The sequence below is a fragment of the Tauraco erythrolophus genome, chromosome 2 (assembly GCF_009769465.1).
Source record: "Tauraco erythrolophus isolate bTauEry1 chromosome 2, bTauEry1.pri, whole genome shotgun sequence".
NCBI lineage: Eukaryota > Metazoa > Chordata > Aves > Musophagiformes > Musophagidae > Tauraco > Tauraco erythrolophus.
In genome coordinates, this window is record NC_141466.1 from 60,211,269 (window position 1) to 60,283,357 (window position 72,089).

Genomic DNA, 72,089 nt, shown 5'->3' on the forward strand with positions numbered 1-72,089 from the left:
TGGGCCAATAGCAAAATGAAGCTATGGCAACAGATCTACTTGCATGTTTTTCTGACGCTCAGCATTAACAAGCATACTGTTCTCTTCAGACATTAATCACTAAATTCTCTAGAGCATATAAGTCACCAAATTCTGTCAAAATATTGGAGAAGAAGTGGACATGAAAAATAAATCACAAAAAAACCCCAAGTTTGAGTTATGGCATGCAACAAAGCCAAAAAACAGAGTTAAGGAGGAAGCAAAAATTTTCTTAAGGACCACTGATCATCCAGAGCCTAAGCTTTCTATAGAAATATGGACATTCTCCTCCTTGAGGTCTAAAAAGAGACTGAGAGAAAGAGCAAGCAAAAGAGGGATTTTGTCCCTGTCTCTCCAAGTCTAAAGCTAAGTGGTAGAGCCTTGAAGCTCTTCTGAGTGCTTGTGTCTTGTTGAACAACCCAGATGAGTCTCCGCTTTATGCTATGTACCTCCTCCTACGTCTACTTGCAAAGGAGGAAAGCCAGCTATGGCATGTTGTGAGCAGTTTCCCAATCCAGATGAGAAGAGAGGACAGAAATAAGACCCAGCGATGTACTTCAGACCACGTGTCTGCAGGTTAGTTTATACCCAAGCTGCTGGCTTCAGCAGCAGGCTTTGAATAGAGCCCTGCTGTGACCCACAGGGGTGCATCAGCAGTGGAGCTGCTGGTAAGTCTGACATCTTCCTCGATTTTCATATTAAAAACATAGAGAACTCCCTTTTTGTTTTATTCCAGACTCAACAGAAAACAAATCCACACTTCTAATGAAATAAATCCAATTTTTGCTTCCTAGTCACCTAGAGAAAAAAAACCCTGCACACCAGTCGTCGTTATGTTAGAGCATCCTCCTGCAGAGCTTTTACCCTTTCAAATGTTTTTTTATTGCTTGAATCTAATTGAATATCCATCTCATTTCAAATAAAATTTAAAAATATATCTCTCTTCTTTTGCTTAAACCTCTTTTATCCATTTATTATTCAATTCAGTTGGATAATTGCATTCCTTAATGTCATTACTTTCTATTTTTCCCTATTTCTTTTACACGGAGAGATTGCAGGCCTAAATCTGATCTTTGGTAAAGCCAGTAATCTGAAATCACTGGATTTATTCCATTTTTTGCTGTAGTGTAATATCAGTCAGAACTTAGCCTGTTTGCTTCACCCTTAGTTTGAGGTTTATGTTATCAGCAGTAAATTATGACTGCTTCTAACTTCAATATGGTGTTACACAAACACATACACACAAATTCTTATTCTTCACTGTGAAGGAGAAGGCTGATAGTTGAGGGTCACTGTAGTCCCTGGTAAAAAGTCTCTCTCCGTCTTTCTTGTAACCGCCCTTTAAGTACTGGAAGGCTGCAGTAAGATCACCCTGGAGCCTTCTCGTCTCCAGGCTAAGCAACTCCAACTCTCTCTGCTTTTCCTTATAGGAGACGTGTTCTATCCCTCTTATCATTTTTATGGCCCACCTCTGCACCTGCTCCAGCAGCTCCATGTCCTTCTTGTGCTGGGGACTCCAGAGCTGAACCCAGTATTCCAGGTGGGGTCTTACAAGAGCAGAGCAGAGGGGCAGTCACCTCCCTTGACCTGCTGGCCACGCTTCTTTGGATGCAGCCCAGCATACAGTTGGCTTTCTGGGCTGCACGCACACATTGTGAGCTCATGTCCAGTTTTTCATCCACAGTACCTCCAAGTCCTTCTCCACAGGGCTGCTCTCAATCCCTTCATCCCCCAATCTGTATTGATACTGGGGTTTGCCCTGACCCAGATGCAGGACTTCACACTTGGCCTGTTGAACTTTGAGAGGTTTGCATGGGCCCACCTCTCCAGCCTGTCAAGGTCCCTCTGGATGGCATCCCTTCACTCCAGTGTATCAGCTACACCACTTGGCTTGGTGTTATCTGCCATTGAAGTACAGCTGTTGAACAAGGTCATTTTAGTTGTAGCCATTGTTCATGGTTTGGATGGGAAAATTCCTCTTCTTTTCCACACATACAATTCCTTGGGTACTTATTTCCATGGGGCTTTGCGTATATGATCGGAGCGCGGGCAGGTTGTGTGTGAAAGTCAGGCTACGGCTCCAGATTTCATCTTCTGTGAAACAGTAAGTGTATTTGAAGGAATGAGGCATCCGTGTGGCTTGATTGCCTGCTTCTATCTAGCCTTCATGCTGACATTAGTAGAGAAGAGGCAGTGTCAGAAGTAGCCTGAGGAGAAAGGAACAATGCTGGGAGTTGTCAGGAGTTATAGTCATTATCAGCACACAGCTGGAAGTTTGATAAACAGCCTGCTCAAAAATAACATGAAAATTATTCTGTTATTGTAGATTATAGACATAGTTCTCTGCTTTCGCCAGCATTTAATTGTTTGGGGTTTTGTTACCCCTATTTATGTATGTATGCTGGAGTCTATACAGTGTTTAATGTACCTTTTATAGATTTGTATTGTGTCAGAGATTGTAAAGACACCCACCATGCTTGCCTGTTCAACGTCTGGATTTCACATGTAATCCCCAGGAGCCAGCATGTTCCAATGGGAGCTTGTGGGCTGGGAGTGGGCAGAGGGGTGGGGATGAACCATAGCTTTCCTTCCGACCTAATGAGTGCTTGCCAGCACAGCTGAGCTGGCAAAGTGAGTGTTGTCATTTGCTTCTGGCATAGTCCACACGACTCATTCCCGTTTCCTAGAGCCAGGGAAGAGCAAGAAAAACGTACACTGTACAAGGGAACTCATTTAATGCACGGACCTTGTGGGGCTGCAGAGATGTTGGTTGACTACCTCCTTTATCTCATGCACGATTACTGGGAAAACAAGAGTGTGAACATGGGCAGGTGTCAAAGTAGCCAAAATATACTGAGATAAGTTGGGGTACTCCTGTCTAGTTAGGTGCCTGTGCCCAGGGACGTAAGACGTATCTCCCTGCACTCCCAGAGTCAGTGGGGGGAGGGAGGTGATTGCAGTCACCAGTGCATCTTCTCCAAATGATCTTTTGGATGAGCTTTTTTTCTCTCAGCTGCCCATGGAGCAAATTTAGGGAAACCAGGCAGCTACTGTGGATACCAAATGTTAGGTGGTATGACTGCCCCATATCGCCCTAACCATATCACAGAATCACAGGATCACTGAGGTTGGAGAAGTCCTCTGGAGATGCTCCAGTCCAACCCCCTGCTCAAGCAGGGTCAGTTGGAGATGATTACTGAGAGCTGTGTCAAGTTGAGTTTTGAGTATCTTCAAGGATGGAGATTCTACAACTTTTCTGGGTAACCTATTCCAGTGTTCGATCACCTGCACAGTAAGAAAAAGTGTTTTATTGCATTCAGATAGAATTTCCGGAATCTCAGTTTGTGCTAATTGCTTTTTCTCTTTTTGGGCACCCCTGAGAAGAGGCTGTCTCTGCCATCTTTGTTCCTCCCATTGGGTGTTTAGACATACATTGATAAGAGCCCCTGAGCCATCTCTTCTCCAGGTTCAACAGCCTCAGCTCTCTCAGCCTTTCCTTAGATGCTTCAGTCCCTTCATCACCTTCGTGGCTCTTTGCTGGACTCTAGTCCATGTTTGTCTGGTACAGGGAGCCCAGCACTGGACCCAGCACTCCAAATGTGTCTCACCAGTACTGAGCAGAGGGGAAGGGTCACCTCCCTCAACCTGCTGGCAACACTTTTCCTAATGGAACTTGAAAATAAAATGGTTTTACTTAACTGGGTTTAAGAAAGGCAAGCAAAATGACACAGAACTGGGTTTTAGGGACATGGTTGGATGTTGTTGGTGCTGTCTTCTGAAAGGAATTTGGATACTTTTTCAGCACAAATATGAGATCGCTGGGAGCACTCAGTTTACTTTCATTAGGAACCGCCAGAGTTATATTTGTTTGCACTTGGTCCCTTTGACCATTGAATACCTGCCAAGGAGGCCAAAGGGAAATGGAGAGGAGGGGAAAGAGGAAGCAGGTGGGAATGGAGCTGTGTTAGTGACAGTTTGGAGGTGTTTTGAAATTGTTAAACAGCAAATAAGCTTCTGTAAGTCATGTTTTGCTATTTAACTTTTGGTTTTCCTTCTTCTTAGATCTTAAATAAAATTTTGGTTTGTAAAACTGTGCTCACACTGCAGTTTAGTATTGGCAAGCCAAGTGGGAGGGGCAGACCTGATAAACCTGTGCACAAATTGCTGTAAAATATTCCAGGGAAACAACCTTGCCATTGGCCAGGAAATTTGGATGATAATCATGTGGAGAGCCAAGAGCATTTGGAACAGCACAAGCATGCGTGAGGCATGTGATTACATTGCAGGAAAGTTATCAAACAAAAGCTATAAATAGGGAAAAAATGTTTTAAAACTAGGTATGGTCTTAACACTGGAGGAGCTGTCTTCTTCTTCCTGCGTGTGACTTAATGCCCATTACCTCCAAAACCCCCAGAAAATCATAGGACTGGAGCACCTCTCCTATGAAGACAGGCTGAGAGAGTTGGGGCTGTTCAGCCTGGAGAAGAGAAGGCTCTGAAGAGACCTCCTGTCAGCCTTCCAGTACCTAAAGGGGGCCTACAGGAAAGCTGGAGAGGGGCTTTTTACAAAGGTGTGTAGTGATAAGGGGCAATGGCTTTAAACTGAAAGAGGATAGATTTAGATTAGATCTAAGAAAGAAATTCTTCACTCTGAGAGTGATGAGGCCCTGGAACAGGTTGTCCAGAGAAGTTGTGGCTGCCCCATCCCTGGAAAGTGTTTAAGGCCAGGTTGGATGAGGCTTTGGACAACCTGATCCAGGGGAAGGTGTCCCTGCCTGTGGCAGGGGGTTTGGATCTAGGTGATCTTTAAGGTCCCTTTCCCTTCCAACCCAAACCGTTCTGTGATTCTATATAAAATCAGTTTGCTAAGCCATGCTGTTGAGTCATTTTAGAGTAACTTCAAGTTGTTGCTGCAGCCCTTTCCTGCTTCCCGGGCTGGCTGATGTGGACCTCCTGAGGTCCAGCGGGGCAAAGAGCAGGCAAGTACATCCGCATATTGTCCCTTCCTGCTGCTGACACAGCCCAGACTGCTTCAGGTTGGGGATCGGTTGTTTAATAAAATTCCATCTTTTAAATCTGATTCTCCTATGTAAAAAGGAGCAATTAAGGAGCATGTAAAAGCAGCAATTAAGGTGTTACTTAATGAAGTACTGAAGTACTACTATAGTAAGCATTTCTGAGAAGCTTGCTTCTCTGGGTAGCTGACGGTCTCTTTGCAGCATTTCAGCCAAGAGTTTTAAGCCAAGTTTTTAAACTCAACTGTTATTGCTGTTGCTATTTGTGGCAGAATCAGTTGAGTTTTAGTGTTTTTCTTGATCTCTAATCTGGATTGTGTTGCACTTGCTAATATTAATAAGCATTCTCCTGCCAGAGTAATCTCATTGGAAACATATGTGACACCTTTACTGATGCTAAGTGCCACCCACGTACCTGGTCCTTGTTTATCGTGAATCTCTCCCCCCACCATGGTTTGGAATCAAAGTGTGTTGCTTTTTTGTTTGGGTTTTTTTGTTTGTTTTTTTCCCTATCATGATTTTTGCCAATCAGAAAATGCAACAGAAGATGAATAACAGTGCTTGGATTGTCACATTGCATAGTTGGAAGCATGGAAGTTGGAAGCATATTTATAGTTTAAAAGAATAAAATTTACTAAACAAAGAAGTGCTTGCAGAGTGACCTTTCCTCCTCTTTAAAACTTGGTGATCGTGCAGCTGTTCTGTCCTGTCTTTTCCTAATGCATATTCATAGATTCTCACAGGAAAAAAACATGTTTGTGAAACGATGATTATAAGTTAATTAAAAATAGTTTTCATTTTAGAAAATTAAATGTATTGGCAGTGGCATACTCATTGCTAATGGGTGATTGTACTTTTGCAATAATAATAAGAGATTCAATGAAACTCTAGAAGATGTTAGACTATGATTAACTAGATTATCTATGTATTTGAGTTTTCATTCCCAAATAAGCTGGATCTCCCAGAGCCAGAAGTGTGAGTTTATATTTGATAATTATATGAGACTCTTGAGCTTTCTTGCAGATTGTAATTCAATTCCCTAAGAAAAGAGCTTTAAAACGAGAAGAAAGAATGAGTGCTTCTCATTACAGGAAGGCGTTGTGACCAGTTTGGTCAGCTTGTTCAGTCCTTCGTCTCAAACACAGCTTGACAGATTGTGCACCATACTGTACTGGAGCAGCAAATAAGAGTACGCACAGATCCCAGAAGTCCCAAATTATATCTTCCTCAAATACAGGTTCGGTTCTGTGGAAAAAGTAGTTTCTGGAAGTGTTTATCAAGACATCAGCTGTGGTTTTCATTTCCTAGAGGATATGACATGATAAGGTACATCAGGGATGGCTGGAAGGTGTTTGGGATTTATTAGACAATCTACGGCAGAACAAGCAGGTGACCAAAACTAGAGACCTGTATCACAGAGGCAGGAAACTGGTGTCTTGTTTCTCCAAATCCGATGATAGAAGAAGTTATGTGTCCAGCTCTTTGTTCATGTTTTCTTACATACATGCAGACACGCTCCGTTTTCTATAGTGCTTTACGTTCGCAGCACTGAAAACAACACAGCTAACTTTGAAAGATGGTGCTGAGATTCACAGTTTTGTCTGCTTCCACCTCTGTGTAGTGCCAGGTCCAAGGGCTGTAAAGCTAACACGATAAATACAGAAAAGTTGCTGTTATAGAAAATTTGTCAGTCAAAACCACTCGATTTTTGCCATTGAAGATGCTCGTTTTATGTGTAGATGTCATTGAGTTAAATATCAATGGGGATAAGAATCCAGGTGAAAAGAGTCAAGTAAAAGCACACTTGACTAAATTAAGAGAGCCAGAAGATGCCTTATGACTCTACCGAAGGTAGTTGCTATAATTGCTGAGAATCTTCAAGGGTCCTCTGGGTCCTAAGCAAAGCACCTTTTGACTGCAAAGGGTAGCATAGCTTAAAGGAGAAAAAAGAAAAAAGGGCAAACAAACAGGCTCCTCAAAGATGAAAACAAAACAGTCTGTTGTTTCACTTAAAAGCCATGTGAGTTGGAGCTAGGGAAATAACTGTATGAGAATACTTCAGTCTCCATGGGATTTAAATTGAGATTATGCCAAATTAGGTCAATGTCATACATGAGAAGGTGGGCACTTCAAAGATAGGGCTGAGGCAGTTGTGCTAAATACTATAAATTGCAAACCAGTTGTTTAGTCAAAATGGCTAATTTCTAGACATCTGCGTGTACAATTAGGCCCATGGCAATTAACAGAAATGTTGAACTCTCCTGTATTTGTGCTAAATTTACCAAAACGTGTGAATAAGAGCTTGGCAAAGCTTCAAAGTAAGTTTAGAGCAAGTGGTGTGCTGCCCTTAATTAACAGCTGGGTGAGTCCTTGTAGTAAGTTCTTGTAGTTCAGAGAGGATGCAGGGCCTTGAGCAAGAAAGCCCTGCAGCATCTCACACCATTGGTAGAGGAAGAATGTGCAGAGTCTGGGGAAGGAGGATCTGCTTGCTGGAAGCACCCCAAGGAATGGCGGCCCACTTCTACCTCCTGTTACATCTGTGCACAGCACAGTGCACTTGTCTGACAGCCATGTCCCAGAGGCATTGAGAGCAGTCCTGAGGAGAAGGACTTGGGGGTGTTGATTGATGAGAAGCTCAACGTGAGCCGACAATGTGTGCGTGCAGCCCAGAAAGCCAACTATTTGCTGGGCTACATCCAAACAAGCGTGGCCAGCAGATCAAGGGAGATGATTCTGCCTCTCTGCTCTCGTGAGACCCCACCTGGAATACTGCGTTCAGCTGAGGGTCCCCCAACATAAGAAGGACATGGAGCTGTTGGAGCGAGTCCAGAGGAGATCCACGAAGATGATCCGAGGGCTGGAGCACCTCTGCTATGAAGACAGGCTGAGATAGTTGGGGTTGTTCGGCCTGGAGAAGAGAAGGCTCCAGGGAGATCTTATAGCAGTCTTCCAAGAGGGCCTACAAGAAAGCTGGAAAGGGCCTTTTTACAAGGGAATGTAGTGAAGTACAAGGGGAAGTGGATTAAAATTGAAAGAGGGTAGGTTTAGATTAGATACAAGGAAGAAATTTTTTACAATGAGGGTGGTGAAACACTATAGCAGGTTGCCCAGAGATGTTGTGGCTGCCCCATCCCTGGAAGTGTTCAAGGCCAGGTTGGATGAGGCTTTGTGCAACCTGATCTAGGGGAAGATGTCCCTGCCCATGGCAGGGTGGTTGGAACTAGATGATCTTTAAGGTCTCTTCCAACCCAAATTATTCCGATTCTATGATTTCTGGCTGGAGTTTCTAGCCCGATGGGTTGTGGCATTCTGTACTTTCCAGTGACCGAATTCCCTAACTTTATACTGGCTGAAGGCTTTCATGAAAGATACCTTCCTTCTCTGTGCCGGGGATGTTTGTGCAGCCAAATCGTGTGCTGTCTTGGCAAAGGGATTTGTTGCCAGCCCAGGTTGTCCTGGTGAGTGGGACGCTGTGGGAGGGGATGAAGACAGACTGGGGAGGGACATTGCCAAAGGGGAGAGGGACCATGAGGTGTTTCAAGAAGAGACCTGGTGTTGCTGGTAGTATGGCACCAGCAATGTGTTGGTCACACACAAACCAGGAGGAATGGTTAACTTTGTGCCTGCTCTGCTCAAGGAAGTTTCCCATAAAGGAAGTAATATAAATATACTGATCCATTGGAACAGAGCAAAGTATGTCTTTCTGAGGATAAAGAAACTTGCTCTTCAAAATAGGGGAAGATGCTAAAAGCAATAGATTGATGTCAGGAATAAGTGGTGATATGGACTGGAAATCAATGCATTCAATGTGGTGCTGTCATTAAAGGTAGATGCTATAGTGGAAGATAAAAATGGAAATGCTAAGCTAGGCTGAGGAAAGAAATTAATGGTCACTTTACAGTTCTGTACAGGAGTATTGTTTATCATCTGATTAAAAATTAACTGAAAGACATCTCCTGTCATGAAACAAACTGTAGTAGAATGGGGAAAAGTGAAAAAAAAAGGATTTCTCTAAAGTTCTCTCAAAGAACATCTTTGGTCAAAGAACCTGGAAATATCTCAAAGGGTCAACATGAGTAGTACTGAAATTACTGTATTTATCTATACACACATGCGTATTTTGTGTTTCTGTATGTTTTATGTTTAATATTTACAATTATGTATATAAAACGTGTATAACAAATGTAGTGGGTATCTCTAGTCTTAATGGCGATGGGATATAACCCATCTATTGTGTATCAACTATACAGTAAATATATCCATATAAATATATATATGTATGTATACACATATATTTGCACATATATAAAAATTACATTTGTTTTTCCAGTTTGGTTTTATCGTTTTTTGAGACCCAGTGTGTGGACTCTTATGTCGCTTCCTCCCGGTGGATCATGTAGTACTGTATGTTACAAACCTGTTTGTCCCCAGCCTCGTACCTGTGAGAAGCAGCTGTAACATGGTGTCATATCAGGAGTGATTTTCAAGACAAAGATAAAAAGGAATTTTGTGGACATGTCTGAATGTGTGAAAATCTTTTGTTAAATTCAAAGAAAAAGCGAAGTCATCTTTTTTAGCCTTAGTGTAAAGAAAAGCTAGAATTTACCTAACTTGAAGGCAAATGAGCAGTCTGTCTCCGGGCCTTAAGACTCCTAAATGATAGAAGAATGTTGTTCTTTTTCACCATTTCAGCCTCTAATATTCCAACGTAGCTTAGGTTCCTGTTCACTAGCAAATCTGTGAAGTTGCGTTTGACTAAAAGCAGCAGTGAGTACAAAACAAGTGATGTGTTCGAGCTTTGTCACTAATTCCAGTTTCAATTCCATTTTCACTAATTCCAATTTTGTTCACAGCAACTTGGCTAATTGTATTAATTTCTTTCTTCTTAAGGCAGAATGGGGAAACAGAATAGCAAGCTGGCCCCTGAGGTGATGGAAGATCTGGTGAAGAGCACGGAGTTCAATGAACACGAGCTAAAACAGTGGTACAAAGGATTTCTAAAGGACTGTCCAAGTGGTAGACTGAACCTTGAGGAGTTTCAGCAGCTCTACGTAAAAGTAAGTTATTTATTAAGATCTTATTGTATGGCCATAGAAAAGGTTGCAAAGTAATGTAAAGCAAACATATGGTCAGGAGCTGCCATTCATTTAGACTAGGAGAAGCGATGGTGAAGATGAGGAGATAAATGGGAAGTGCTGCCCTCATCATACCAGTGATTCGTATAGCTACAGTGACCAGAACCAAAGTGTAGGAAAAAAGCTGTGATTTACTCACAGGAAATATACAGTCTACACTCTGTAGTTTATGGGCCTCTTTCACCTTCTAAGAGTGGTTGTGGTCCTGCTCCATAAACCACACTGTACCTGTGTAACACCACGGGAATATAAACCATGCGATTGCTGGACCTAGTCGTATAAAAGACTGTCCTCTTTTGGTTCCAGCAAAAGTGGTGAAGTTTCATGGCAGTATGTCCCGCAGATAAATTGGATAAATCCTGTGCACAAAGGATTTCTTTCTCTAAATTTTAAGTATTGCCTTTCTTTTTTCTCTACTGTCTCTTTGCCCTTATTATATATGAAAGGAAAACCAGGCCGCTCAGTTTATTTTCTTCGTATTTTTCATTATTTTAATCAAGCTCAATGTAGTCTTTTCCTTACATTTATTATGTATTTATTCGGTAACAAGAAGAGCATGGGGGCAGCATACAAAGTGTATTCATGTTAAAAAGATAATTATATTTTAATTCACGATTGAATGTCTGCCTAAAGGTCAGAGACTTCAAAGCAATTTTAATTAGGAAAAATATTGCATGGCGCTGATGAACAGTAGGATCAAAACAGTTCATACATACAGTGTGAGGCTGAATAAAACAAAAAAGCCTTTCAAATGTAAGTAGTTAATATTGAGCACACTGACAATTGCTGCAGACAAGTGGGACTATCTGTCTTTTCTCTCAAATGCATGCTACAGTCCTTTCCTAAATTTCTTCAGTTCTGAACCAGATCACTCTGGAAATTATTACGTAGCTGCTTCTTCCTTCTAACGAATGGTCTAAGAAAAACTGCTAAGTCCAGCTTACATAAATAAGCTTATGTCTTCATATTTTAATATTTATGGCTCAAGATGTTACCTCCCAATCCTTTTCTTAAGAAACGACTGACTTTCTAATAACTGTTATTTTCAGATGAAAGAATTTTTACTGCTTCAAGTATTGTGCTTGTTGTTGACTGATAATTTATAGCTTCCGTTTTAAATAATACTTGGTGCACATCCACCAAGATCAGACATGTAATAATTTCTCTTATGTGTTTCTGAGGAACGTAAATGGTCTTTGCAAAATATGAGTTCCTAATAAAGTACATCAAGTGTTTAACTCTTTATAAATAATTTTTTTTTGTCCAATTACAGTAAAGACATTTTTTTTTTTTTTTTTTTATCATTTTGTGTGTTGTGGGGGAAGATGCCTTCTGAAAATAGCTCAAAGCTGTTAGGACTTCCTCCCTTCAAAGGGATGTTTGAAGTGTTCACAGGTATTTCACAAGCTACTTTACTCGTGAATAAGTATCAGAGAGTAAATTCAATATCATGTTTACAAAAATGGTAGTGCAAAAAATGACATGAAGAGCACAGCAGTATTTTGCTCTTGGTATTTGGAGACTGATCCATAGTTTTACTAAGCTGCAATATCTGGCTTTTAGTTTTATGGCCTCATATATTTTTAGATATGCACATCAAATAAGATTGTCTCCCTTGCTTCAGTAGTTACGGGTTTTGAGATCTGCTCTGTAATGGTACTGTCATATATTTAGTCCCGTTTATTGTCATTTTATATATAATGTCTATATACAGGGCAAAATACTAATTTTGCAGAAGAGAAATATGATTAGCTGTAGTAAATCCAAAGATTTACTTCTCCTTCTATCACATTGTAAAGTAATGGCCCTGGTCTCTCCAAGGAGCTAATAGTCTTGAGTGTTGGCGATGGTGGCGACTTCTCCTATATAGGACGTTCTGCTTGCCCCCTTGTCTCTGCAGATAAAACCGCAGGTGCAAAATTTTATCTTTCCAGGAGGAGCCACCATCAGGAGACCCAATCATGATTACATTTGCAGCATTTCGGTTCCTTTAATGCATATTCAGGGTGAAAATGTATGAAGTGTGTATCGATTATTAATTCCTTGGTGTGAACTTGTAGTTGGGAGAGATGACATTTATCTGTTGATCTGAACTGGATTTTATTGGAGAAGATTTCCATAAATCAATATATTTGGAAAAGAAATACAAGACTTGCCTTCAGTTCAGATTTACATTTTAAGGTGACACTCTTTCTCTGTTCATAAATATTGTGTGGTGCACTTTGATGTGTATTGATAAAAGGGCAGTGGTCATCTAAGACATGCACAAAGAAAGCTCTTCTTTTCTCTTAAACACAGTGGAAAATATCCTCAGCTTAAAGAGCAAAAGCATTTTAGATTGTATCAGGAGGAATATTTTGAGGTGAGATTCCTGGTTATTTCCATTTCTCTTCCATCATAATTACAAAATGATTACAAATTACATAATTACAAAATGTGGGGTGGACAATTTTGGGGGCGCAGAAACTGCTTTTTTTTTTGATGACTACAAGATGTGTCCTGGGATCACACCTAATGTATTACTGTATCTAATACCCACTAATAAGCTAGAGTTGGTCTGAAGTAAAGTATCCAGAACGTGTGTGATGTGGAAACACAAACTCTTTGCTCTTTGTATTTGCATCAATTGTACTGTGCTGTTTGCTGATGTGGATGAAGACTGTATTGACTAAAAGGGGGAAATACTCTAGCTTGGCTTAGAAGCCTTTACTATTGAAGTTTCCATTATGAATACAAATCATGCAGTGCTTAAAATAAATAGCAGTTATACAAATGGACTCTACAAAAAAATTATTTGCAGCACTTTTAGTTGAAGTGTCTATAAAAATATTTAGTCAAGAACACCTCTTTTAAGTATGCAGCTAATAGGAGGAAGTATATTTTATACTGCTGCATGTTGAGCATTGTCTGCAATCTAACAGGTTCAGTAAAAAATGTTGGTACGTTTTTGGGTGGATATATTCCTCTTGGGATCCAGAATCTGTGGCAAGCTGTTAGGGCTGGTGTTTCCCTCTGTGGTGCTGAATGAGGTGAACGCTTCAGCAGTTTCTGAAAGAGTTTCTTGAAGAATTGTTTATATACTGTTAAGCTCAGAGCCACAGAGACCTATATGCTGGAACACCAAGTTAGCTGTCCTGACAGTCTGCACAGAGCTTGGGAGGGGGAGAAATTTGTGGATACCATTCTGAGGGAGCTGAAAATCAAGTCAGCGTGTTGTAAACAAATGTCCCAATGCAAACTGAAAGGTAATTCTCAGGACAGGAATTTGTATTGAATTCTACATTTCTCTGGGGTATATGCATCTGTTTTCATATGGAAGTTGCATTTTTCAAACCTTTCCTGCAGAGAAATATCTAGGACATTAGAAGTCAAAGCAAAATCAAGTGACTGGAGTCTTTTTTCTTTCTCTCTTAAGTAGCGAAGATAATGGGAATGCCTTATCTTTACCACAGCGGTTTAAGTACTCATCAAGCTGTAGGAAACTCTGAATCAATTATCGTGTCCCTGTAAAGAGTTTGAATCTGCACTGCTCACCCTCTCATTGCTCTACCTGTGATGAGATACACCCTTCTGGGCTGCTGGCAATATCCCAATTAACCTCTTTTTCTTCAGGAAATAGCGATAAGTAACATTGGAGAGGCTGGAACCTACAGTTTCCATCTTCAAAGAGAATATCCTCACCATTAAGCTAAATCCTTGCTTGCTTTCTTAATTTTCCTTTTTTGTATCCTAAGAAGTCCTTAATTCTTTTATCTTATATAAAACATCAGTAGCATTGTGGGCAGAGAGCTGAAGGAATTAAAATACAAAAGTGTCATTAAAATAAAATATACCAATAAAGCATTCTGGACTGTTCCTATCATTCTTTAGGGTTTGTTGCCGTCTAGAGGGCCAAATATATTTTCCTTCAGATCTCTTGAATTACTGGATTTAGATGAATATGCCCTAGAGTGTGTAAGCATGCATAATCAGTGCTAATGTTCACAGGAATTATGCATGTTTATTAAGTGGAAAATAGGCTTCTATATTGTGATACTTCTTGGAACTGGGTCACTGAACATGAGAAGCGTATCCTCTGGATTAATAATAGAAACAAGCACCAATGGTCCTTTAACTGGAAGAGTAGAGTTGGGAGTGATCATGATGTAATGCTAGCATTAAATAAAGCTACTTGCTTTGTGAATTTATTGCACAGCTATTATTTAGTTATGTTTTGGGGTTTTCCAGATGAAGTTTAAACAAATAAAAAAAAAAAAAAAGTAATGCCGTTTGGTTTATTACAATCAAATGGTTTGTTATATTTTTGGCTTTTATCTCGCATTTCCTGCCCTGAAGGGAATTGATTTCTAGTCCTTCATTTTAATATGAGTAGAACAAAAGGAATCCCAAAAGTTGATTGAAATTAAGCAGATATATTTTTTACTCTATCCAGATTCTCCAGACAGACTAGCATCTTTCTAGAGATGGCACAGAGCTCCTCAAAATGTTGTTAGAGCTGCGTTTCACGCTTTCAGTGGCTGTGAAGAAGTGGGATTCCAGAACAGCACAGCTGTGTTTACAGATGCCCCTAAGGTAGATGCACTTACACTGGCAGAAACTGATTTTCCTGGGATCATCTCTTTTAATTGGAAGAGCTGTGCTGGTTTTACAAGTGCAGTTGGGCCACTGAAGTTCTCCCTCTAGTTAGGAGTATTTTTAGGTATATTATACCAATATTAGGTATATTGTACCTAATACAATTAATATATTTAGGTGTATTATACTAATAGTGTATCGCTAAGGGGCTACAGAATTTTTTCACATCACACAGATTATCAAAAATACTGGTGTATCTACCCATACAATGATTTTAGCCCATGCTGTTGCTGCCTTCCAGAAGATCACATCTAGAGTGCTAGCAGTCTTCCTAGACAATATGGCGGTATGTTTGTTGGACGCATGACCTAAATTTAACTGCAACACAGAAAACATCATATGTATTTATTTATAAACATGACTCTCAAAAATCTTTAAACAGGTTAATAGTACTGCTGTGTTACTGAATTTTCAAAACTGATATGAAATAATAAAACCGTTATCTTAGAGACAATTAGAAATAGCATTGGATGCAGAAAAGTAAAGCAATTAATAGCTCTGATCAGAGACATTACAAGGCAGCTCTGTAAGAAGCAGCACATATCTAGACAGAGAAAACAAGGCCAGAGAAAAAAACAGTGACATTATTGGCATGAGTGAAAGTTTTGCTTTGTAGGGGTTTGTAGTATGATCTACAAGATGAAGATTCTTAATACATTCCTTAAGCACTTAATAAAAATCTGCACATTTGAGACAATTACAGTAAAATCATTAGAAACAAATGCTCCTAAAAAGTAAAAAACCTTTCCTTACTAGTGCAATGAAAGTTCCTGGGAAAGGGAAATTAATATAGCAGAAGCCAAAAGTCAGTATGCTGAAAAGCACATGTATTTGCAGTCCAGTGTTATCACAGGGGAGTGCTTTATGGGCACTATAAACTATATGTTTAGTGCTCCAAAGCTGTATTAAAAATTGTGTTCTGATAAAAACAAAAGAGATTGCAATTGCTTTTTCATACAGGACTTGGTTAAAAAATAAAAAAAAAGACATGGTCTTGTTGCCTGGATGTTTTCCATGCAAAACTGCTTTTGCCATTATTCCTCCTCCTCCTTCTCCTTATAAACATGAATAGGCAGGTGCTGTGCCAAATGCAGGTCTACTAGAAAACCACATAAGAGGCTTATTATATGTTTCAAACAGAAGCTGAGATTGTGCTGCATGAATTTGAAAACAAAGGGCCAGAATGCTTCTCTACATATAAAACCAAAATCAAACAAACCCCAAAGGCAGTGTTAACTTTGAAGCTGATTTTGAATGATTCAGAGAAGGGGAGGATGCTGGTAACATACCATTCTGCTGCATTTCCGTCTCTGCGCTGATCCCAGGAAAAATAATGGCTGGACTTAATATCATTTTGCAGAATATCTTTTAAAATCTGGTTTTAGTAAACAGAGCTTTAAAGATCAGCAACTATATTGAAAAACAAAATACAGTAAACAAGCATGGATTCTCATTTAAGCTGCAAAGTAAAATGAAAACAGTAATTTTCAGAAGAGGACCAGCACGCTGGGTGCAAACTGTTCTGAAAATACGGCCGTAAATCACAGCACTGGATACTAAGAGCCTTTGACAACGCAGAATGGAGTCAGTTTAGATTGAAATCCTAATCTCCATGAAGCTAATGGGAGTTTTCATTCCTGATCCTTATTTAAGTGCTTAGGACTGCTTTTGAAATTGTTTATCACTGTGAGACCCAAGTCCTGTGAACTATGGCGCAAGCTCCATTGACATCCAGTCCTACAAGCTGGATCTGGAGTCTGGAGAGCTCCTCTCATCACGTGTAAAGAATGTACACATTGTTAGCTCTCATTTAAAGGCAGCGGTTCTCTAAGTCAGTATGGATGGATAATGAGAATAAAGGTCCTGAAATTGTTAGAAAAACTGTTTCAGAGGCAAAAAAGGAAGTCCTTTTCTTTTTGCAGCATTATGGCTAGTGGGTAATTTTAAAGGCTAAAATATATTTTTCTTAGCTTCTGTAGCAGAGCACATAATGGCCCATATCCTCCAGACGATCTCTGGAGACTCTAAATCTAGAAAATGAGGAAGTCAAACAATTCTAAGAGATGAAATCTAAATAGCTAAATCTTAATTGCTCCAAATAGCAGCTTGTGGAGTTCCAGGCTTGTGGGATGAATCTTCCTGATGCTTGAACAATTTGGTAACATATGCTGACACCCTCTATGTGAGAGGCAGGAATGCTGGTCACATGAATCCATAAAGCAGTCTGACTGTCCAAAGGCATCTCCAGGGCTTACAGAGTCAGCAGATGTGTGGGGATTTGAAGGTTTAGTCAAAACCTGTGATTATTACTAAGTACTGCATAGTTCTGTAATTCTGTGGTTATATGTGGTTCCTGGAAGCACTCTAAAGTAACATTAAGTCCAAAGCATTGAAGAGAGCATGTCTGGCCAGGGCAAGATGATCCAACCTGGAATGCTTAAAAATCTCACCATGTACGTACATGCCCTAGTTTCCAACATAGCCCAATAAAAGAATCCAACCTGGGTAAATTTTCCAACAATAACATGCAGATTACTTTTACTTCATCTTTTATTTTGAAGGAAGCTCACCAGTTCCAAAAACTGTCATGCATTTTTATGAGAGACCTTGTTCCTTTACAGCTCACGTTTGCTCTGTGTTGGATTCCTCAGAGAAATCAAAACGATGAATTTGGGATACTGTAATTATTTCTGTAGTAAAACACTGAATTCATTAATATGGTTATGATTTCCCTGAAGGGTAATACAGAAGGATTGGTGCAGCTTAGGTGGAGAGAGCCATTGTTAACACTGTCAAAGACCTCAAAGGAAAAAAAAAAGCAAAACCAAAAAATTGTCACGACCAAGTCCCATAGCTGTTATGGTGTTCAGGTCTACTATTTGTTGTAACTACTTATTTTACCATGGTTCAGAAGTCCTCAGAGCCGTCATTGAGATTGATGGGTGGTTCACTACTCAACCTGTTGCAAAAGTCAAATGTTTGGGACTTCTTTCCTCCTGAAACTTCCTATCTCCTAGCTCCCCTCATACCACCTCAATCCTTTTCTTCTCATCACAAGGAAAGGTGTTCACAAAACCAGCGAAAACCCTTGAGGATGTGAAGTGGAGAGAGGGAGTGGTGATACTGACTGTATTTTTTTCAGAGATATTCCCTTCTCTTGCAATCTAAATAAAATAACCATAAATGGAGCATATAAAGTCCTTATAATATGTATGGATAGGTGAGATACAAAAAGATTAAACCATTTCCTTGATGTCTTTGACAAAGTCAGGATTGAAGCTATTTCAAGGGTAAAAATATAAATGTCTCTTACTTTACTTCTTTGGAGTGAGATTTTTTTTCCCTATAGAATGGTGTGGGATGGGGGGACTTGCTGTGTTTGTACCTGCACATTAGTATGACACTTCTGACTTTAGTCAAATGTCTACTCTAGATCTACACTGTGATCTGCACTCCACAGTTAAGCCGTGACCACATCTTAGTGGAAAATGGTATTTAAGTCTTCAGTAATTTTGATTTGGAAAACTGGATCATGTTAAAACTTGTTCTGAATGCTAGTAAGCATGTGCTTTTGTTACTTGAGACAAGTGAACTGAGGTCTTTCAGGGACTTGAGCTTGGCAATTTTCTTGAATTGTAAACATTTCTGTTTTTTTAAAATATATAAAAAAGCTGTTTGATATTACAGAGTTCCTGAAGGAGCCTTTGAAACCAGGGCACTTCATTTCAGCACTGGAGTAAACTAATATGATGTAAAGTATTTTGTTTTAAAACATAAAACTGTTTTCCTGTAGAATCAAAGTCTGCTTTCATTATCTTACTTGTACACAAGGCCGGGGGCTGAAAACAGCATTCTTGTTTTGTAAGGTGTGCACGGGAACTTGGTGCTCTGGACCAAGTCCCTTCACCCTGATGCAACGTCTCTGACTCCATGCCCCAGGTTCACCTCCCCATCTCCTCCCGGGGAACGCATCAGTCCTTCAAAAAATTAAATTACCTTAGTGATATGTACTTCCAAGCTTCCCAGATGGACAATTCTTAGTCACTGTTGTTGGGAATGAATACTCCAAAAACTAAAGGGGCCCGGTCAGTCTGGACCATGGCTCTCACAGCTGTGCATTGTGTCTCAGCCTGCTCCATCTGCTTGTGGTGCTTTGAAATGGCAAAACACTATTACTGCTGCAACACATGCTGCTGTGGGTAGCTATAGCTATACAGGTGATGAAACATCAGGTGGTTTTACAGGGTTCTGTGGTGTGGAGAGACATTTGGGAGCTTGCATAGTTATCAAGTTAAATGCAGTTTTTATTATCACCCAGACATTAGTTGAGATTCCAGTCAGGTTTCTACTAATCATAGTCTGAACGTTTCAGAACCTTGGGATATCAACTTTATTTTTCTTCAATGAGAGTAAATTTCCATCTTTTCATGTTTAATTAAGGCTCATAGGAATAGGCTATTTGCACCGACAAACCTATTGATTGCTGAATTGAGATGACTTACTGCTACTTGGCATGAGAATTAGCTAGCAATCTTAATTTTATATTCAATCACAAATAAAACAAAATGAGAAAAAGATGTGGTTTGGAAGATAAAGTAATCGACACAAGGAAATTCAGGCTGAAGGAGATCTTGCCATTTTGCTGAAATATATATGAAACATTCTCAGAAGCGGTTGATGTGAAATCCACCTGTACGAGAAGTTGTGAAGTTTGGCTGTCTGGTTGGATTGCTAGCCCAGAACTGAATACACAGCTTTAAATAAAGTCTCACTGTAGTCCAGAGAAACAGCAGTATTAAGCAGAAGTGTAAATCAACTCGACAGTTCACCTCAAAGTGAATATCAAAGTCAATTGGGGATTATTTCGATGTTTATGAAGCTATTAAAAAAAACCCAGGAATTAAAAATTCTTAGGTCATTAATTGAAATAAGATTTTACATGGACCTTGTCAACAGCTTTCAACAGAAGTATATTCAATTACAAAGTTATTTCTAGATGCCTGTGTCCCCTTTCATTTGGAAGGATATACACTGGAATTACTGTTTTCCCTTACTAGGAAATTACACACCTGTATGCATACTCATGGCTCTTCACACCTTGCTTTGAAAAGTATTCACTAATTTGCTCCTCCCTGTCAAACTGGTCAGACTGGGAGACGATTAAAGCCCTATTCCAAGATACGTGAGTTTTGATTATGTGATTCCCGTCCCTAGTGCTAATAATACCAAATACACAAGAACTGATTAAAAGCAGCAGTCCTTGAATTTGCTTTCATGTTTGCAGGCTCCGGCTACCACTACTTCTTGTGTCCATGTTGGCTAGATCTGTATCCCTCTTCTAAACACCTTTTTGGTACTGGAAACACTCTTAATTGTGTTGGTGTTTACTAATGTAGCAATTACAGTGCCTAATTTTATAATATGTGTCAGTGCAGATAATTATGTAATTAAACCATGTAACTGAAATGATGAGTTGTCTAAGAATGGACCAATTAAAACAAGAAACTGTGCTGTGAAAGCCTCACAGAACACCACAGGTAAAGCCTGTGGATGACTTCCGGAGACGTTCTCCCTCCTAGCATGGATCTGTTTTCACCAGAATGAACTCCAGCTGACTGCTTTTCAGCCAGCTGCTAAACACGGGTAGCTGGAAGGTGATGCTCTTTGGATGTGGTCCCAGTGAACTGCAGATGTCCTCAGTTCCCTTCAGAGTCTCCCTACCCACACACACACGCCTTAGCCCTGGTGGGAGAGGAGGCAGTTGTTCCACTAAATCACTGCTTCCCACTTTCCCTCACACAGGTGCTGGTGTCACTTTGGCAGGTTGGATGCCATCCCCTGTGCTCCGTTAACACTCCTAACTTCATTCAGGGGTAAAACACATCTCCTTTCTTCAGGGTCCAATTTCTCCGTTTCAGTATAAAGCATCTTCAGCACATTGAGTCTTCCATTACAAGTGGGTTGGTAAACTTGGTACAAACATTATAGACACGCATTAATCTTGTCCCAGTTTCTTGAGTAGGACATGTCACTTCAGTGGCAATCCACTGCTCTGAGCTCAGAGTTGCTTAGAGTTGACCAAATCCCGAAGTTTTCTTGGAGGAATTCAGTCATACCTTTTCATGCATATCTAAAGCCACAGAAAGGTGCAGTTGAGCATCAGCTTCACAGTAATGGTACTGCACGCCTAATTTTCTTATCTCTCCTGTTGCTCATTTGTGCAGAACAAGAGATGCCTTAATACTCATTTAGGAAGTTATAGTTCCTAATATTTGACTTTTTAAACTATAATGTCCCTACATGGAATTCATGGGGTATTTTTTTTTTTTTGGTAAAGAAAAGTAATACTTCAAATAACACTTGGCCTGAGAAAGGTAAATTTTCTGAGTTCCAGTATATGGTGATTCTTAAAAAGTCTACAAGAAAACTGTGGTTAACGTCTACAACAGCTCATCAAAGCTTATCTAATGTTTGGGGGTTGGTTTTGAGTTGGAAGAAATGCTGGTATGTGAAATAGGATACTGAAAATGAGAGTTTATAATAATAATGTCTAATTTAATTGTAAGTGTGCTTGGCTTGAAGAAGCAATTATTTATATATCAATTAGTTCCTGCAACAGTTATATACAGTATATGACAAGGGAAGCCCAACAAATTACTGGCCTTGTGTTAGAACTGCAAACTCTGTGCCACAAATTAGCCCCTATGGTGTATTAATCTATCTGCTCATTTATTTTTAAGATTCTTTTCCCCTGGAGTTTTTCTGTATAGCAGCAAAATGATGTTTAATGGCCCTGATGTTATTTTCACAGAGACATAAATTCTGGGGTTATTCTAATGTACGGCCAAGAACAGGGAGAACAAGGACAGTTTCTACATTCTATGTCTGCTACCCTGGGGTATGCTTGAAACATGAAAGATCATGAAAGAGAGCACATGCTCTGAAAGAACATGTAAGGAAACCCTATTTTCACTCAGAAAATTTTGTTGCTCATATAGAAAGTAACTGCAGATCCAGGGCAATAAAACTGAGTAAAAAAATAATGCTAACAAAAGGTAAATGGTGGAAATAGGAAGAATTCTTTGTATTCAGCAGTTTCTTTTAAAGTGATGTTCCTCTTTGTTACCTCTTTTTCTGTAAAAATAATGACATTTCACCAAAGAAATCAAATGTGTTTCCAAAGGCAGAGTTCAACACATTCAGTAAAAAAATTACATTAACATGTAGCCAAATTTATTAAAGACTTTTGAAATTATTAATTTGGCACGCAAACTTCTAATAGGCATCCTATAGAAGTGGACTATCGGGGAAATTAACTCTTGAGCTCTATCCAGTGGGCGATTGTCAGTGTGAGATAAAAGCACTGCATTCTGGCTACCCAAGGGTGGAATTTTTCCTGCACAGGCATAATAAATAGTTTTTTGCTAGCAATAAAGAAGCTGCCAAATCAACCTATCTGAATAAAAAGTATGTTGTGCTTTACACATGGGAAAAGTGCTCCAGAACAGTTAATCCCTATGAAAACATTATCCCTGCATTATTGCCAATAGTACTTGCCTTCAGGCAGCTTTCAGTTACTTGTTTCCATTATCTATACATGTACCCAGTGTTCTCTATTTCCATGTGATTGTTCATCTCAATTGTTTTCTTTGCTCTCATCTATTCTGGGCTCATGCACATGCATTTTACCTATTGCCAGAATACTTTGGACTATATTTAAGTTTCCAGATTCATCAAAATATTGTTCTACATACAGTGCTATGAAGGCAAGTGCATAGTCCGAATAGGACTACTGATTTCTGTGGGATGGCCCATGTCACTGTAAGGTACAGTAGTGGGTAAGAACACTTTTTACCTTTTCTCCTTCTCTTTTGTGTAGAGTAAAAGCCTGGAATGATATAAAAATTCCATGGAAGTCCTGTATATGTGTGGTGTGAGTGAGTTCATGTAGCTCACTGGTTGAAGAAGCTTCTCCCAGGTTTTATTGCCAGCACATTGGTGTAATAGCTGGGTCAAGGGACAGCTGAAGTCATGTTACTGTGCAGACAGATGTCTTGGAGCCAAAAGAACAATAAGGGGAAAAAAACACCTCTTTACAATAAAAGCAATCCCTGGTTACTGTGTAGATCATTTATTGTATAACAAAAGGGAACTGTAACAGTGCACAAGTCATATGTATCGTGAAGTGGAAGCATTGTGATAGACAGTAAGTGTTTGACCAAAGTGAGAATAGTTCTTTAATATAATCCATGATGGACTAAAAATGGACTTTTTGAATTGTTAAAACTCATTTATTGTATTAGGGCCTCAGTTCTTGCTATCACTGGGTAAATTAATGGCATGCAATACAATGAGAAAGCAGTAGTTTTCTCCTCCAAGTAGCACAGTGCCCTCCTTCCTCCAGTGGGACAGAAGATGCAACCTTGGCATCTCCAAAGTCCTGTGCAGTCCTGGCTGTCAGGCATGTAGAGTCTTGAGCTACATCCCCGTCTTTTTCTTAACCATAATATGCTTTTCTTTTCTTCTCAGCTAGCTCATCTCCTTCTTTTCTAGGGCACTGGCTAGACAAGTGGTGAAGCCTGATGTCATGTCTGTACCCTTGTCCTTTTGTTCTTCCGCTTTCAAATTTCTGTAACTCTGCCTTGTTGGGTAAGGGTTGCTGTGACTTCAGCATAATGAGAAGCTTGCTGTTGGTTGTGCTCATTCAGTCTGTGATGTGGGCTTGGCCGTTTTATTTTAACTTGTCACTCTCTTTAACTTGAGAAAAGGGCAGTCCAACATCAAAAAGCCACCCCAATCCTTTCTAAAATATGAGCGTACAAGCTCTGGCAAGATTCTGCATAGGAAAGCAAAATAGCTGAGTGTTATTCACTGCTAATGAAGCTGAAAAACACTTTAAGAAATGGAACTATACAGAATCTTTTACTTGAACTAAAATGAAATGTCTTCAGAAGGATTTCTGGAATGCCTACATTTTAATCTTTGAATGTATACTTTTCTAATTTAGTGTTTCAGAGGGTTGGTTTTTTTTTCTCCATTGTTTTTTTGGCAGTAATGCCAGTTATATGAATAGTGGTGGTGACAAACAGTACAGGTTTGAGAAATGAGATTAAAAAGAGAAGAAATTGAGGCTGGATAAACTTCTGGTAGACCTTGGAAGATTTAAAATCACATATATTTTTATAAACCTAAGGGTTTTAAACCTTAACATAGTTCAACAAGGCCAAGTGCAAGATCCTGCACAAGGGTTGGGGCAATCCCCAACACAATCCCCAAGCACAAATGAGTGGAGAATGAATTGAGAGCAGCCCTGAGGAGAAGGACTGGGGATGTTGGTTGATGAGAAGCTCAACATGAGCCGACAATGCACATTTGCAGCCCAGAAAGCCAACTGTATCCTGGGCTGCATCCAAAGAAGCGTGGCCAGCAGATCAAGGAAGGGGATTCTGCCCCTCTCCTCTGCTCTCTGAGACCCCACCTGAAATACTGCATTCAGCTCTGAGTCCCCCAGTATAACAAGGACATGGAGCTGTTGGAGTGGGTCCAGAGGAAGGTCACAAAGATGATCCAAGTGCTGGAGCACCTCTTGTATGAGGAAAGGCTGAGAGAGTTGGGATTGCTCAGCCTGGAGACGAGAAGGCTCCGGGGTGATCTTAGTGCAGCCTTCCAGTACTTAAAGGGGGCCTACAGGAAAGCTGGAGAGGGACTTTTTACAAGGGCATGTAGTGATAGGACAAGAGCAATGAATTTAAACTGAAAGAGGGGAGATTTAGATTAGATCTAAGGAAGGAATTCTTCCCACTGAAGGTGGTAAGGCAATGGAACAAGTTGCCCAGAGAAGTTGTGGCTGCCCCATCCCTGGAAACGTTCAAGGCCAGGTTGGATGAGGCTTTGAGCAACCTGGTGTAGTGGAAGATGTCCCTGCCTGTTGCTCACTAGCCTGGGCTGCAGCTCCAAGGATACCATTGCATCTTCCACAGCCAGGAGGAAATGGCCTGCCTTTTGTAGGCAGGGTCTATACCTTAGTTAATTAGTTAATTACATTCATACATTTCAATTCATGCCAGCTGGGTAATAATAATAGGATGCCATACCTACCCATGGTAGGGAGGTTGGAACTAAATGATCTTTAAGGTCTCTTCCAACCCAAACTGTTCTATGATTCTGTGACAGGTGATGAAGAGAATGTTGGCAGGGGAACATTATTTAGATAAACCATTCCATGTTTAAGGTTATACATCTGTAACAAAATACACTGTTCTGAGAAGAACTGTTGTGCAGTCTTTAAATAAGGTTATAGATGAACAGATTGAATAGCCAATGGTCCTGTTGAAATCCATGGGAGATTTGCCACCTTCCGTGGGACCAAGACTTGGCTTGTGTTTTACCAGTTTTTTGTTTTATAACATATGATATGCTCTGCAAAAGAATGACAGATGGTATTACAAGTAGTTTTTTTGTTAAGAGAATATGTTCACCTCTTTTTATCTTTGTATGGAAATACCTTCTCTGCTGGTAACTTCCACAAGCAAATAATCTGTTACAAAGCTCATCCTGAAATGACAAATATAGTATCTGGAAGTGCACAAGAGAAGATGCTGGACTGGCCACTCCTGGGAACTCCCATTCAAGCCATTGTGGTTTTTTTCAGTTCATTGGCTAAACAAATCAGATTACTGCATCTGTTTAGCCAGATGGTCTTTCTAGTGTCATGAGGCAAGTACAGTCAAAATACTATTGCAGCTAGCACAAGGATTGTATGGGCAACTTGCTGCAGAAAAGGAGTTACATTATGGAAAACCACTGTTGATGGCATTTGATGGTGATTTCCTTTTCTAATAGGCAGATGAATTGAGCACCATGCCCAGCCATGGTTGGGGTATGCAGGTAGTAGGTGGCAACTTAGAAGACCGATTCGCGCTCTGCTTGGTTTCTGGATTGCATGTTAGGAACATTAATCTGCCCATTTTAGTCTTGGCCTGGCCTACTTGATATTATCAGATAAAATCTTTTTATTTCTTTGTTTCTTTTTCCAGCAGCTGTCAGCATAATAGTATTGTGTGTATTTTGGGTTCATTAGGTGACTTCTCTTTCTTCTCTTCCACTGGATCCATTGTATGTGCATTAGTAGCTAGAGCTGTACTACATTAATAAAACAGAAGAAGAAAGAAATTACTGCAACTGCTGTGCTTCCAGCTAAAAGAAACTATCTGAGATCCTTTTCCAAATTATCGTTCAGTTGATCATGGACTCAAGAAGCTTATCCCAGAGGCTGATCCAGCTGTGGTTAACTCTTAAGAATTTGCAGTGACTGGCTGTTATGATGGAGCCAGTTGAAAGTTCAAACGTTGTATGACACTTTCCCGTAGTTAATAAAATGAATTTTGTCCCCATAGACCTTGAAAATTCAAGTATTACGGGAGAAAGGTATGAGACTATATTATTACTGGAGAGCAAAGGCATCTCCAGTGGGCAAATCATCTCATTGTAGGATAGATGTATGAGAGAGATGACAGAAACCATTCATTGAAGGAACCTATCTACCTGTATCTAAAAGGCTCTGGCCTGTTAGAAGGCCAGAATTAGGAAGAGGAATCCAGACACTGGTGAGAGGTATTTGAGAGAAAACCAATTTTACATAATAAAGTAAAAAATAATCCCAATTACAAGACATCATAGGGGCTTTATAATGTTGCTTGGAACATAAAAGAATGTTTTATATCAAGATGTCATAATGCTTAGCGAAGAGTAAAAATTACAGAGATTAACTCACTTCACACACACTTTTTTTTAATTGTTGTTAAAATCAAGGATCCACTGTGGTCATTGGCAAGATTTTCTTCCCCTTTGGTGCAAGCAAGATCAAGTCCTGTGACTTGTCCAGATAGACAAAGGGAAAATAGAAGCTGAGACACATGAAGTGTGCATTTTGGCATCTGTAAACTCTTTGTTTGCATAGCTTAGAGCACATTCATGCTACAAAAAAAATAAAGATTGCTTCTGACTTTTTATTAGTTTTATGATAATTATAATAATTACTTTAAAAGTCATAAGCCAGGAAATTCTAAATGAGACAGTATAATTATAATATATAACCATAATAATGCTTCCTTCCATTCCTCACTTGGGTATTGTGAGGCTTAATTAGTTAATGTTTGTACAGCAGTAAAATGCAAAACACCATAAAAAGTATTAAGCATTTTTCCTGTTTCAGTTCTTCAGTATAACTGATTATCTTTCACAAGGTTCTTAAAAGGGATAATTTAAAAAGATCTGTATAAACCAAACTGTATTTTATATCTGTCTTGCTGGTAGTTGGAGTGGCAAATCAGTGTTTAATTGCATCAGTGTTTCTCATGAACACGCTGACACTGTGACAATGGATTTGACCTAGAAATATTTGTTGATTATCATATTTCTGGGCCTTGCAACAAAATTGAAGTGTTCTCATGGGAGCCAGAGACACAGCTGATGGAAATGAATAGCGAATGAGTGACACAAGCTGACAAACCATCATATTTAGAAGAAAGAAAAAATCACAGATAAATGGTGTTCAGTTGGAATAAATAAAACCTTTTGTCAAATATTCAGAATAGGAAAATCTGTTATTTTTTCTTTTTTACTGAATAGAGTTCAGTGAAGAAAAAAACCCGTATGCAATGTTTAAATCTGCAGTGTATAAATGGAGTTAGAGGTCAGGGAATGTGGCACTGTAGACTAGAATGTGATGTTTTAAATTATCTTTAGGTCAAATGAGTCCCAAACAAGTTCTGAGTATCAAAATAACTGCTTTACAGACTGTAAGAATCAGTCTGGGTTAGAGGTGGAAATGGACTTAAGTTAATTTTCAGAAGATTATTATCACCTTTGGGGATAATGCTCAGATCCTGTGAGTTAAAATCCAGGATGTTCTTCACTAGATCCTTGCTTATTTAGTCACCCTCATCCATGCCATTGAGCTTCAGCACACATGTGAGTATTGGAATTAATTTTTCCACCTGAAGGCTAGTTTGTCATTTAGGCTGCACTAGAGTCAATGGAAAGAGAGAGGCATTTCCAAAGGACTGTTCATTTTGTCTACCTTATACAAAACCATCTTCATTTCTTTAATAGCTAAGGGACTGAAGGAGAGTTCTTAAAGGAACTAATCTGATCTTAAACATTTATTTTTGGAAGAAATTAATGATGCTATGGGAATGCATTCACTGTGAAGGGATTCTCAAGTTTCATAGCTGTCTTTTAGACTTAGAGAATTTAGGCGCCTAAGATAAATTGCATCCTGCACGTGCAAAGTATTAAGCCTTAAGTCTGTAATGATGAGCATGGGCACAACCTTCCAGCATGCGACACACCAGCAATGCAGAAGATACTTCAGCACATGTAGGAAGGCTCAGTCCTTATCATTGACCGGGGTCATTCTCAAGTCCATTTGTTTCAGTTTGGAGACCATTTTAGGTTCCTTCTTGCTGATGGTACCATAGAATTAAGAAGCTTCAGTTTTAATCCACGTGTTTCTATGAGCAGATGGACCAGTCAAATACAGATTAAACCAGGTATTTTTTTAAGTAGAGATGGAGTGCTAAGCAGATGGCTTTGGATTCACATGGACACTCGAATCAGTGCTTTTAAAAATAATTTTTAATGAAAAAAAAAGGAGATAATATGAAATCCCAGTTCTGTAAAGGCAGATAAAGTTTTGCAGTTGACTTTCATGAATCCATTATTTCACTCATTAAATGAAATAGAGTGCGGTCTGTTTTACTGATAATCGTATAGTGGTTAAAATACTAGAGTGATCGATACATAAAAACAATCATAATTAAATATTGACTCTTGCTTTGTTAACCTCAGTCTTTCTATTATTTAGGTTGTAATCAGGCTGGTTGGCTTTGTATTCAAGGCTGTATTTTGTTTGGAAAGAATTTTCCTAACCTGATATTGACACTTACCCTGCTTCCAGCCGATTTATAAATATCCGCTTTTAGCAGGCAAGAGCTTTCCACTTTTGTAACCGCGAGAATTTCCATTATTGCATTTACATGTGTCTCAGCCGCTGCTAAGCAACAGCACTATTACCTGCCAAAGCCTGAGTTTAAATCCCAGGTCTGTAAGAAGGATAGATAGAAATATAGATGTGTAATATACTTAAAATAACAAATGAGGAATGTGTTTTTGGGAATATGTAGAAATGTGGAGGTATAAGAGGAATACAATTCTGTTCTGGAAACATGCAAATAAGGGTGTAAATAAACATGTATGTAATGTGTTAGAGAAAATTTAGAGTGTCAATCAATTTGTTATATTTAGGTGATATCCTCTTGAAAATAAACTGTTGTCAGATTGTTTTCGTTTTGCCAAATCTTACCACAAAGTGTTATGTCTACATGCAGTATTAGGTAATGAGGAAGAGAGCAGGGAAAACATCAAGAAGAAAATTTAATTGAATACATGTAGTGTTCCTAAACAGACCAAGTTTGCTTCATAGTATTTCGTATAGTGGTTTTGCTGCTTCTTTTAAAATAGATGTATTTATATTTGGATAAGAAATGAGTCAGTCTCAAGTGCTTTTCAAAGACTTGATTGACTTTCTTTTCTGTTAGTGTTTTTCATTTTGGTCTCATGCCTTTGACTAGACGGGGTGAGACTGTTTCTAGGAAATGGTTTGGATGTTAGAAATGCTGTGGAAGTTAATAGCATTAGCATTTAAGTCTAAGGATGTACGATGACTAGTAAGGTACCAACACAAGGCATAAAGATGGTCTTTACCCTGCAGACCTTATAGTCTGCATTTAAGGAGGAGGTGGTAGATGGGGGGAAACAGACCACGAGAATAAATGTGAATAGAGAAACAATACCATGAGCCCCAGAATCACAACCCAGATGCCAGCTGACCATTGTCAAGTGTTGGGTAGCCACACAGAGATTTCAAGAAGACATTTCAAGAAGACATCAAGGATTCTATGATTCTGTGATTCCGAAAAGGAGGAAATGCCCCGCAGTAGGTGTACATTGGAAGAACATGTAATGCTGCGTGCTCCAAAACTGTAGTTACAGGCAGCATCACAGCTTGCAGTGAAGAGCTAGTCTACATTTGTGCCTCGGTACAGTGAAGAAAGAGGTACCACGAAGGCTGCAGGTTGAAGTGACAGGACAGGTAAATGAATTTTGCAGCAGTGTTGACATGGTGTTAAGAGTTGGAAGATACATTTTTGTGGGAGAGAATGTTGTCCATAACCAAGTTCAAACTGTTTGGGCAGAGGATATGTCAGATTTTCGTCATGTACAACAGAAGCAGAAGTTCTTTATTCTGCTCTGAAATTTGTTCATATTTTTCCCTGCCTTTGAAGGCATTTTATAATTCTTTAGGCATTTCTTTCTTTAGAATAACACTACAAGCCATTAACACATTTAACTGTCTTTATTAAAGTATTTAAGAGAAGTTTCCTACAAAATGGTGACTCTTTATGCACTTCAAGACAAAGTCTGATGAGAATATAACATCATAAAATGTTATTTTAGACAGGCAGTTTATGCAGTAAATTCCTAATACTTTCTTTAGTTCCCTTGTTTGCTTGAAAATGGTGTGTATGCATATAATCCCTTGACACTAGAGTCGTAAGAAACAAAGCATTTTCACATGTATTGCTTGTACTTTGGTACATACTGTTTTACTAATAAAACTGTTGAAATGAGGCAACAAAACTGTTGTGACATTTGGGGCAAAATATTTAGGCTGTGAAAGGCAATGAAACAAAATACTATACTAACACATTTATGGCTGTGGAAAACAAGAATAGAACAGCTGAATTTTTAAGATAATTTAAAAAAAATTAGGACTGGTTTATCTTTCTGTAATAAAACTGTGCTGTATTTTTTAGAAGAAAAAATGGCAAGTGATATGGAAAAAGTGACATACAGGAAAACAGATTAAATCAATGGTTCGGTCTAACTGAACACAGATTTTTTTTCTTCAGCACCCAGGTAGCTACATCCAGTTTAGCTATATTTCCCTTGTCAGCATCACTAGTATGAAGTCTGCAATTTATCCATTGGGATTTATATATTTACAGTTGGCTGGGGAAGCGTCAACACCATGTATTCCTTCCTCACCTCTTAGCGATCTCTGAAGGGGTAGGTGGGCATGTATATAAAGGTAATCTGGTTGATACTGTTTACTTGCCATTCCAAATAATTTGACAAACCCCTTCACCAAATGAGAATGAATGTCTCCTGGATTTCTTTATGATTACAGAAAAGAGATAGTCTCCTCCCTGGGATCACCCAGAAGAAAGGTCTCATGTAAGGTCTCTGATTTGAGCCCATGTGAAAGCTGTCACTCTCCGTTGACTACAGAGGAGCTTTGGGAAACGAGTCTCTCTTGGATAACCTTAGCCTTTGCAACTGCTCCCTTTAATATCCATGGTGGATCTTTAACTGGATTTTCTGGATTCCTGCGTCTCACAATGCTTTATTATTTTTGTTGAATATAATATGTTAAAGCTGTTTTAAAGGGCAATGTATTCTCAGCCTTAACTGTCTTTTCTTCTGGGGATATATTTAAAGCTGTAAGGAGAAGCAGTGCTCATCTCATTTGAAAATCTTACTGCTATTCTCAGAGCAGTAATTGATATCTCGAGGAGTGTGGCTACCTTTTTCTTTTCTCAGGTGTATTATGATTCATAAAAGAGGATCTTATTACTCCTTGAATAGCAGTGCCTGAAGGCGCCAACTTGAAGTGCTTGGAATAAAGAGATTCTATCACTGGCACCAGCAGAGAAAATCCATGGGAAGAAAAATAAACCTCTAAATAATTTGATTACTTCTCATGCCAGCACTTCCATTAAAGCTCTCACCTGTGCTCACGTGTTTTAACTTTACTGAAAGAATTTAAGCTAATATTCCCAGGGAGAGCTTGAAATGCAAGATAAGCCTAAGACTGAATAGCACCATGAGTCACAAATAAAAGACTTCTAAGTAAAACACAAACAAAAAAGCCAAAAAAGGCATGTTGACATGGTGCTTATGGACATGGTTTAGTGGTGGACTTGGCAGTGTGAAGTTTATGGCTGGACTTGATGATCTTAAGGGTCTTTTCCAACCTAAATGATTCTATGATTCTATAAAAAACACATCTGGATGACATCAGTCAAGGCAACCATTTGTCGTTCTTTTCAGTAGCCCTGTTGAAGTGTAGAGTGGAGGAACTGTCTCCATGTGTTAACTAGCCAAGAGAATGAACCCCTTAATCCCGCTGATTTTGGATGAGAGCAGAGCCTCTATTACATCTGCTCTGACAGCGGGGAGCTGAGTTTGCAGTGGTTGTGCTGGCAGCTGTGCAGTGACCCCAGCTGGAACTCCTCAGAGGACAGGGATTAGGTTATCACTCCCGAACCAGCAGCTTTTGAAGCTGGGACTGTAGGGCAGATCCAGAAAAAGCAGGTGATCTTTATTCCAGCTCTCTTCAAACCATCACTCCAATGTGTCCTTACAAATTGCTATTCTATGTTGAAGGAGTAAGAAACAGTGCTGTGAAGCTGGCAAAGCTGTTTCACATGCAAATAAAGTAGGAGCCATCTGTTGCTAACTTAGTCTACTGGTAAAACAGGAACAGTCTACCAATAGAGTGAGAAGTCATAGTCAGATGGACAGTTCTTGTAATGGACCAATAGAATGCAAAAAGAGTCCAAAAGCCGTGATGGTTTCAGTCAGCTGTCAAAACAATCTTTAATTCTCTGGAGAACCACCCATCACTAAATTAAGAAGGAATGAATAATTATCTGGTCTTGTGAAGCAGTATTTGAACTTATTAAGGACATGTCTTCTTCTCATTGGCTTAATCTTTAAAAGACATCTTCCTTTGTATGTAAAAGTGCTTTTCCAGCAAGGAGGCTTGCTGATGTCAGTGAGCTATCCACAATGGTGTGCAATCAAGAACACGTGGTTGTTATTTTGCCGTCTGTTAGTAGCAGAGGGCTCAACGTGTGATGTGTGTAATCAATAAACTCCGTGAGCAGTGGCTGTTCTGCATGGCAAGCCTTATTTTTTCCAAGTCAGGGTCCTATTTATTACAGCGAGTTTGATTTTATTACAGTTTGGGTTTGATCTCTTTTTCTCTGTGCTAACTTGTGAGAAAACCGTAGTTCGTCTGCCTTGAACAAGAAAGAGGCACCTGGGATGCATGTTTCAGTGTTACGTCTTAAATATCCCTGTGTTACACTCTGGCTTCAGAAGTGAAATCCAGGTGCTAACAATCTTCATAAAGGAGATGAAGCACTTCCCAGGCAAGAGCTGCCAATTGCTTGTGAGTGGTCTGATTTGGAAAAAGTAACATGAACAGGCTGCATAGGAAGAAAGTACCATTGGTGAGAGTTTGTGCAAATCACATACGTACAAGACATCCTGGATGTACCAGCATAATATAAATGCTAAAGAAACAAAAAAGTTACAATTGACCTAACTAGACAGATTCAAGAGGAATTAATTTTTCTTTTTTTAATTCACACGAGGTGTGTGTCTAGGTGCCAGCTCCATGGGTAGGGTGAGCTGAGACACTTGAGCCAATGTTTTAAGGGGAGAGCTGCTTCTCCAGTGAGAAATATCCAGGAGGAAGTTTTAGGTTAAGCCCTGCTCCCCATGAAACGTTGCATCCCATGACTTGGGCTGAAGACAGCTGTGTCCCTCAGTTCTTGATTCTCAGAGCCCTTCCTGGAGCAAGGCACCAAAGCAAATTCAAGCCACAAAAGTAGAATTTCTGCCTCCTTTATAGCCCCCAGTGTAGTGGCTGAAGTATACCAGGGGTTGAGGTGTACTCTTGTCCCTACTTGAGAGAATTTAAATTTGGTTTTCCAAATTTCCACTAAGGTGCCCTTGATATTTGGTGTTAATGCATTTTCATCGGTCTCCCTCAATCTCTTGCACATTATGCTGGTCTGTCCTGTGTCAGACCTTCTGGACAAGGTCACTGGTTGGTCCTAGAGTTAGTCCGTTATTTTATATCTGTCTGGACAATATTTGCTGTCTCCTTTCTTAAGGAAATAAAGGTGATGTGATTGAACTGTGTGCCTGTTTGCCTCTGTCTTTTTGACTTCCCCTAATGAGTTTTGAATCTATGTCCATGATTCATGCAGTTTGGACAGAGGAATAAAAGTCTCAATGCAAAACAAACAAACAAACAAATCCTACAAGTTTTATATAACAAATATGCACATGAGGCCAGGCACACCTATTATCTTCATGGAGGAAAGACACCAACATGCTCTGAAATCTTCTTAGATATCAGAGAATTCACATGGGCACTTGATTCTGAGATGCAATGATGAGTTTCTCCGAGTCTGCTGCTCAAGAGGTTATCTGTCCCCTGCTTAACAAGTTTAATAGCTTGTTCAATATTGTACTTAATAATGAAACTCAATTATTAAGAGTTTAATAAAGTATTTGATATCAACTCATTAAGATTATGGAGCCTATAGAAGCAATCAAGTTCTTGTTTCTCTGCCATTCTCCTAATAATTTAAGATAAAAATGTGTTACATTATTTTTTGTCTTATCATTCTGATTTTACATTTATTGCTTAAAACCTGGTAAATTGTAATTAATAGCCTTACATACAGATTTTGATAAACCTCCCTTTCTATTCTAAGTTTGTAAATCAAGGCTTCAGGTATGCACTGCAGAGTATTCTTACAGCTTTTTAGTTGTAATATATCCCTTAAAGCTCCAGTGATGCGATAACAGTGATTGTGTGTGTGGAAGAGGACTTCGTTAATAAAGGTAATAGCTCTTTTTAATAACTGAATTTTCTCAAATGCCCCCACATTTTAGAAGCATTGTTAGATCTTGAAGGTCTCTTCCAACCATATGATTCTATGATTCTATGATTGACATTTATCTGTGGTTGATGTCTGATTTTCAAGGAATGAACAGTTCAATGCCTCAGACAGTGTCAGGTATGTTCATTCCATTCAGTCATGAATCAACAGATAAAATCTAGTGACTTCACCCCCAAGTGTTCCCCATCAGTGGTATCTTGAGCAGTGTCACCCAGTTCACTTCCTGATGAACTGTATAGCCTGTATTAGAAAAGAACCATTTATAAAAGCAATAAAACTAGGGCTTAAATAGAAATAATATTGGCAGGCAATATCATAGAATCATTAGAAACCACGACCTTGCTAAATGACTTTTTTTCGCATTATAGCTGAGTTTAATAAGTGCATCACTACAACACATCAGTCTTTTAATACAGAATAATCCCCATCCCTTGCACTGACAGATACCAAGTCTGTTAGTCCCCGTGTTAATTCCAGTCATTGAAGGACGCACCAAAGGAGACTGGGCTATGTTTTCTGCGTCACTTCTCCATCAGTATCATGTCATAAACGTACTTCCCTCTTTGTAAAACTGCCCAAATGGTCGTTTCTCAGGTTAGATCATTAAAATAATTATCCTTCTTTCTAATCTAGGATGATCAGCTTTAAATGAGGTGTGGGGGTAGGGCTTTCCATTTGCCTGCTGTTATCAGCCAGTGGTGATTGTATTGAAATTAAAAGTCTCTAGAGCTAAGCTGTTAACGACATAAATGATTGATTTATTATCACTCTTTGGAAATGAATTTGTCATGGAAGGGAGCTCGAGAAATCTGAAATCTCTCCATTGCAGACTGAAGGGGACAGATTCCCAGTTAAAAAAGTAAACAAATGATAAAAAAAAGGTGGAGTGTGGATGTCGCGGTTAGTAGACCGTTAATTGCCGGGAGCACTGGGAAGGGCTGGGGCTCTGTACATGCCTTTGCAGCCCTGCATGGGCAGGGGAGGGTGCGGGAGATTCCCGCGGGTACGCTTCATGCTGGGCTTGGTGGGCAATGTTGGAGCTGCTCTGGTGGAGCGGGTGATGATTGCCCAGTGAGGGCGATACACTAAAGGGCCCCTCTCGATGTCCTTGCCCTTAGGGACAGCGTCAGCATGAGCGAGGAATAATGCCAGGTCTTGGTGCGGTGGAGAGAGCTGCCCGGTGGGACCACAGCAGGTCCGAGTGGTCGCGCAGGAGTGGAGCCTCAGCTGCTCCCCGTGGGCAGGTGTTCCTCCTTCCCTGTTCCCTCAGTGTTCCCCTGGTTGGCTGTGCAGGACCGACTGCAATGTTCCCTTTAACATCTAAAACACTCTGTTGTTGTTTCAGATCAGGTTGGGATGAGGATTTTTGAGGAAGGTAAGTCAATTTCAGTACAAACTCCTCGACATGGAAGAGCTCTTGACTACACAGCTTCCTTCTGCTCAGAGGCTGGATGATCTGGGGGACATGGTTTGCAGAATGAGCTGTATAATCTAGGTCTACAGCAGCAGCACAAGTCAGGACTGGGCTGCCAATTGTAACACCTTTCAAAATGAAGAGCTTTTAAAATGCGAAATGCAAGAAATTGATATGCAGGAGACTCTAGATTACAGTACGCTTGAAGAAGTAGTTTCACTTAATGCTGAAAAAGCCTTTGGGATGCAATCCCATTTCATCCAACCTGTTTGCAAATTAATTATGCTAAGCAGGTTCTTTTAATTACATTGCTTCAAGGAAGAGCCAGCAGAACATGTAAATTCCATAAGAGAGAAAGCAAAGGCTTACGCTGCCTATTATGGAGCTAAGTTCAACAAAGGCAGCTGCAGCATGATGGGGCGGAATGTGATTATTTTAAATGAAGTCTAGCGAAACTCCCAAATTCCTCATTTTTGTTTTTGTAAATGTCCTGCAGCACTCGATTGTATCACACTAGGCATGACATTTTTCCCAAGTGTTAAGACTTTCTGTTATGCAACTTTTGTGACACAACAGCCTGTAGCAAGTTAAACCACTTGGCTCTTGCTTGGGAAGGATGAAAGGATATTGTTTGACTTACACCACAACGAAGGTCTGTACAATGTGCCGAAATGTTTCTCCTTCCTGGAGTTTTCTGAGAAAGGCAAGCAAAAAAATGTCAGGTACTCCTCGTGTGGTTTACACCACCACCATCTAGTGGTTATATTGTAGGTTGATGGATAGCTGGCTGGAAAAGACTAAGAATTATCCTGGAAGTTGGGAAAGCTCTCACCTGGGGCTATTCTACTTCAGTACATTTCTGTATTGTTTATTTGTTTACTTAGGGAAAGTATTCAAAGAAAAAAGAATCTAATTCTGTTGATACTTGTCTTTAACAGCTGGGGAGGCTATTTGAATGATGAGTATAGAACTTGCATAGTTCTAAAATACAATATGAAAGAGCACTGCTCTTTATAAGAGATTGCTGAATGCAAAATACTTGGAAATGTGAGGAAATGTGACTCTTCCATGTGACTTACAGTTCCAACAGCAAGTGGAAGAGTTTTAAGAAGAAAATACTTCCAAAAAACAAAGCATGGATTCTTTTTTGGCATGTTTCTTATGCTGGGCAGATAAAACAGCACCGGTAGCTGTGAGGAAGAAAGTCTTAAACCACCATTTTTAACTCTTAAGCTATTCTGATATTTTAGTTTTAATTTTTGCTAACAAATCAGATAATTTGACTATTACATGGAAAGATGCTGTGCTTTGTGTAGTAGCATTAAGAGTGCATGTTCAAGGCATAACTCAAAATATCCATGCAGAATGTCCATGAAATGCTTGAAGAGTCACTCTGGTTACAAAAGATTGTGTTCAACTCACTTAAATTTTGCCGTGTTGGACTCTGAGCTATTTACACACTGAGCACCTCCACCAACCACCTCCTGAGAGGTGGATTCATCCTACCTATTCCAAGTGTCCTACTATGTTAAGATAAGTCTCCTGTTGGAGGTGATTCCTTTTCTCCAGTCACTATCAAGGGAACCTCGATAACTAGCTTAGATGAGATGCCTGGTTTTGGGACAGATAAAATGAGATAAATATAATCCAAAAAAATAAAGACAAAGTTATTCTAGAAAAAGAAAAAAATCACCATTTGCTCTTATGAATCAAAGTTGAATTTTTTAAACTTAACTAAAAACCCCTAAAAATTAAACAAATATTATATTTTAGTTAAACTAGAAACTGATTTAGAAATCAGAGCTCTCTGTTTTGATCTGCAACTGGAAGGATCTGACTTGCAAGCTGTAAGATAATCTCTTCTCGCAATTCCTGATGTGAATGTTAGATATTTCACATGAGCTTTGGAAATTCGAGCCTTTCTCTTATTGTAAAGAAAAGGTTTTGAAAAGGCAGCAGTAAAGAGTTTGGTTCTGCTTCTTATTAATCATTTCTGGGTGGACTCTTTATTCCAACTATGTGGATTAAAACTTCATCCTCTCCCCACACCTTACTTCTCGATTCGCATATTGCTGTGACTCCCAAGAGGGACCCAGTCTGAGAGGCAGCATGGGTTAGTGAGACGTGGCACGTGAGCTGTTCCTGCAGTCCGTGGTGCCTGCTGTGACCCACCGCAGAGACAGTAGTGGGACCAGCAGTGTACATAATAAACTCTTTGCTGGACCAGGGTGTGAAAACCAGAGAGCTCCGTGCAGTTGAAGACCCATGCTAAGGTTATCTTCTGTGTTGTCATCCTCTAAGCTTGTTCAGAGCTCCGTCTTCCTTCTGTCTCTGCCTTCCACCCATGGCTCCATGTATCTGCCCTCTCATCTGCTGCTCCTGGCTTCTATGCTGCTTGTGTTGAAAGTATCAGGGAGAAGCCCTGGGCCAATGTGAACACGTGTCGCACCAGCACTGCAGTGGAAGCACCAGCTGGGGAGCTGGCCTGTGATCTGGCTTCAAGGCAGCAGAGTTTCCACAGTTCTCGTTGAACTGTTTTTTTTTGCTTTCTTTATCCTCTGTTCCCTCACAAAGATTTATTACCCTTGAGATATCTAAAGTTGACACTAATAGAAAATGAAGCTTTTCGGTAAGGGGGTAGAGGTCTTCTCTCATTGCCCAATCAGTCTTTGACCTTTCTGCCTGGATTTTAACAGCATTACAGTTCTGTTGATGCACTTTATTTTGCAGATACCACTAGCAATTACACCAGGACCACCATCTCATTCTATGTCGCTGCCAGACAACTGTCAGATATTAATGACCGGAGTTTGCTATGACCATAGGGGGAATAAAACTGGTGAACTACATGTGAAAGACTTTGTATCTCCTTACCTCAAGCTATTCACCCCTATATTTCTTTTAAATGTAATGCAGTTTTCTGGCTTACTCTTATTAATCATGTTTGCTAGTGTCTGCTTTATTCAGTGAAGTGTCTGGGGATCGATACTCCATGGTCCTCTCTCTCGTATCACACACAATTTTCACCCGTCCTAATTTTTGTTCACTCTGATTGACCTTAAGAGATCTAGAAACTGGATAATAACCCAAGAGTAAGAAGATCAAAGCCTTTTACATCTAGGTCACTACTAATAATCCAGTGGTGGTCATTAGAGCATATGTTTAGCAGCTGATGTAAATTCCTTCAATCCCCTTCCTTGTGGTCGCAAAATAAGATGTGCCTTCGTTTTATTGGCACTGTTGTTGGCTTCAGTGGATGTTTGGCTAATTCAGAACAAATCTGAGAGCAAGGCATCTATTCAGGATTTAATCCCGGTTTAGTAAGCTGCTTGGTGACTGCAGTCGTTTCTGTAAGATGGTAACCAAATTAAGATCCAGTGTTGGAAAATTAAGATGCTCCAGTCTGTCAATGCAGTATAGATCCTGCCTTGCCATGTGCTTCCATTCTGGGGGAAGATTGTTGATGTGGGGGTCCTACAGAAAGCCTGCAGCTGCTGCATGTTTCCAGAGAACATTGAATATGAAGAAATAAAGGTTCTAGGCAGAGATCCAAAGCAGCAACGTCGCCACGGTTCAGTCTGCAATTTTATCCGCTAGCATACAAATTTTCCAGACAGACTGGTTCAGCAATTCGCATGGTCCCACCCCGACTCTTGGACAAAGCGAGTGAGACACATGACACATACCCATGTAAGAGGGAGCTCTATATGCTGCATAGCTACTGCCAGATACAAAATACCGTGAAAGAACAGAGAAATGCTTTGAATTCTTTCATGCATGCTTTTGGAAGGAGAGTGATGTTATTAGCAGTGAGATTGTCTCCTGAAATGGAAATACATAATTCAGTTTGTGGTTCAGTTAGTTCTATTAAAATTTTGTCTTTATTTCTGCTGTCAAAATACATTTAGAACGAAACCTTCCAGTTGAAGGCAGGAAAGAATAAATTGTTCTTATCTTTTCAAGTTAAACTGAAAAGAGATGGTGGGAGGGGGTTCTGGAGGTAGAGCAGTGCCATATCCTCTTCGTATCTGTTTCCCAGCTGGAGGGAGGACAAGCCTACAGGATCTCGATGCAAGCTAAGGAAATGGAGGAATCTTCCTTCCAATGTCATAAACGATTCCAGTGAAAACGGTCACATTATCAGGGCTCCAGAGCTCTGCCAATTCCCTGAAGCTTGTTTGGATGCTGTCTAGCTTTTAGCAGCCCAGAAGTGTTAAGCGGCATCAGATACAGGGGCAGTGTGAAACTGGACCCCACTGTGGAAGCTTCTGCTAGGTCCTTCATGCTTCATACTCTACCTCAGCTTTGTAAAATCATTAAGTAAAGCTGAAAACCTGACTTTAAATCATGTAATGTAAAGCAATGAATGATGCAGTATTCAAATGTGAATGACTAACTTTAAGTAAATGGTTGGGACTTGTTCAGAAACATGACACAGATATAAAAGCCTCGTCTTAGCTCACTGGTTGGCCTTGGCATTTGTTTCTAATGCCTAAAACGAAAAACCAACCTTTCCATGGAGAATTTGGAAGAAGATCAGATTCACGATCCAAGGTGTTTAGAAACAAAGATCTTACATGGGAACTGTAATTCCCGGGCTTTTAGGAGCAGCCAGAACTTTGTCTGCCCTGTCAGTAGTGCACTGTTTGCTCTCATGGCTAGAGAGCTGCAGATGATTCAGCCGTGCTAATTCTTGCCAATATCCAAAATTCAAAAAATACTGTTTCTCATAGCTGTGTCTGGACTTCTTGATAATCTTCCTGGGGAGAGTTACGTGCTTCCATACCATGCAATGTGAATAACAGGTCAACATCTCCTAATGTTTGGATGTTGTGTAACTAATGTCTGTATGTTGTATAACTAATGTCTATATGTTGTATAACTAATGTCTATATGTTGTATAACTAATTTGCACTGAAACAATGAGCTTTGCACCTTCTGGCGTCAGCCCTGGGGACATTGTACATGTGCAGATTGACCCTGCAGTGCATGGGCAGCCACTCTGGTGCTCCTGGTACATGTCAGACTTGCTGTGCTTCACTGGGGACTCTGTCTGCAAATGCACGGTGGCCCTTTTTCTGGAAACTTGAGTTTTCCTGCAGGCTACACTTAAAGGAAATGTTCCATGCTGCTCTTCACCCAAAAATCCCAATCAGATGGACCCAAAAAGTAATAACATGATAGGTCAAGTGTAAAAGTGGTGGAATTGGTAGGTGGCTTATTTATGCATGATCTTGCAAGTTCGTTTGTTTTGTTGCCTTTCTTTGCTGGTGCTCTGATGTCCACCCATGTGAGTAGATTGTGGGATTAAATTGATGCTAGCAAAGCACTTTGGGATCACTCAGATTTCTGTAGGTGTGAAAACAGCTCTTTATAAAATTGAAAACCTGTTATTAACCACATGTCTTACAAATTGGTATAGCTAGCTAAATCTGCACATTGTTACCTCTCCAGAGGCAATGAGAACAGTGATATCTGTCAGAAGAAAAGCACAAATTAGTTTGCTGTGACTGGAAAATGTACATTGCCCTCTTGTGAAAACACAGTCAGCTCCACTGCAGCAATAGAAATATCCAAGGATACATTTCAGTTGAAAAGTCAACGTGTTCTGCCACTCCATAAATACAGCACAGGTCAGTTGCTTTAGACTGACATCTCAGAGAAAGCATGCTCATAGGACAACAGAATCAAATCTTTCCTATTTATGTACACAGAGTAGGAGAAAAAACCCCACAGATGTTTTTTCCCTTGGCTCTGCAGTCATTCTGGAGTTTAGTCACTTCTTCAGCATGCTGAGCTCTACTGTCACTGTATCGCCGTGACAGCTTCACTTGTATTTCAGCTTCATGACAGGTCTCAAACACATGATACCGTGACCTCAAATTTGCATTGCATTCAAGCTTCAGTGCCACACCATCCCTTTCTCTCCCTGTCATTTCCTATCAGCACTTGGAATAGTTTGTTGCAGATTGCAGATATTTATAAATTTTACTGGAAATGCAACAAGACTGTCTAGTTCATTACTAAATCTGGAGATGTTATAGCTACGTTGTCATTAAAGACAGCATGAGGAAGTAGCACTTTGTATTTCATTTGAGAAATTGTTGAGTTGTTCTTCACTGAGCTATTCATGTATTCAGCTTATAGCCATGCCGTCCTTCATAAACCAAGAAATCACAGGGCGCGGCCCTGGAATGGGATTCAGATCACACCTGCTGTTGGGATTTATAACCTGCCTTGGGATATATCACCCCATCGAGATGCAGCATCTCTTTCCATTGATGAAGAAGAATGAAGCGATGAGTGTTGACTTGGTGTTTGTCAGGCTGGCTGTTAAACTGAAGGTGACGGAACATTTAAACACATCGGCTTGCAAAAGTATTTTTTCGGCAAACAGTGCTACCAGAATAGAGACAGCATATTCACAGATGACAAATGTAGGTACTGTGGTACGGATTAGATATCAGGACTGTCCACAGCTGAGTGGCAGTCAGAAATCTAGTGAATAAGAAAAGCCAGACATACACACTTTTTGGGGTGGTGCTATAAGAAGTATTGATGCTGACAGCAGGTGGAAATGATTAAATTTAAGACTTTCTTTCTCTGCCAGCAGGGCTTTATCTAGATTGAATTTAGACAGTTTTCTTCATGAATAACCTGGACAGCTGTTGAAAAATCTACCTTTGTCAGAGCTTGCTTTGAGTCTACTCTCACTGTTCCTAAATGAAGAGAGCCAAAACCTTGACATAGGGAGTCTCCAACTGGCAGAGCTCTGTGAAAATACCATTAAGCTCTGTGAGCTCTCTGAGAGTTGGTGGTCTGTTTACATTCTAGTAGGACAGACAGAGCTATCAGAGGCAGAGACTCTTTCCAACACTTGTGTAAGAAAGGAATAACAGAATATCTCAGAAAACAGTTTCTGAGATTTCAATGTTTTTAGAATTCTTTCTGCAGTGTACTCAGACAACCCAAAATACGCCTGCTGCCTGCTAATGGTGTTTGCTTGGATGAGTGCTTAAAATGTTCAGTTTGAGAGCTCTGGTGCTGCGGTTTAGGATTTTACCTTCTTTCTCATGAGTTGTCTCTGCCCAGGGTCATGACAGATGCTGCTGCTAAATCTGCCCTGGCAGCTGGACTGGGTATCCTCTGGGCTCCATCCCAGGTGCAGGAAGAAATGTCAGTGTTGTGTTTTCTAGTTGGACCCTAGACCTCAGCCTGGAAGACAAGCTTCTCCATATTTTGACAGCACTAAAAAGCACTGGCGCCCATTAGCTTGGTAGGCTATTATTTTTCATTAGACGTGCCCTGTCTAAGGCATATTTCAAGTGTGTTTCTTTTTCAGTAAGTATTTGTTACATCCTCAGAGACTGAATTCCCTTGCTGGTTTGTTGAAGTTCTTTGCCTGGGCAGTATTATCACCCTTAGGTATTTGGCTGTCACTGAGGAAAGATGCAAAGAATTTTGAGACTTCTTACGAGGAAATGTGGTTGTAACCTTAGTTATGAAGATGCTGACACCTCTCCATAAAGATCTCACGCTACAAGAAGGGGGGCTTTGCCCTATTTTTATGAGAACATGAACTCTAAAACAGATGAAATGCCAACCCTGTCATATATTTTAAATAAGATGCCACATGGAGTCTCCATGAAACTAGTTGCATTCTAGAGACAGCTGTCTTAAGAGAGTGGCTGCTCATTGAATGCCTCTAGCAAATGATTTATGAAGTGTTTTGAGGCTTGAAAATCATTTGACCCTCAAGATGACCCTTTAAGCCAGGAGTGTGTTGAGAAAGGAATGCAATAGGAGGACATTCAGAACAGCCTCTGTGCTGGAGAAGATGCCTACCTGTTACTTCTGTGATAATAGCAACTAGTCAAAAGAATGCTTTCTTGGTTTATTTTTGTTTTCTTGTAACTTTAGTTTTGATTTTTTTTTGTCTGAGAATTTAACAACTTACTAGAATTAGCTCATTATTTTTCACCCTTAATTACATCTGTTGTGAAATGTGAGTCTATCAAATACGTGTGAAATAGATGTCATTACTGTTCCTCTAGAAATAACTCATCTCTAGAGAGCATTATATGCAGTCAACTCGTAGAGGAGATATGTCAGGAACTGGGCTGTATCTCCCAACTGCAAACTTTAGAAGGACATTTTGGGAACTGGTATCACCAAGAACAGTGTTCCTGGGAGGATCTCTCTTGGCAAGCATGAACCAGCATCCTTCTGGAAAGCAGTTGGTAGCATAATAGTTTGGCCATGATTACATAGTTTATTGTTCAACCATTAATGTCTATAGGGCTTTTTATTCATCTTCATTGACTCTGGGGTACAAGAATATTGAAGATTATGCTATCTGCTGCTGTCATAAGATAAGAGAGCTAACTTATCCAAAGCCACGTATGACTAATCCTCCTTAGAATTCTCACCCCAATACTGAACTCTTTTTTTTGTGATTATTATTGTTGTTGTATTGTTCTCTGCTTGCTAAAAGGACTGAGTAGCTGTTGTTGTGTATTCATGGAAGCCTACAACCTGATTTATTTAACATGTTTACCAGAATACTTGGGGGAAAAACTCAAATCAATTACTCATATTCATTACTCAGTGTGGAAAAGCAACAGTTGTTCCCCAGTGTGAGCTAGTTACCATAATTATACTGCTGGGCAGTTCAGATTGCATCAGTCTACATTTTTAAGCGTATTTTTGAGGTAATGTTTATTAATGGGAAACATTGATTTTGATACATCCCTCTAGTTATGCTTTGCTGTGCCTATAAATAGACCTTGTATTTTGCTTCCTCCAAGTGAATTTAGTTGGGCGTTCAGTTTTTTAGAGTTTTTTTGTAGCTGAGGGGAAGAATTCAAATGGGTCTGATTTTGAAACAAAATTGCGTTCACCACTACAGTGAAGACATCGGTTTTATGTTTGTCACACTCAGAATTTTGTGTGCAGCTGAAGTGTTGTGGGTATCTTCAGTTGGTCTGGTGCGTAGAGGGTGACTTAATCCGAAGGAGAATGTGTAACTACACTAAGCTCATGTCATAAATAAAGCAGCAAGGAATCAGCATTAGAGAAGTGTATTTCTTAAGTGCTTTTTGTTGTGTCTTCTTTTCAGCCAACTCCTAATTATGTTGGAGTTCGATAACTCCTATTATCGAAACTTCAGTTGTTATAATGGTGTCAAATAATGCACGCAATGAGATATGCTGGTGTTGAAAGTATGGGCATGGATAGTAGCTTTCTTTTAAGCATGCTTGTTGATGCATCTTTTTTGTTAGTATAGCTTTGTTCACCTTAGATAAATATATTTTTTAATTAAAGGTAACTCATTCTCTGAATATTTTAGAATTTATTTTATACTATCACTTTGTATGGTCTTATTGCATTCTAGTATTAAGTCATTTGTAGACTAAGTATATGAATAATTATATGATCTTAAAGGAACTAAGTGACAGGTAAGCTCTTAGCTGGGTGATTTATCTGTCTCAGGAGAGGCTGCTCTACCCATTGTAGCTTTTTGCTTCAGTGGTTGTTTTCTCATGGCAGAAAGAAGGTGAAATTCAAAGGTACCATGAGCTGAAAGATTTGAGTTACTTAAGCGGGCAAATGCAGGAGAGGAGTCAACCCTGCCTCTTGCTTGGAAGGCTTTAAATGAACAAGTAGCATGTTCCATAATATAAAGTTACAGTACTGAGGAAACAAAATTTGTGGGGTAAATTTCCACTTGCAAACATCCAGTTCGCTTAAGTCAATCTCATGGAAGTCCACATGGCCTAATGGTTTATTGGAGTAAAAGGGATGAAACTGGGGAGAAGCTCTACTCTGTGGGGTGATACTACCTTCTTCAGCTGGCCAAGTGCCTAAAAAGCAGATACCATTGGGAAACAGCTAGTACCACTGGTATCAATATCCACATTTTATCTGCATTGGCTCATGAGCACAGTCAGTACTAGCACAGCAACAGCATATCCAGGGAGACAGCATCTCTATGTGAAAGCAGTGATCCATATGGCACACAGGGAGTTTTTCTACATCTCTTTCTACAGATGGCAAAGAAGATAACTGATGGAAAAAAATAATTTGTATACAAAGACGCTTTTCCCTTCTTGCACCATCTTAGACAAGGAACAAGAATGTAACGCTCCTTTACATCCTTCCATTCATCCTTTGAAAGTCTTTGCTCAAGATCCCTTTCCCTTAGGGGAGTTGACCTGTGGAGCTAATAGATAAGGAGACAACATGCCTGAGAGCTGTCATTGTTTGAATACCTGTGGTTTATTCTAGACCTGCTCGTACTTCTTATTTCCCCGAAGGTGGCACAATGGGCTGTCATTCATTCCCTTCTTTCCCACCCTTAGGGAAATCCATTGTAGTCTTCCAGGCCTCTCGCACTGACTTTTCCTCTTTCTTGTTTTTCTATATTGAGCTTTAGGCTTTATCCGAATGCTGCTTAACCAAAATTCCTAGATAACGTGACTATCAACAACAGCAATAATAATACTGTCATTCACATGGAACTACAAATGTGCACAACACTTGACATAAATAAAACTATTTTTTTTAAAATGTCACTGAGTTCAAGAGTGTTGTCTTCCAAGACATTTTTTCTAGACAAGAACTGATTTAGTCCACTCCCTATATATACATGCATATGTATGCATGATCCTTTGCAACAGAATGCTGGTATTTCAGAGGTTTTGTGTACTATGGGACTTGTGAGTCTTGGCATTGACCTTTCAAAAGGTTTGTGTGATAAGGCTAAGCCTAGATATGGAAGAAAATGCATTATCTTGCAAAGCTGGAATCTTAACACTGCAGTAAGTTAGGATGGTCCTTTTTTTATTATTATTCTCCATAATAACAGAATTGTAAGGATTACAAAGGGACCCATCTTCTTAGTAGGCTATACAAAATTTTCAGAAGCAAACCTAAAAACCTATCTGCTCACAGCATCATTGCAAAAGAAGAGCTTTGAGACAGGCATTGCAGCAGTTAGAAACGTGGACCCATTTCCAGCTTCAAACGATTAGAAACTTCCATTTTAATACAGTTCCTTTGTGAGTTGTTGGATGGTTTTGAAACTCAGTACTCAAAGTAAAAATCAATAGAATATACCTAGGGACAACAGGGAAAAGAAGGATGATACCGAGTTACTGCTCACCTGCCCCTTATCTGTTATACTAAATATTGCTGCTGGTGCTACCATCCTTCCTGCCTCTCGCCTCAAATTTTGGGGTCCTTTCTGTTCCCTTAGCGCTTCTCCCTTTTGTCCTGCATGGTAGCCTTATTCTCCTGTTAGTAGCTCTGATCAGGTACCCGTTTGTGTGCCAAGACCACAGGAGCTTAGGGACAGATGTTGTGTGGTCTCCAAGCAAAGAGATGTCAGGATTTACGCAGATGGGTTCCCAAGTACTCTGTGTCGTTTACTCTGCCTAGCCCTTAGGTGTTAGTCAATGTTTTGGGTGCAACACAAAAATATCCACTCCCAGTCCATTGCCTAGGGCTGGTTGGGCACAGAGGGATGCAGTGCACACCACTGCACACCCACTGACCTGGAGATGGTGGCTGCAGTCCAGTTATTCTTCCCTGTTACATGTGTTCCTGTTAGGACCCAGCAGCCTGAAGGTGCAGGCTGGGGTTCCCTTGTCCGACCCGTGATGGCAATGAGCAGCAGGGCTCACTGATTTTGGGGGTGATCAGGCTTTCCCATTTTCTCTCCTTGATTACTCAGTGCTTTTCTCAGCAGGCCAAGTTCTCACAAGGTGCTCATGGTATCATACAGCTTTCATCTTTTTCCAGTCCTTTGGTCTTTCTTGACTTCAAGTTGTAGTTTCCTTACTTGGATTGAAAGGTTTATGGGCTGCTCTATAGCCTCACTCACTGACGTGAGCTGTGCTTGTGAGGGAATATGTAGTTCTCCCCAGAATTTAAGGCTATTTGTTGGTAACTCTTGAATTAGCAGGTTTTGCACTCATTATCGATAAAAGGGATTTTGTAGTTTAGATCTCTCACTGAGATCTTGAGGTTCAAATCCTCAGTTGTCCCAGCTACAGCCATTTTCCTTTTCTTTCTGCAGTTTCCTTTCTGCAGTACTGGGCTATAACAATTCCATATGTATAAGCATTTTAAGAGGATATATTACATAAGTATATGAGACAGTCATATTTCAGGCATGAGAATTTTTTTATGCGGTTCCATCTGTACATTCATAACATAGTTGTCTCAGACTTTAGTGACTTGTGTTTCAAATCCCTTTTTGGCTGGAAATAGCACTTACTGATGCTTCTATAGTCCCGTTCTTTTGGGAAATTTGCACTAAGGACTTCATGACACAGCAGGCACAGCATTCAAGTTAATATTCTGAACCTCTGGAGCCAAAACTTACTGGGAAAATAAAGCCTTTTTCAGAAATGAAAAGAAGTCAGATGATCTTTACTGGGGAAAAAAAAAAAAGGAGGGGTAGGGGGGAAGAAATGTCCCAGATCGGTGTATTCTCCATCTGGTATGTTCCCAGATTCCTGAAGAGATAACATGGTGTCAAGAAAAGGGATGTTGTAATTAGGTTAGGGCATAGCTACAGCACAGCAGGATCCTGACATTGTCATAGCCCTGCACTATCGCTGACCTTGGAGTAGTGGAAGACTGTGCCAAACTTAAAATAAATAAAATGTTCCGGGGCTGCTTCTCAGTTAAGGAAGATCAAAGAGAAATAACGTTTAATCAGCGGTAGTCGTGGTGTTACGCACTAGTAATACTAATTGTTTTGATGACAATTCTCTCTAAAGATTTTTTTTGTTAGCACTGAGTAATAACTGATCTGCTAGTGTATTGACCTATAGCACTACCACAGCTCAATTAAGTTTCTTATTGTCCAAATCTAATCAGAGAAAAGCTAGGATTGAAAATCGATTCATTTCCTGCTAGTTAATGACTAATTCCCCACAAATGTGAATATAGAGATTAACTTTTCAGGTTGAAAGTTTTTTTTAGACGTAGATCCTGCCAGATGGATGTTTGAGAAGAAGCTGTGTGACTTCTCTTTTCCCATCCATCTTCCTCCAACCTCTTGGCATATGCTGGCTGTAGCTTTTAGCTTTTTTACTGTGGGCTCTGCTGTGTGCTTGTTCTCTGATCTCTTAACTCGTGTCTCACACAATTGCAGGGAACTGGTATTGATAATTCAAGGTCAACTCCTAAATTCTCATATATTCTCTGTATACTTCAAATGAGCATTTCTGCAGTGGCTAAAAACATCTGCAAGACAGGGCGACAGCCCTTAATACTAATGTAAGAGCTAGTCACAGTTCTTGGAGGTCTGGGTAAGACACAGACTCTTCTCTGATCCCAGTTAACCCTGTATAAGTTGAAATTTTCCTGTGACGGGGAGAAATTAGATTTCTTGGCTTTTCTAAACATTTCTTCTTTATGTGAAGAACTAACAGCTGCTTATAAGCCTTCCAATGTGTCTATGCATGCATACGTGCTCACAACGTTGAAGCTACTGAGCAGAGACATAAGCAGTAAACATCCATGTGGTTTGGCACTTATCCCCAGTTCTTGCTAGTTGTATGACTCCCACTGGAGCAATATCTGAAATAGTCGCAATTCTGTGTTATATTTATCCTCACAATGTACCTCTGAGGTGGGAACATCTCATGAATTTACACATGGAAAGCTGAGACCTGGATCTAAAGAGCCATTTAGACTCTGCTCTTTGGTGATTCTCAAGATGTATCCTTTCCAGAGGCTCAGCCCCGTGGCTCAGCTGCTGCTGAAACCCATAGACCCACGGCTGTGGATGGTGCCCACTGCCTTGGGACCCTCTGGCAAGCTGAAGCCAGGTGGCTGGAGGCAGTTTTCCTGGGTGGGATATTTCTACCTTCCACTGCAGGTGTGCTTAAGAGTTCAGCTATACCAGACTCAGCATCTATGAGGGCGAAAGGCTGGAGAGCTTTTACAGTGAAGATTAGCTCTGGGAAAGTGTATAAGGTGTTTTTTTTTCTCATGTTTCTCTATCATTTCTGCTCTGCAACTTGTGCTTTATCCTTGATGTCTTTTTTTCATTTGCCTTGCTGCAGAAAATACTGTGCTGGTTTCTGCTTTACAGCAATGAATTTTGCCGGTGTTGAAAAGTTCAGGTCTGTATCGTGTCAGCCTGAAGCCCAGATTCACGTATATCAATCCATTGTAATCCTATGGAGTAATCTCTTCCCTGATAGTCGGCAAAACATGATCAGACTAATTTTTTTGCTGACTTGAGAAAATAACTTGATTCCTCTGAAGGAATCTGGCTGGTAAAAGCCATTCAGACCTGCAGTGCTGGGTTGTGGCATTGCATGCTTCGATTCTGAATATTTCCAGTGGGTCAGCCCAGTGGACCTTTTGTCTGTGTAAAGCACAATCAAAAGGCTACAGTTGAGCCAGAAAATGACCTTTTTCCCAGTTGCTGAGCAGAGACTCACATGCTTTGGGTGTGACGTGCTTTGGTACATGTATGACAAGCTAGAAGGAGATCATAACTCTTCAAAGGATGAATGGGAGAAGAGGGAGAAAGAGGAAAATGGATGCTGTTTTGCTCCCAGTAAAAGCAGCTGTAGGAGGAACACAAAATGAATCTGACTTCTGAAGCGGTGTAGCTATATTAATATGCAAGAGAAAAAAATAACATCGATGCAGTTGCTTCATTGCACATTCCATCAGCAGCCGCTGCAGTCCTACACTGCATTGTCTGCTTTGATAATCTTGCTGTTTCTTGAGTTACATTAGTGCCTTAGAGTAATACATTGAGCCTGGATTTCCAAAGGTACACACTCTGACACAGGAGTACCATTTTTACCCATTTTTTTGTATTTCGGAAGGCAGAGGATATACAATTCACTAACCATGAACAGAATTTGTTAGGGCTATGCTTGCTCTTTCCAGCTTCACCTGCAAAATAAAAAGAACTTAGCAAAAGCAATTTTTTAACTAACTAGTCTGTTTAATACCCACAACATGTGGTTGGGCAAGGCCCTCAGCTTTGAAACGTACTGCACAAAACCCCACAGTTTTACATGCATCATTAACCCACAAGACCCAAGCAACCTGCCCATTTTCCTCTGGCTGTACCTGCGGTTGGAGCAGAGATCAGAGATCCCCATCAGCCCCGTTAGTGCAGCACTTGCTTGCATCAGTGCTGTAGCTGAGGGTGAGCTATTGCGAGATCTTTTAGACCCCTCCTAGGATTTCTCTGCATAACAGAGTGATAATGTGGGGAGGAATGGAGGAGGAGAAGGTTGAGAAGAGGGTCCCCATCTGTGCCACAATTCTGAATGTCATGTCTGGATCCGTTAACAGTGTCCCATCTCTAGTGCAGTGCAGAAACATCATTCAATTCCACCCCCTGGAATTGCAGTAATGAAATTAAATTGTTATAACCCTCACTACGTTTTCAATGCATACAAACAAGACAGTCCTAGACCTTTCAGAGGTGTGTGATGTGCCATTCTGTGCTGATGTGCTGCTACTCTGTGGCTGAGAGCTGGGAACAGGACGGGAACATCTGTATCTCTGGGATCCAAATCTCTTAACATTTGATTAAATTATTAATGGCAGTATGCATAGCTACTGAAATTACTTCTGCTTCTCTGGAGCCAAATTCTTGGGCGCTTGTTCATTGCCTGTTATGTCTCTGCAGTAAACTTCTGCCTCGGAGAGCTCTGAGACTGAAATCCTCAGTGGTTATTTAAATGCATCTAAATGCTTTTCATTTAAAGGGTGGTTGGGGATAGGAGCTGCAGAAGGACTTCAGCACAGTCAGGTGTGGTTAATTGCCTCTGGGAACAAGATCTCCAAAGTCTAAGCAGAAGAGTTGTGTGAGAAAAGCCCTTGGAAATCCACAGCCAAAACATTTGGATATCTCAGAGTGATGGAGAACCTGGCTATGGAGATGGTTGCTCAGTACCCTTCATCGCCTGTGTCTCTTTGTGGGTTTTGCCTTGGTTGCTTAAAGGCCCTTGAGGGTCTGGGCTTTAATAACGTGTTTCAGTTCATTACAGATCTCATCCAATGAATAGTAACTCAGGGAAAAACTTTGATAGAACTAGAAAGTGGTAAGGAAAGGCTTTCAGCTTTAGCACGGTCATAGCCCAATTCAAAACCCATTGAGGTAATTGGATTTTTTGCGTTGGCCCATACTGCTAATAATACAGATTCTGGTTACTATCGTAGCAGTTAAGATGCAGATGAAATGGAAGGAGAATTGTGAAAATTATCTGAGTTAAAGTAGATTTTTAAATATATTTAGTGAGGGAAATACTAGAATTCAAATCTTCTGTCTCCTAAAGCAGTTCCTCAAGCACTAATTTGTTAAAAAAAAAGCTTACTCTCTTTCTGATCTCTTTAATATTAGTTCACACAAGCTGTTCCGTTTGGGAACTCCTCGTTCCCTGACCCATAGTATGCTGTAGCCAGTGCTTTCTCCTGAGCTGCCCGTTTGGCTTGTCTCAGGTCGGGGAGGGAAGTGAGTGTGGGGTTTCCACGTCCTAGCTGAGACCTTTCAGCAGGGAAGAGATGTTGCATCATCCCACTGCTGTGATTTGGGAAAGCCTGTTTTGTAGGCAAGCCCTGAAAACACTTGTTCTGCCAAAAGTGTATAGAAGATAGCTGGGAAGAAGCTTAGTCTGAGAATCCCAAGGACTAGAAGTCTCCCAGCTTAGGACCATGCTGACTTACTTTGCAATAAAAAACATAATTTGAACTTAATGATCCCTCTGGTCCCCCTACAGCCAGTCAACTGAGAAGTCTCGGACACGTAATTTCACCGCTTTCAGGTGGCTCTTTGGAGAAGCCTTTCTCCATTGACCAAAGAGCAATACACAGCACCGATCCAGGGTGATGCTGTGGCTCTCCCACCTGCAGGCATTCTTGCTCCCAGCCCCGTCCTGCTTGGATATGTGTCTTTTATCTATTTTAAAGGTGTATTTATCCTCACCTGCCCTTGAGCTGTGCATTTCCAGGGCAGTCAGACCTCTTCCAGAAGAAGTACAAATGTACTGGCTGTGTCTTTGTGTGCTGCTGTGTTTATGTTCGTTACATTCGTTTTCAGTTTTGTACAAAGAGGCGCTGGCTGGCACAGGCTACACCCTGGTGCCAGAGCCGCACCAGCTTCCCGACGGTCACAGCCTGTCCGTCTCTTCCCCTCCTCATGCCTTAACACATGGAGTGCAAGAGTACAGTACGTTATAGTAAGTTACAATTATTTTTTCTAAAGGAGAGAATTAAAAAGTAATCTTTTTTCTTGTCTCCTCGACTTCTGCGAAACCAGGACAACTGCTGGCAGGAACCCAGAGCTTCATCCTCTTGAAAAACCAGCGAGCAGCAACCCCAGTCATCACAGGCAGTCCCCTCAGTGGTCTTGTCACCAAAATCAGGAAATAAACTTAACACTAATGTAGTCGTAAAAAGCAGGCATTCTTTATTCGGCACTGGATGCACAGGGGACCACTCCACCTAATGTGCATACACAGTCCTGGGGTAGAATCTTAGTTATACATTGGAATCATAGAATCATAGAATGGTTTGGGTTGGAAGGGACCTCAAAGATCATTTAATTCATCAAACATATTCATAACATTTCCCTGAAATGGTACATATTTAGTGTTATTCTCTTAACCAATTGGTTAATTTTCTCTCAACTAACATATAAATTACTTCACATGCTCAGTCCTTTCCCTCTGCCCTTTTCTTTTGAGTCTGGGGTACGTTTAGGGTAGGTGATCCATGAGTTGGTGGTCACGATCTCCCCCGCCAGAATTACCTTTCCCTCAGTTACTGCTGCACATGTTTACAATCCAAAACATGGTAAAAAAGTTTATACATTTTCTGGGATGTTTCCCCTTCAAGGATGGCAAACTTGTGATAGGGAGTTTTTCAATGAGTCACTCTTTGTAACTTCAAGGATGGTCATCCTGTTCTCAGCCCTTTTGTGCATATCTGTCTTTAGATATGTGCAAACAGCCTACTAAACTCTTCATTCAATTCTTTCACAATATTTAATTCCTTCGTTGTTGGATAACAGCCTTGCTTCTGAGGATCTGTAAAACGGGGCTTGACCAGAAGCTATCAGCATCTGGGTTCAAATTTAAGAGGTCTGTTGTAAAAAATATCTGTCTGAGCTTCTACCAGCAGCCAAACTTTCTGATTCTCAAAGTGCTCATGTTCTCCACTTACAAAGGTGAACTAGGTGCCTAGCAAACTTACTAAAGGGAGGAAAGAAAACCCTAACAGAGAAGATAAAAAGGGTAAGTAACTCCTTCCTAAAGCGTAACAGCATTATTGTATAAGGTTTTTCCCATGGGAGCAGACTGTTAGGCTTGTTTCCATGGGCTGGCCCCAACGATGCTCATGTGGCTCCTTGCATTGGCTTTGCCCAACTCGTCCCTCTTCACTGTGTCAGCCCTTAGCAGAGCATGGCAGTGCCGAGTCCCAGTGGGACATCTCAGCTCCTGGGGGAACTGGCAGCTGCTTCTTCCATCTTCTCCAAGCCTGGGATACAGAAGCCCTGTACCACCTCCTGCTCTCCTACCTCCAGTTCTGTGCTCCAGCTCCCACCTTGGTGCTGGAAGCTGTGACCTTACATCGATGACCGAGTCGTCACCTGGGCGTGTGTAGGCAGCACGCTCAGCTTGTTGTGCATTACTCTTAAGTCTGGTTTTCTCCATTTTATAGCAGTACTTCCATTTTAATAGAAATGCATCTCAAACATGATAAAACATCACATGAAAAACAAAGCACATCTCAGTCCTGTCTATAGAGTCTCTCCACCCCACTAATGAAGGAGAGACCCTTCTTTTTTAGACCCCCCCCCATCACTGGGGAATTTGGGGAAGTGTATTGCTTTTGGTTTTCTTTTTTCTTTATGTTTTAGCCATATGCCAAAGCTTTAGCCATATGCTTTTTCAATAACTCTGTCCCAAAGATGATCTGAATAGAGTTGGTCACAGAGTTGTCTGTGAACAGCATCACTTCAAAGATGCTAAAGTACAATTTGCAGATGCTGTTTGCTGGATATTCTTATTCCAGGACCCTTTCAAAGTCCCATATACCAGAAAAGTGTCCAGAAGCACTCTAGGAGATAAGAATCTGCGAGACAATCTCCTCCAAAATTTAGAAGCAGAATAAGAGGGATTTTTTTTTTTCCTTTTTCCTTTCCTAATTAGTAGCTGTCTAGAGATGATGCTTTCTTCACACAGCAGCGTGTTGATCTAACCAGTCAGAAAAAGCACAGACCAGGCAAGAGATGAGACTAGAGAAGCAGAAACAAAAGAATGAGCAGTGTTTGGTCACCCGTGGAACTGACTGCTGTAAAAAGCCCAGGCAGGTATAGTTGGTCTTGATTTTTGGATGAAAACTGTAAAGCAGGAGACAACGCTGGTGTGTAGAGTGAACTTTTCAGCAGCACCACTGCAGCTGAAGGGGACTCGTTGCTTTCATGTGTAGGTTGATCACCTGGACAAGGGTTTGCAGAGGAGGCTGGAGAACCCACTGACTTGCTCAGTGGTTGTAGCCACTGAAAATCCCAGTTGTGTTTCTTTACTTGTTTTTGAGGCATTCACCGAGCTCATGTCAGAGTGCCACATGAAGCAGACTAAACCAACTTCACATCCCCCTTGCCAAAAATGGGTGTTTGTCTTCCAGCAATCCCTGTCTCCCACTGCACTTGCTTCAGACTGGTCTTAAAGTAGTTAACGGTCTGTGCCTTTATGGAAAAAAAAAGACCTTTACACCATGCTACAGCCTCACTGTATTTTAATAGTGAAATAATGTTTTACCAGAGCTGCCTTCTTTTGCTCTGTAATTGTCTTGGTTTTCTTTTACTCCATTTCTTATTTATGAATCATTCCAAAGCAGGCCAATGGAAGTCTTCAAGTAGGTTTTTAAACAAGTTTTGACAATGTTTTTCAGATTTTCTGAGCTAAAAATAATACAAATCAGCAGGTACAGACTGGAGAAGAGTGCCTTCGGTCCCTAAAGGACCTTTTACTGCATTTTCTCCCTAGAGGGAGGCAAATAGAGAGGAAAGAAAAAAGGGCATCAGTTCTATTTGTTCACCTTAGTAGGCTGTAAAAGCCAAGGCTTAGCTCAGAGCAGTGCTACCTCCTTCGTTCTTGGGCTCTTAAGTATTTCTGGGCATCTGCCACTTCTTAGCCATTTTTGTAGGTGAGCTTCTCCATTGCATTTTTTAGTTCTTTGGTTCCACCGCTAAGTACATTTGTATCATTTCTCAGTCTGGATCACAGGAGGATTTCACCAGAATGTATTTTTTGTTCTCTGGACAGTAAAAAGGATGATCCCATTTCCCTCTACCTACTTGCCTTTCTGCTATAGAGACTGTGGTGTGACAGAGTCTCAGAGATACGGATGGGGCCCCATCCTCGGCAATAGTCAGCTCTGAACTGAAACTTGGAAAACTGTAAAGTTTTGAAGTATTTTGTTTTGTAACCTGTATGTCACAGGACAGTCATCAGTACAGATTTAAAAAGCAAGAGATTGTACTAATTGTCTTTTCGGCTTTGAACAGCCAGCAAGCTCCCACAAAATAGAAGAGGGTGGGCAGTGGAGTTCCGAGGGAGCTACAGGGCACAAGAGCCACTTCTCAACTTCCTACCGCTGATCTGCAGAAGTGTACATATGTCTATACACACGCATACACACGTAAAACTAAATATCACCTATGTTAACATCTGCAGTTGATACAGAAGTTGGGGGAAAGGTAGATGATGAAGAAGAGAAAGCAATCAGCAGGATTTTCAATAACCTGCAAATAACGTTCAGATTTTGGATAATATTCACATAGCTTTGTTCTGACACCGCCGATCCTAGAATTGTGAGCCCACAGAGCCTCCCTGTGGAGGGAGCTCTGTTTGCTTTGACAAGAGATGGAGGTTTGCACTAGAAGAGCAATTCAGCAAGGTCTGACAGCAGCAGTCACTGCAGTCCTGAATTGTATCAGAGAATCCATACACCTTTGTATGTGTTTACGAGCCCAATCATGCTTACCATACCAGCGTCCGAAAATTTTTACAGGTCAAAAAACGAAGTACAGAAAAGAGCTGCAACAGTAGCTTGAAGGTGTTTACAGCTCCATCAGTTTGGATTATCAAAACAGAAATGGGCTGGGTTGAGTACAGGCACGTAAGTTACTTTTTCAGGAGGAGACGATACCAAATGCCTCTTCAGCTGTTAGAGAAGGGGCAGGAAAGCAGCAGCTGGATGCTGACCCGTTCTAAGTCAAATGAGAAAGTCACAACTTCAACAGCAACATTAACCTGGACAAAGTACCACTGGAATGGCTACAGTGTTCCTCTCTCTTGATGCCTCCATACCATATTCAAATATCTTCCCGAAAAGATACTTGGGAAGCGAGATGGGCATATTTGATACCTCTTCTGGGATAACACTGCGATTTGCATCCCTCTTGGAGGTAATTCAAAACAGGGCAATATTATTCTGAATGGGTGGAGGTGGGCAAAATTTAAGGAAGATTTTGCATTGCCAGAGAAAAGATCATATAGCAATCATACCTTCCAGCAATGCAAAGGTTGTCCAGAATTGTGTCTGAAAAGTCAGTATCAGAGAAAACAGTAAGTTTAAAGGAAGATTTCAGGTTAGGACCCCTTTGGCAATGCAGCAGTGGCTCCTAACATGACCTCCATGGCCACAAATTTGCTGCAAGCAGCAGGCTGTGCACTAAGTTTTGCATTTTTTAGGGCAAGTCACAGTATCCAAATGGTCCTTTGGCCTCCTCAAAGGAAAAGCAGCAAAGGCTTGCCATATTCTACATCTGTATTTAGTCAATTAGTAGTGCCCATTTCTGTATAAGCTGTGAGAACCCTAAGATCCTCCATAAAATTTGAGTGTATTGTTCAAGAGCTTTCACAGCTGACCAGAGCAAGCATCAGCCTGCAGTGAAAGCTCTGGACGGGGAAATGGAAAATTGTAAAATGCAGATCCACTTCCTCAGCTGCCACCCACATCTTTGCTTCAAACTTACATTATTTATTAAATGCAATACTTACTAAGAATTGGAATTTTTAAAAGCACAAAAGGAAATGGCTCTCAGATTGAGAGTAATGCACATTTATATTTTAGGAGCATGAAAACCTCCATGAATTTGGGCAGGGAATATAGAAACAATTCTCATTTGCGTACAGTGCCTTCACTGCAATGGGACTTCAGCACTGGGTTAAAACTCCTTTTCTTAAGACGTATGTTTTCTTGAGTCTGGGCCACAGAAAGAACAACCACTGTCTCAAATGTCTTAAATCATACATTTCCTGAGGGAAAAAAATACCAGCAGAAAACTTTCACGTTATAGTAATTTAAAATACTTCTGTTAAGTTGCCGTGTTCACAATTGATAATAAACATGAAAATCACTGTCCTCTATTGTTTTAACTGAACCTCAGTTCTCATCTTATGTACTTGCATTATGTTGGTTGGCAGAAGAGAACCTATGTTCCTGTTTTTTTTATGCTATGTGTGGCTTTTTTTTTTTTTTTTTTTATAAATGAAGTTACCTAACAGGCCCACACACCTACTTGGTTGCAACATGTCACGGGCTGGTTACTCGCAGGCAGAAAAAATACTGCTAGAATGCACCTTGGTTGCTGTATTTCATAGTCAGAGAACATAACGTACAATCTTCTGTTTGCACCCAACTTCATTTTAAGGTTTGCCTAGTTCGTAACTATTACTATATTCGTAATATAGTTTGCGGTAAGCTAAGAGGCTTTTGTAGAAGTAAGTTTTTAATAATCATTACACTGTAACCGTTAGGGCAGCTTACATTGCCTATCTTCAGTCTCACACAAAGCCCACCAGCAACTCTTCATAAATGTCTCACTTCAGTATTTCACAGTCATGTACACAGCTTGCTCCCTTGTGTTGCCCACAGCTCTATTTATTATTTTATTTTGCAGTTCTTTCCTTATGGAGATGCTTCAAAGTTTGCCCAGCATGCCTTCCGAACCTTTGATAAAAATGGAGATGGAACCATCGACTTCAGAGAGTTCATTTGTGCACTGTCCATCACCTCACGAGGCAGTTTTGAGCAAAAGCTGAACTGGGCCTTCAACATGTACGACCTGGATGGTGATGGTAAAATCACAAGAGTGGAGATGCTGGAAATCATAGAGGTGAGGTCAATACGACACTCAAAAACAACGTATCTGAACATGTAATAAAATGTGATTACTTGTCCACATGTCCTTTAGACTTTAAGCACACAAGAGGCTGTACTGTATCATTAAAGGCACATATTACATCCATCCATCCTATACTGATCCATGCCTAAGTGGTGCAAGCACACTCACATTTTAATAGGTGTTAATCTTTGAGAACTGCAGAGAGTACATACGTGCATATAAGCTTTTAAATATCGAGGTTAATTTTTCTTTCCTGATGAACAGATTAACCATAAGAAGAGCACAGCAAAGGATTTACAAAGCCCATCTCAAAATCACTTGACACCCATGAAATAGTAATTTTTTTTGTAGCTCAGCTCAAGTAGCTGAAACCTTACTGGAGATTAACTTGGGATGATTACAGAAATTTGCACGGATAACAACACGCTATTTTAAGGGAGCTCTCACAGATGGGCTTTAAGATGACCACAGCACATAACAGGAAGGATAAACTTTATCGCCCTCGTCATCTGCCGGCTACTCGCCACAGTAGTTAATACCAGCTTTTGCTCACATGTACACATAGAAAGCTATTAAAAGGCGATGACTTCTAAAACTGATTATTCAGAATTTATGTGAAATATTTCAGTGGAGTGACTAAAAGCCAAATAAACAGTTGATTCAGAGAACAGGTTACAAGAGTTTTGCACTGTGAAAGAGAAAACCTAATAAATTCATTCCAGGATGCAAAATGCAACCACCGAAATAAACCTACATCTAAAGAAAGCAGAACACATTCTTCTGTGGTTTTAAGTATATGGTCATTAGATTCTAAGAAAAAAAACACCAACACCTTTAGGAAAACTGGCAATCATTTTATTGTGGGAATATCTTTCCAGAATTTGATCACATCAAAAAAAAATCAGGTTATAATTCCTACGTTGAATTTTCTATTTGGTTTCTTTCCAAAGGCCATCTACAAAATGGTGGGTACTGTGATAATGATGAAAATGAATGAGGATGGTCTGACGCCTGAGCAACGGGTAGACAAGATCTTCAGTAAGATGGATAAGAACAAAGACGACCAGATCACACTGGATGAATTCAAAGAAGCTGCAAAGAGCGATCCTTCCATTGTATTACTTCTGCAGTGTGACATTCAAAAATGAGCTTGTGTACAATGCGTCATAGACTGCACCGAAGTTTAATGTTCCATTCAGTTTGCAGCTATTTCCACACACACGAAAATTTGCTTGGACTACCTATAAATGGACTTGCTTCTTGTGTTTGAAACACTTGTGTGCATGAGAATGTCATTTGCTAAAGAATTTTAAAAGTATATATTATAAAAATAAACTGCCACAGCGTGATGTGTGCAATGTCATTTCATAACAACCCTGTTCCTCTGAAGCCTGTGCAGCAGTCCCGTGCTGCAGTGAATTATATTATTTATTGTTCATGTTTTACTGATGCTAGCTCTGTGTCTCCTAGACTGAGTAATGTTAGTGACACTGAATTCCCACGGTAATGTTAACTGTTTATTATAAACCATGTCACCATTCTGCTGTAAAGTAGTACTGGACAGACGGAGAGGAAGAGTTCCTCAGCTCTTAAGTCTGATCCACACATGTGCTTGTGTTGTCAGTGGATATAAATGTACTTCATTTGCATGCCTTTTAGGTTTTGCCTTAATTCTTACCTCATTTGCATCCCTTCAATCCGGAAAGAGCTATGTCAGAGGAATGCAGTATAAAAAAAAAAAAAGAAAAGAAAATCCTGCTAAAATGATCCCTTTAATTAAAAGTCTATATAAATATATATATATATAATGTTTAAAATATTGTTTTATTGGAAGTTTAAAGGTTTTATTGGAAGTGTATTGATCTTTGCCTGAATTTTCAAAAGCTTCCACAGAGGTTGCAATATATATGTCCCAAAATAAATTTATAACATTTGACCTTTTCCCTTAATTCTTATTTCCTGTCTTCAGCACGGTAATAGAAGAAAAAAAAAAGTTCAATCTCTTTAATAATCTCTTTAATTATCTCTCACTGTACTACTGGGAAATATATATTTCATTATGAAAGCATGAAGAAAACTTCTTTGCACTCACTCACTGGAAGAATCGTATTATACGAACCCAAGAGTTGTAGTTCTTGTATTTACCAACAGAGCAGCTGTTTATCCTCTAAGATGCTAATGCTAAGATTTAACAGTACACCGATTAGACCTGTGCTTGCGCAGCTTTTTAAGCGAGCTGGAAGTCAAATACAGTTTATTTGCTTGGCCTAAACCTGGTCTTTTTATGTTCTTCCCTCCTTGAGTTAAGAGTCTTTCCTCTTACTGTATGACACTAAACTACTCTGGGTTTCACAGAAACAGACGTGCTCTCAAAAACCATTACTGGTAAGTTAACCAGAGAGTATGACGACCGAGGAGGAGAACGACCTTCCTCCTCAATTCTATGCGCATCAATCAAGTTTATCTCTACACTGTGGCAAGTACAAGTTCTGCGCAGCCCCAGGAAGGCATCGAGAGCTAGCAGAAATGGTGGATAAAAATCTTTCCAACACCACGTTCCCCACTTGCTTTAAATAGTTGGTTGCTCACAGGGTTACAAAAAAAAAAAAAAAAAGCCTGAACATTTTACAATTGCATGTTTGATATTTCTTTGTCTTATGAAGAAGTGAGACGGTACTCTTAATAGCTAAAAATCAGACAATAAAACATGACACAAACCAAATCATTCTCTGTATTTTCAAATTTAAAAAGTGAAGTTCATCTTAAAATTGAGGGGAAAAAAACCACCCCAAACCAAACAGTTTTACATATTTTGCTAACAAACATGGTGGGGTAACAGAATCAATTGTTGCCACAACCACAGCCATCCTCTGACATTTAAGTTTCTTCATATTCCAAACAAACAGCAAAAGGCAGAAATTTCAACTACATTTTTTAATATCAGAATTTAATTAAGGCTACACAGGTAACGTTCTTAGCAAACTAGAGAGGGGTACACTTTGTACGTTTGGCTGTAACTTAAAACATTCTGAAAATGTTACCTACTTCTGAGAATGATACGCCCACTGTATCCACTTAGGCTTAAATTACTAGTTGTAGAGATGATGTTGAATATTGCTGGGAATTAATGCTGCTTTGGTTTGCATATACTTACTAGAGAGGCAGTACCTCATTCTCCATTTTCTGCACCTCGAATTTATGTGGCTGGACAGGCTGCATTAACTTTAGTGCAACATTTAGCAATGCATGGCCATCCAAAACAGCCAACGGCTCAAACACAACCACAAAACGTAACATCTGCAATTCTCTCTCCAGGTAGCTGGGATAGTGCTCTCTGTATTTGAAATACCAAGAATAAGATAGCTTTGAGACCCTGGGATCGCTGCAAAAATAAGCGCATCCAAGCAAGTGCTTCAGTAGTTGTTTATTCAGAACTGATGCTTTACCATGAAAACAGTTGCTTATAATAATTATACAGTCAGGCACATATTTTCATCAAGTACTGTGGTAAGTTAGAACAAATACAATATACTGATTTGAGCCAAAGACCGGAATTGTTGCCAACTGCTCCAATATTTCAAGTAAGTCTACAGAAAACTCGGGAGAAAGCTGAAGTGTTAGCTCAGTAGGAATACAGTCATTTTGCTTAAGCTCTTTTCTCCACACAACTCGTTATAAAATAAATGTTCTCTCTCCTGCCTCTGCACTCTTGCTTTACTTTTTGGATGCTGAAGAAAATCAGGAGGAAATAACACTACGCCATTCTATCATTTCATATGTAAAAGGGTCTGAAACACACTCTAGTTTCACCATAAAATCGAGTCAAACTAAACACGTGGTTCATGAGCATGGAATAGTTTTGAGGACTCCCATTACAAACAAACCAGGCTTGTGTTCCAGACAAGTTTTGCCAAGTATGCACTTTGTGTGGTTCCCCATCCCCTCCAGTATTTTCACATAATCCTAAATGACTTGTAAGTATCTTTAATATAAATTCCATCAAATCACAGGATTATAGAATTGTTTAGTTTGGTAGAGACTTCCACAGGTCTCTTGTCCAACCCCCTGCTTGAAGGCAGTGCAACAGTCTATTTCAGACCCCGAAAGCCTCCAAGCATGGAGATTCTACAGCCTGTCAGGACAACATGCTCAAACGCCTCATGTCTTCATCGTGAGCAACGCCTCCCTCTGGTTTACCCAGCCAGAACCTCCCCACCTCAGTTTATGACCACGGTCTGTCTCTCTTCTGCCACACACTTCAACAACAAGCCTGACCCTGTTTTCTCAGTAACCTCCTCAAGGCTGCTACACGTCTGTTGGCCCATTACCCTGGCCTTTCAGGAGTAAACATCTGGAGCCTTTAAAAGCTCTCAACTCCTACAGTTGGAACGCACTAGAACTTCAGCTAGCTTTCTCAGCGTATTTCCTTCAGCTTTTACCTAGCTTCATATTTCAGAGATACCTACAAGTTTAACACTTGTATAAACTAAAGAACACAAAATATCATCCAGCGGCTAAAACCAAATTCAGCTACAAAGTCAAGTTAAAACTTACACAGCAAGGAGGTTTTATTGAGGAATTGCTATTTGGTAAATAACTGTCGAAACTGCAGAACTGTTCTCTGAATAGTTTCAATGGCTCTTGTATCCCCATAAAGTAAAAAAAAAAAAAAAAAAAAAGTCTGTCTGATGGCTGAACTCTAAAAAGTTATTGTTTTTGAAGAGCTCCCAACAATTTCAAGTTCGTGGAGAAAGGAGAACAGAAGAGAAAAAAGCTAATTTGGGGCAGTTTGAAAATGTGGTTCTTCTTTCTCCCTCTTATCTCCAATAAATACTCGTATTATTTAAATAAAACAAGTTTATTTTGTTTTAACTGCTCTAGTATAGTCCCAGGGGAGCATGGGAGGGGACACCAACAAAACACAGGCCTACAATGCTGTAGAAAAGATACTGTATTATTTCCCCAAATTCTTATTCCACTTCATTCCTCTATATTGGAAGGACTTCTGTCACTTTAGTTTGTTACAATACAATGAATATCTACAGACTTAGTCTACATCTGAAAACTCAGACTGTGCAAAACTGAGTTTATGGGAATTGAGAATCTAAGTTAAAGCCACAATTTGCTGGGTTTTGTCAGCTCATGTCCAAGAAACTCAAATTCTTCCCTATAAACTCTTTAGGAAGAAATAAAAGAACTTTTTTTTTTTCTGCCCACAGAATATACTGCAAATAAATTTTTCACTTCTCTAATTACAAAAGTATACACTGTAAGTACTAACAGTTTCTCATGTTCAACAGCTGTGGTTCCACTGGAAAAAAAGTGAAAAGCATGTTTTACTGCATGTATTGATTAACACACATTTAAGAAATAAAGCAGAGCAAGGATGAAATCAACATTTTTAACTTAATGCTCATTTGAGCATGTAGAGACACTAAAACATTGCCACAAGCACCAGTTCTCACTGTTTATTAAAATATTACTCCATAATTATACAAAATATATTTAATCTTTTCCAGAAGAAAAAAAGAATTTATAAAAAAAAAAGACTACTAGTTAATAGTTAAAAATATCAACTGAACATTAGGATATTCTCATCAAAACTGTGCTTATTCTTGGTCTGTACACGTATGTAATTATTTTTAAAAAATGAAAAAAACAAAACAAACAAAACAACAACAAAAAACAAACCAGGAACCTCTTCTTTTCCCAACGGTATCTAACAAAAGATGCTCTTATCCAGCATCAGGAAGTAATAACTTTATACACATCACTACACATTTATCCTCAGTAGTATGCCATACTCATACACAGAGATACTTATTGATCTTCCTCCTTGTCATTCTTATTTTTGAAATTCAATGTACTTTGGCCTCTTTCAGGGTCTTGCATTCGGAGGATTCGAATACAGGGACTCGTAGGCAGAAAACTAAAAATAAAGTATGCATCATTTAAACAGTGTTTCTTCTCCACGAATTTTAGTATTTCCATTTGATTCTTTCCATTACATATTATCCTTTAAATAACTGCATCTTTCTTCTTTGACAGCTTTAAAAAACAGTAACATAGGGTGAAGTTTGGGCTTCACCAAATTGATACTGGAGCCAGACTTAAGTAAAAGCTTGAGGGAAAGACAATGACTGATTTCAATCCTGTGATTTCTAACACTTACACTACCTTAATTATAGAAAATGTAATTTGAAGAGAAACTCCAAATGAAATACTGATTAAATACGGTTCGTATTTGCCTTACAGATCCTGATGTGGCACACGCTTTATACATGTGTAATCACTCACATCAGACTAAGAACGAGCAAATTTTCTACACGCACATTTATATGGGTCTCTCCACCGATTATCCTAAATGTACTTTTTCTGAAGGTGCCTCTGTACTTTTGTTAAATTGTTTGCTGAACATGCAACATGTAACAAGATATAACAAAACCAAGCTGCACTTGAATTACTAAACTTTTAAAGAGTCACCATACAGAAAATTCCTATAGGTTTATTGGATACAGTTTCAGGAATTCCCCATAAAGCATTTCCTCATAAACAACAACAGAATACCATTATTCTATTTTTTACAGGTTTTAGTAAAGGAAGACAAATAAAAGTGAATCAACTTCCTTTTGAAGAAAGCTTAATTATCCTCCACAGGCTTCACTGATTACATTTGGCTAACAAGAGAGAAGAGTTGGCTGCATAAGGTTAGATAATGACTGTCCCCCTTAAGCTGGGCATGGCTTTACCAGGGACTTATGTGGCAGTTTTTAGAGAATTCTGGGCTACTAGATCAAAAAAAGAAAACAAGTAGTTATCAGTTTCTAGATCAGTGATATTAAAAAGAAAAAAAATCAACTCAAATGACAAATGTCTTGAAAGTACTGTAGTATTAATAGGAAAAAAAAAAAGAAAAATTCAGTCTTCTCTTAATTTTGGGAAAGGAGAGGGAGATACAGGGCTAAATGTACCAGGAGCCTACTTTACACAACAAAACATTTCAAAAAGTTGTTCTATTTAAGATAAACCAATCAAGTCCCACTGAACTACCCTAATAAGAGACATTACGTAAAGAGTGAAAAACCTATTAAATTCCCCGAACAATCAGCAATGAACCTTTTAATTGTTGAGTTCTACTGGTAGAAACAGCAAAATTTCTTTCTCCTCATATTAACTTTTTTCAAGTTATACTCCTTGCAATAAGACTTCCTTATAATTCTTGTAGTAGGAAATATAACACAACAGTATTACCTCATGCTTTGTGGGGTGAGCAAAATGAACTGCCTGTGATGCTGAGAGTCAGCCACTTTAAGAATCATATCCACTGCAATTCTTCTGTTAACCATGTCCTAAAGACAAAAACATTTGTCAGGTAGTGATACTGGCCACGTACTTCACTGGCCTACCATCGCACAAATCAGGACAAATGTTTAAGACTAAATTAATTAGAAAACATCTTAATAGGAAAACCTAACAGAATTAATTCATATACAATACAGTTTAGCTGAAGAAAAGTCTAATTAAAACTAAGCTGGAGAAACATTAAATTCTAAAAACTACAAATTATAGCCTCGGAAATTCTTAAACTCTACTTTTAGTATACATGCACAACAGAAAGATTTTATCAGAACAATCGCACACTCCTACTCACAATGTTTTTCTATCAGCTTTGAAATACATGCAGTACTTCTTACTTTATTGCTATGCTGAGATGAACTGTATTTTAGTAGGACAATATTTCCTATAAAATCCTGCTTCAAAATTACCTGAAAGGATTTAAGGGCTGCATGAAGCCCAAGATGTTACGTAGCTTGGTTTTATTATGATTATTATTGCTATTCTTATTATTGCTACTATTTTGAACAGAATATTATGCATTAGGCTTACTGAAGAAGACGTGTAATGGGAAGCTACTACTATAACGGGTTAAACAAAGCTGCTTCTACACAGTGTTGTTACACAGGGAACTAGGTATCTCCCTCGAAAATATGCTGCTGGAGTCCTCTTGTGGTGGGTCTCCAGGATTACACCAAAAGTAACTAGAACGTGGAGACAGTAAGGTTGCACTTACTGCCACAGTAGTGCAAAGTCAAATTATGTGGAATTATTTATGGAATAGATGACATGGAAATTCTCTGCAGGGCCTATGGTTCCCATTATCGTCATTTCTGGACAGATGGATAAACTTCTGCACAACTAACATGTAAAAGAGGACCTAAGCCTTGGAACTTGGATGAAAAATGACTGCTTGACCACCTTAGATGCATTCTTTCTTTCTTGACATTCTTTATATACAAAGCACATCATTGTGTTTTTTCCCCTCTAGGTCTGTGATTCCTAGTAAATAAATCATTGATGGGGGAGGGACACTGAAGGCAAAATGAAATAATCAGCTCTTTGTCTCACAGAACTAATTATTTTCTCAAACTGTACCACGTTGCATATTAATAAAGAGGAAATAAAATAAAAAATATATTAAAAGAAATGGTTAATTGCCTATCCAGGGAAGCTGTACACAAAGATGAGGTTTATCAGTTTTAGCTGACATTAATATTTACTGTTCATTATTCTGCATTTCAGCATCTTGAAAAGATGCTACTAGGTGAAGCATAAAACAAGTTTTTGAGTAGCTTTTGAGTACCAACAGTGCACTCAATTGCTACACTTGCTCGGAAAAAAAACACGTTGATCTCAAAATTGGGAGAAGCCAAAGCATATGCTAAGCCCAGAACCATCACAGCAATATGCAGAGGCAACCTGTGACAAATACAGTAACTACTGCTTGGGAAACTAATAAAAAATTACATTTTATTATTTTTATGCTGATCTAAGGTTTAAGCATGTCAAGTAACAGAGATGCTCATAGCTCTGGCTACCAACTTCAGAAACAGAGCACGCTTCCAAAGTCACTGAGCAAAGTGAACAAGATCCCTAACAAGTTTTGGGGTTTTTTTGATTGTTTTTTTTTTTATTTATTATTTACAGTTAACTACAGTATCTTAAAATCTAACCAAATACAAATAACAACCCAACTATTTTACTAATTTATACAAATCAGAATGGCAAATGTAGTTTAAGTTTAAACTATACCATGTAGACATCAAATTCATCCAAGCATCTGAAAGGAGATTCAGTAATGGACCACAAAGAAAGAACGAAACAAACTGTTGAGAAGGAACGTTCACCTCCTGATAAGGATCTCACATCATTAAGGGCAGCTCTGTCTTCCTCTCGAGGCTGAATCTTGAAATAAAAATATCAGAGCAATTTTTAAATCTGAGATGAAGACTTGGTAACACAATCATCATTTTAACAGCAAACAGAGAGAGATCACTTGAGAACAATTTCACGCACTTCACCACCACTGCCATTCTGGAATGAGATGGCTCCTAACCATTTAATAACACACTTCTAGATCACTGCAACTTTCTTCATCACAGTAAAATATACTGAACAGCTTGAATGACTTTGCCAGTGTTTTCTTATTCAAGTCTCTATTTTTAATAGCTATTAAACAATATTTGATAAATGTCAACCAGTATAGTTATATTGCAGTAAAATCCAATGGTTCCAGCTACAATAGAAAAGCAGGTAATTGATTTACAGCAGGAGTTCAAAGGAGGAACAGTTTCTTTACTGGAATACATGAAACATTGTGAACAGTCCTTTGGTTCCATTGATTATGATGACACCTTGTGGCACTCTCCCTACAAGAGTAAACTGAAGTTCTTGTGCTGTTAATTACATTACCTTTAGCAAGCAGGAAAATAAGAATTATTTTGGAGTGAGGTCTTTTGGTGGTGTTTTTGGGGGGACTGTTTCCTTTTTTCAATTTACCTTCCTTGACTAAATATAGACCTCTTGCATGAGAAACATGAAATAACAGCTATAAAAAAAAAGTATTCTGATAAAGCCAGGTAATGACATTTTATGGACTGAGTTTGAATTCTGCAGATACATATCCTTCACCTGTTTAATTAGGACTGTGTCAACACATATTTATGGTGTCACTATACATTTTTCCCTTCAATTCCTAGAACCAAAGTCTCCCACAGAAACAAAAGTAAATAATCCCATGACTAAAAATTTTTGGGAGGTATGTTAACAGATATATAGAGAAAAGATAATATTGAAGCTTTTCAGCCATTAAAAGTTGTTTAAATAACAACTAGAGCCATTATACAATCACACAAATAAAGGCAAATCGCCTCTCAATGAAACAGGAATAAATCTGAAAGACTGACTAGGATGACTCCCTAGTGAATTCTTATCCTCACCATAAGATGACAGTCCAAATTTATTCCATGTAATCTAGTAAACTGCCCATATAAGATGGCAATATGGTTTTTGTTGTTGAAAATGAGCAAGAACATTCTATAATTTAGCACATCACAGTTTGTTGAAGGGAGGACTTATTCTGTCCTTTGCAATGTATGTTCTAACAGCTTATACTAAAAAAAATAAAATAATTCATTACATATTATAATTGAAGTAATATAAAATAACTTACTGTTATTGAAAGCGTCTCATTCTTGTGATCAAAAAGCATTTTCCCAGAGCAAGCTCGAATACGTAATAAACGGTCAAAGTACAGTTTGCATCGTAAAGAGAGGAGCCTTAAATCAGGTAAATCGAGCAAAGAAACATTAGGTCAGTGAGTTTTAAAATACATTAAAAAGTGACAACAGATTTTTATCAACAATTCCACATCATTATCTTCGATATTAAGCCCTGATCCATTAATAACATTTTCCCAAATCAATTATGCTCTCAGGCAGGTGACATTTGATACTGAACATATTGGAAAGAATCACTGACACACAGTACCAAAGTAAGAAATCCAGATGTACAGGCTTTCTATTTTCTAGAAGTCCGTTTCAATAGATTGGAAGCTTTTTACATCCTTCTTCCACAACTTCAACAGAAAAGTACCACATTCCACTTCTTTTCTATCCAGTATTAGGACTGCACAGTAAGGATAGTAAAGAATTTACATGGAATACACTGCTAGACTCTGGGAAACAAGCAGTGTTGACTGTTAATCTCTCCCCATCCTTTCCCCTCAATTCTAACAATAATTCCCCAATAGACAATACATCACAGTTCCTTCAAGAAAGAACTATGGTTCTTTAACACATCTTAAAGTGGGATTCATACTCAAATTCGGGCACTAGGAACAGGATTCAGTTTGACATATATGGGCACCATAAGGCAAGCATCAGATTCTGCAGGTAAATCTTACCTGCTACTATATCTACACTTCCACCTGCAAAGGTTGGGATTCTCCTGATCGTTACCATTTGTCAGGATCATGCTGGCATCCCTTCTAAATCCCAGATCAAAAAGTACAAAAAGCAGAGCCAACACAGATATCCCTCAATTTCTGCTGAAGAGAATGATAAATGATAAAAGCCTGCACTGGAAAACAGACCATCGGTCCTTTTGAAGGGAGGTCACCACAAAATCTTCATTGATAGGTATAGGATACTGAAGGACTAAAGCAAGAAAGGGGTGCACTCCCGGTATGGACACTCTATGAGGGAAGAAGCTGTCAAATTGCAGAATCCGAATAAAGATCTTGACATTTTTTCAGCACAGGGCAGCGAAAAAGCGTTTGGCCCACAATCAAATTGTGTGAGCACAGCAGCGCTAATTGTACTCAACAAAAACGAATGACAGTCCAGATGATTTCCATGCTAGTGTGTTGCTGATACTTTACTGATCAAAACCAGTGCTGAAACACTGAAACAGAACCGCCTTGGATTAAGTCAGGATAGTCGAGGCCTTTCATGTGAGGCAAAGCACAGCCTCCACTGATCACGCTGTTTTTCCGTCTGTCAGTCCAAGTTGCCCTAAACTGTCACGCACGACAGCATTGGATCTGGGAGCATGATTAGGTTAGAAAGATTGAGAAATCTTTAGGTGGTGTTCACAGCGTTCTCATAGGCCTGCTTTGTATTTTTCACCCTGGAATGCGAACGCATAGTTACATCTTCATGTTAGTTTATCTGAAATCTGAAATTACAGTAAAATTAACTCACCTTAAGAATTGCCGATATATTTTGAATCTCTGTGTCATTATTTCTTCCAGCAGCATAATAAATTTCTTTAAATTCTTTACTTTACTGTTTGCATCCTCATATCTTTCCTTTGCATCATGAAATTGCCTATGTTAATTAACAGAAAATCTAGGATCAACATGCATCACATTAAAACTAAGCTATTGTTGTAAAGGCAAAATAATAATAATAAACAAAATAATAATAATAATCAAAACATTCAAATAAAAGCTTTCTTGTGAGGATCTGTGTTAAAGCTAAAAGCATTTGATGAGTCAAGTAAGATACTGTTCACAAATGAAAAGTGGTCAGAAATTAAATTTCACTTCTATTTTCAGTTCTTTCAAAAGGAAACTCTTAAACCAAGGAGAAGAAATGACTGGGCTCCCCATGCTCAAGAATATCTGAGGCAAGTGATCCTTTGAAATACACTGCAGTCAAAACCTCCAATAATTGCCTAACTTCTGCGTTAGTTATTCAGACTAGAAGTTCCTTAATGCTCACTGCATCACAGAGTAACGGTGAGTTATGTTTGCACCATGTAGTCATAATTGGGACACTTCTAAACGCTAGGGGAGTATCTGATTATTAGTAACTTCATATATATAGTACAGACACTGTCAAAAATCACTTGAGTTCAACACTTCTAAACCTGTTCACTACTGGTTGACTGAGCAATCAGCACAGTGTGTTTCCATACCGTCACACACGGTTTAAAATATTAAAACCACATAGAAACGCAACAGTCAATAAGAAAACTCTTTGTTCCCCTATCTTTTCCATCTTACCTGAACTAC

At 39.6% G+C, this 72,089-nt stretch overlaps 1 protein-coding gene across 2 annotated transcripts; it reads left to right on the top strand.

Moving 5' to 3' along the window:
* The first annotated feature begins 9,927 nt into the window (after positions 1 to 9,927).
* VSNL1 (visinin like 1) lies at positions 9,928 to 60,381 on the top strand. 2 transcript variants are annotated; one of them, XM_009990068.2, is made up of 3 exons: positions 9,928 to 10,089; positions 59,009 to 59,224; positions 60,184 to 60,381. In XM_009990068.2, exons 1-3 carry the CDS (start codon positions 9,928 to 9,930, stop codon positions 60,379 to 60,381), a joined length of 576 nt encoding a protein of 191 aa, XP_009988370.1. The 2 variants fall into 2 exon arrangements, with proteins under 2 accessions (XP_009988370.1, XP_009988371.1); XM_009990069.2 differs by lacking the exon at positions 59,009 to 59,224.
* Positions 60,382 to 72,089: the final 11,708 nt, after the last annotated feature.

Bases quoted from the DNA above. Each gene is read 5' to 3' on its own strand.
- VSNL1 (XM_009990068.2), top strand. From the start codon at position 9,928: ATGGGGAAACAGAATAGCAAGCTGGCCCCTGAGGTGATGGAAGATCTG. The intron at 10,090-59,008 runs GTAAGTTATTTA...TTTATTTTGCAG, and splicing joins TTCAGCAGCTCTACGTAAAA to TTCTTTCCTTATGGAGATGC. The intron at 59,225-60,183 runs GTGAGGTCAATA...TTCTTTCCAAAG, and splicing joins AGATGCTGGAAATCATAGAG to GCCATCTACAAAATGGTGGG.